We start from the raw sequence: 68,545 nt of genomic DNA, 5'->3' as shown, positions 1-68,545 counted from the left end.
GAGACAGATGGCTGACTTTACTAATCCAAAAACTGCTTTACAAAGTGCATTGGTAGTCAACATGTCTGTCCCTTTAGAGCCCCCCTTAAACCTCCCTTCTTCATTCTTCCAAGACAAATATGTGTCAGCGTGACATGTCCGTGTTAGTGAGTGACTAAGCATGATTCAAATGGGGGAGGGGTTGGACACAATAGTGAATGATTAGAATAAAATATCTCTCAATTGATATTAATAACATGGAGGATAAGAGTTTTAAGTTATAAACATCTGTGAAATGGCCGAAACTTTCCTGGGACACACACAACACACACACACAAACAAGCCCTTAATCCATAGTTCAATAGCTCCCCCTACTGATTGCAAAAAAGGTGGATGGAAAAACAAACAGATGAAAAATCCCAAACTAATTGAATTTCAACACTCAGTGGTATAAAACTAGAACCACATGAGCATTCCAGACATCAGCAGACTGTATAATAATCATCACATGTACACTCAAAACAAGAAAATAATCTATGCGCACAAAAGCTTTGCTCATGGGAAAGTTTTTCACTTTTGTCTTTCTCAAGGACACGCAACAGCAGATAACATAGACATTCCTTTTGTATGATGACACGAAAAGTGCCCCATTTTTCTTGTTACATTCACTTCAGTGTTTTCACCCACACAGAGTTAATGTGTAACATTATTAGTTCTGTCCATGCTCAAGTTTCTCTCTGACTCTTTTCTTCCCTTAAAAGGTATTGAGCAGTGGACTTACTCCGGATGCCAAAAGTGAGGGGGTGGAACTGACCTAGAATTTCAACATAATGTGAAGAAAACCTGATCCATCTTGTATTACCTCCACATTAACCAAACTTTCTCTGTTTAATAAATAAATACTAAAAAAATGTTAGATAGATAGATAGATAGATAGATAGATAGATAGATAGATAGATAGATAGATAGATAGATAGATAGATAGATAGATAGATAGATAGATAGATAGATAGATATTGTTTAGATAGATAGATAGATATTGTTTATCATGTTGTTCTGTCGTTGTGGTTAGAAAAACCTGTTTTCCATGGGTCAAAAGTGTTTGCATTGTGTCTCTTTAAACTTTAAAACTCAAACAATACCTTTACGCTTGGCGCGAGAACAGCATGCGTGTGTATGCGGCATTCTCTTTTGCCTCAAAGTTGCTTGTTTCCCGGGAGATTGGATAAAGGAAAAGGGGAGGGAGGGGGGCAATGGATGAATGGGATCCGTTCATCCTGTTAGCTGCAGAAAAGCAGGAAGAGAATAAAGTCGGGGCTGGCAGCTGGAGCGCAGGAAATGTCGGGCCTCTGGCAGATGGTCGGGTGGGGCCTGGAGAAGGGGGAGAACATGGGAGGATATCTGACGGGAAGCGGGAGGGTCTAACCAGGGAAGATCCGCCCAGGAGGAGGGGTTTCAGAGTGGCTCACTTGCGCACATCTGCTGTTTGAGTCGTGTAACTACAAGTGGATATTTTATTTGGAATATCATTTTATTTTATTTTGTTAAAAACAGAGCAAAATATATATTAAGTTAATGAAATGTTCTCAAAAAAATTGCAACCCAGTCTGACACGTGTATTTATTTATTCCAATATATTTATATATGTTCCATTCATATATAAAATCGTTCTATAATAACTACTTGCCTTCCCTGCAATCTCATTCTTCTTCTTTTTCTCCTCCTAATAATAATAATAATAAATGTTATTTTATTATTTTTCATTCACCTAACAACATGAAGAATATTTTAAACACAACATGTTTAAAACATGGTACTAAAGTCTGTAACATTACCATTACTAATATCAAGCAGAAAGTTTTCCAAACTTTTCACAAGAATAGACAGCCATACTGAATATGGAGAACATGATCATTTTCTATGGCCGATATCCTAAAGTCCTGGAAACAAATGTGTGTACTTTTAGATGCCACCTTAATATGCTGTCAAAAAAAAAAATCTATAAATTTGAAACTTAAAAAATTGTTTCAGTAATTATTTGCATATATATTCACATCTGTGAAACCAATGGTAAATCTTTCTTTATAAAAAAGTGCATTGCTACTTTGTGATTTGACAGAAGGTTAAAGCTTCAATAATATCTGCCAGTTTGGTTTTGATTAGGTTAGAGGAACACATTAAAATAGCCTAATTTCGTTGAAATTTTCATTGGTTGTGCAGTTATTATTTTTATTTCCCCTACACATTTTTTTTTTTAAATTACATCCCCAAGTCAAAAATTTCTAGTGACTGATCACATCTAAATTGTTCAAGGTTCAAGGTTCAAGGTTCAAGGTAGTTTATTTGTCATTACAATAACAAGTTATGTAATTAAATGCTTAGATCCCACCCCCATCCAACGTTGCCATACAAAATGGTAAAATTAAAAATCTATCTAAAATAAAAACATCCTATCACATCCACATAAATAAATAAATATACTAACAATAAGATAATAAGTGCCAGTGATCATACAATAATATGCTAAGTCCAGTTAGCTAAGTAGCAATTGTAAAGTGAAATGACAATATAGAGACAGTCTATATTTGGTGCAGAATGAAGGAAGTGCATTACGAGTTATATAGCCTAACGGCCAGGGGGAAGAAGCTGTCCCTGAACCTGTTGGTCTTGGTCTGGATGCTTCTGAGCCTCCTGCCCGATGGCAACTTACTGAACAATCGATGGCCCGGATGACTAGGATCAGAAATGATCCTTTTTGTTCTCCTCCTGCACCTCTCGTTGTGAAGATCCTGCATGGATGGCTGGTCAGCCATCATTCATCAATTTGTTTTTCTTTCTTTCTTTTTCTTTCTTGTTCAATTAGTCTGACATATTATTTCTCATTGAGCCAATGTTAACAGACTATTGCAACAATTAATTCAATTTATTTGACAGAATTTAACTTGGGCCAACTAAATTAGATGTGACCAGTCACTAGAATATTTTAACTTGGAGAGGTAAAAAATGTTTTACAGTGAATATGACGTTATATTTTTTTGTTATTTAAAAAAGGTAAACAAAAGAAAAACAGCCCTTTCCATCCCAGAGCAATAAACTGAGCTCTTTGGCACAGAAGAACAGGCTTCTGCACAATAATGTGTAATTGGCTGATAAAATGGGACACGTAATGAAGAAACATAAACATAAGTTTTAGAGTATTTTGCTGCAGTCCTGGCAACACTCGCTGCATTTTAAAGAGCTGTGCTTGAGTCTCAAGGGCATCAGGCAGGCAAAAAAGTGCACTTGACTGCAGCACTATGATGACACTGACACAGCATTAGGCAGACTCTTTTTATTTACATTTGACATTTGACAGAACATGCTTGCGCTTCCATTCACAACAACTGAACAGATGAGTTGATGTATGTTTGTATGTGAATAAAAGACTAAATTCAATCTGTTTATCATAAGTATGTCTCATGTATGTTTATCATGTCTCTTCAGAAAATTTTTATATATGGATTCAATGGAGGGACATAAATCACTCAGATTTTATTTTTAAAAATCATTTGTGTTCTTTAGATGAACGAAAGTCTTACGAATTTTGGACCGACATGAAGAATGACAGAATTGTATTTTTTGGGTGGACTATCTCTTTAATCTTACTGAGGTACTCAAAGATAAATGACAATTTCTTTCTTTCTTTCTTTCTTTCTTTCTTTCTTTCTTTCTTTCTTTCTTTCTTTCTTTCTTTCTTTCTTTCTTTCTTTCTTCCTTCCTTTCTTTCTTAAAAGTATTTATTTCACATGAAGTGTAGAACTAAATGTTTTAAATTAATGTTTTATATTAAGATATTTTTAATGTAATTTAAAATAATATAATAATATTATATTTTAAAAGACAGTTTCCATTAAGGCATCTTACATTCCAAGTCAATAGCAAGTTGTCATTTAACACAATTAATTTGAATTAAAATAATAATAATTGTGTTACTAATAATATGCATCAGCTTTGAATCTCTACATGTATGTAGTAACACAAGTGTAAATCAAACAAATAATATCCATAAGTAAATACATGAGTGTTAAAAAAAATCTGATACATCATCTTCTGCCAAGCTCTCAAGAGTGACAGACTGACCATCATTTGTAGTAAAAGGGCGACATCTAGTGACATAAAACCAGATTATTTCTGCTCACTGCAGGTCGTTTTAATTTTATTTTCATTTTATAATGACTGTGATTCATTTCTAAATCTCTGCTTATTATGTTACACTATATCATTTTTTTACTTAAAATAATGTCATAATTTATTTGAATTCTTCCAGGCAGAAACTCTAGAAACAAACAGAACTTCTAGACTTTGGATTCACTTTGATTCTGTATTTGTATTGACAAAAATCAATACAAATCATTACTACTACATAACTACAATAATCATTACTACTCACATAAACAGAAACAGAACTTTACCCTTCCTGTTACTTTCTGCAATTTAATTGGATGTGAAATATCTGTGTCAATAATAAATTGTAATGATTAACTACCTCAAAGTCCAAAAGCTATATGTGGGTTTTTTTTTTTCATAAACCCAAGAGTTTCTGACTATCAGGATGAAGGTGAGTATTGCTCTGCTGATGCTGTGCTGTCTGTCACTCACTGATGGACAACCAGATGTGCGAGAAGAAAACAACCTGCCAAACATCTGGACTGAGGTGAGATATGTCAGAGACACGATGGTGGAGCTCAAAGTCAAGTTGGATATGGTGATGAACGACAATTCAAGTTAGTAGTGGATCCGTCTCCTGTCACCATACTTATCTTTAAAATAACGGATTCAATAAACACTATACAATACAAAGCAATACTCATAATGTTTTATAGAAATGGCAGAACAAATACTGGAGCTGAAGAAAGAGAATGCAGGTACTCAAAAGTGTATTTAGATGTCGATGGAATTATGTAACAAAATCTGTGAAAATTAAAATTAAAATGCCTAAGAAGGTTGATATGTTTGGGACAAAAATAATGCAGAGCTTTATGTCACGTAGGAAATGCATATGCTCCTTGAAATAATATTAAATGTGGATATATATTTTAAGCTAGAATTAATGATTTGAATAATTTTAGGGCTAAATGAGCAAATGAAGGGCAGTTTAACCCAGCTGCAAGCATTAAAGAGAGAACATGCAGGTAAACTAATAAAATTGACCTTTTTATTGAAACGTTTAAGATATTTACGGTCAGCATTTAATGCACAATAAATATAACTCTGAACGTGTGTAATTAATTTGGGCTTGACATTTCTTCCTGTCCACAGAACAACCTAAAGTGGCATTTTCAGCTGACTTGGGGATACGTGGCAATTTAGGTCCCCAGGCTACTGAGATCACACTGGCATTCAGCAACGTCTTCACAAATATTGGTAACAACTACAACTCAACAACAGGTAGCCTACTTTAAGCTATAGCCGAAGCCAATGTCTTTCCTTTTCATCAGACCCATTTTACATTTGATCTGACGGTTTTGTCAATGGCAGGTCTCTTCACGGCACCAGTTAAAGGAGTTTACTACTTCAGATTCACTATATGTGGTCTTCAAATCAACCAGTCAACGGGTGCATTTTTATATAAAAATGGGCAGAAAATTATGGCAGTGGGTCAATGGCTTTTTCACGATCAGCACCGATATGCATCAAATGGAGCTGTCCTGCAGATGGAAGTGGGTGATGTAGTTTGCATGAAGCTCCTCCCACGTTACACCATCTATGACAGTCAAGATAACCTCAGCACTTTCAGTGGATTTCTCATTTACCCATTATAGTGTTCGACTACTGAACACTGACAACACTTCTGGGTGTTCATTCTCTAACAAAAGACAAATTAACGTACCTGTGCTCTTTCTGCATTCATTTTGAATTTTCAATTATGTAACTACAATCTACATAACTGGTTGCTCTCAGAAAATTCACAATTACACTCATGCTGTTAATATGATACTGTACCATGGAAAAGTCAGTAACTATAATGATTTTACATGCTATTGTTTGCATACCTAAAAACCTCTGTATCTGCTTACAAATTGAATAATAATAATGTATTATTGTTATTATTATTATACTCTTTATAAATATATTAATATGTTTGTATTATTAAATAACAGTAATAAGACCCTTTCGCTTTTATTTATATAATATGTGTAGCCTTCTAACCTTTAACATTGTGTATGTGTATGAACTGTTTTGTTTAAAGGAGTGGTATAATGCCCTTTTCACGAGATGTAAAATAAGTCTCTGATGTACCCAGAGTGTGTATGTGAAGTTTTAGCTCAAAATACCCACAGATATTTTTATATAGGGAGAGCGGGGCACAACCTAACGCATTTTGGTTTTGGCTCAATTATTTAAAAAATAATTAGGTTAGATTAATCTTTTTTTTTACACAAGAAACATACACATCTCTGCTACAAATGAACACTTAAAGTTTTTTTCTAGGACCTTCCATTTTCGTACAGTTGCACTGAAAGTGACAGAAGTGCAAATGTTACAACTTACCCCATATGCGGGGTTAGTTGTAACAGACAGAGGGGTTAGTTGTAACACTTGTGTGTAACACACATAATTCAGTACTATTTTATCTGTATAGTTTGATATTGTTTGTACATCTGTATAGATAGATATCCATAGATCCATCCCTCATCCAATCATCCTTCTATTATGGATCAATATCATGGATAGAGATATAGGAAAAGGCTGAACAGTTTTGCATGCAAAATTATTATTATTATTATTAATAGTAACAGTAATAATAATAAAAACAAGCTTAAAATCACATTTTAACGTGTTTATTACATGAAAACAGGCAATATTTTTAATAAATAAACAAGTGATCAATATAGTAAACAAATCCCATAGCCTACAATATTGTGAACACTTGGCGGCTTAGTTGTAACACTGTGCTACAACTAACCCCGCTGTGTAAAAAATATTTTAAACCTAGCTAACAGTTGCTAGGAGTTGCTGACATGTTTCAAAATGGTGCCATGTTTTAGCCAACAAGACAGTGATTAAGGCAATATAAAGTTAGATTTGGTGACGTACACACACAACTCAGAAACAGGAAAATACGTATGATGAAAAAAAATACTTAGATGGTGTCAAAACACTCTTTGTCCCGTATCTTCACAAAATATTACCAAAACTTTTCACAAATCCACGGGAGACCGTCTTCTGGCAGCGAGAGAAAAAGAGCGTAAACACAACCCGCGTGACCCTGAGTAAGTACGTAAAAGGTCCGTGTTACATTTAGCCCCGCGTTAGGTTGTGCCCCGTGCTCCCCTAGCATGTTAAAATTGTCACTTTTTGAGGTTGAGCAAAAATGCCCTTATTTTGTGTGTGTCCCTTTAAATGCAAATGAGCTGCTGCTCTCGTCACAGAGGGCAGAGCTTCAACAGCTTGAATCATCAGCAGCTTGGATTACCTCAAAAAATGTTTTGAATGAACAAGAGAGTCGGTAAAATGATCCGAACTTTGCATCTAGTTCCCGGGGGCGGGGTTTATGTTAATTCTAGGGTTGGTGATGTCACTAACCCGGGAGGAATGTCGTGTATCAGCCGTTTGTTGTAGCCCAGTCCTTAAAAAAACGATTTCTTTAAAAGCAAATATCTTCCTTAGCTTTGAACTTTGAGCGTTGTAACTTTGCAGATGTTGTTTATGCTCAAACAGCAACATTACACACTAAAGTTAGAAAAGTGAAATCATAACCACCCCTGAGTAAAAAAAAAATCGTCTGCATTGTTTACTGTTGTAAGATAGGCTATGTGATCATAAGATTTTAGTATTATGAAACATAACAGAATCGTTGAAAAATTCTGTTATGCAGTTATGTATATTCCAGTGGTTTTAGTGAATTACATTTGACTGCTTGATCTGCAGAAACTCTGGTCATATTGTTGTTACATGGTGACATCTAGTGTTGAGCTTTTAAATTCTGAACATGTAGTGAAAAAAAATATGGCTAAATAAGCTATTTTAGCTATTTATAATAAGTAACAATGCAATTGTAAATTAAAAATACCTGTAGAAACCTGTAAAAAATAACCTCAGCAAAATTATGAACAACGTTTTTTTTTGCTTTCTGATATTTACTTTGAGAACATGTAACAAATGTTTGAGACGGTCAAGTGGGAATTCTGGGACTAGTTTAAAACAGTTAAACTGGCCTTAACTAAATGAATATGATGTGAAACTCTTATATATTATCTGTAGAAATCTGACCGTGCTCAAAATAACTTGAATTTTAAAATGTATTTATGCATTTCCTTTCCTACAACAGTTTTAAAATAATCGCATTGTATTACACAGAAGAGACGCTTTAAATCCGAACGTCCCCATAATAACATCCATTTTTATAGTTATTTGTATTATTTTATTTGCATTTCCCTATACAACAGTTTTAAAATAAATATGCATCACATATGATATAACAAATGACATTTAATTTCATGTAAAAATTCATACATCCCTTAACTACATCCATCAATCTGCTTTTCTATTATGTTGGTAATTTTCAAACGGCCCCTTGGCATTCTCTCTCTCTCTCTCTCTCTCTCTCTCTCTCTCTCTCTCTCTCTCTCTCTCTCTCTCTCTCTCTCTCTCTCTCTCTCTCTCTCTCTCTCTCTCCTCTCTCTCTCTCTCTCTCTCTCTCTCCTCTCTCTCTCTCTCGTGCTTTCTCTCCCCACCTTGCCTAATTTCAGCTGAATTTAGGATGCCTTTGACCCAGCACTGGATATGCATATGTGAAAGAGGGTGAGACAGCGAGAGGGTCAGGGACAGACAGGAAGAGTGACTCAGAGAGTGTGTGTGTGTGAGAGAGAGAGAGCGAGAGAGACAGAGACAGAGGAATAGAGAGAGTGCGCAAGGCTGAGGACACAGATCAATGCATCTTTGTGCTTGCTGCCTCAGCAAGTGAAGGTGAGAGCAAATCAAAACAAATAAAAAGCAGACGCCTCTGGAGAGAAGCAAACCGCCTCTGAGGGAGGATGATCACTGTCTGCGGAGAGCTAGAGGAGTGACTGTCAAGGCAGGTGCTGTTTCAACACAAGCTTATGTGTGGATTTGAGTCATCTTAGTGTCTCTTCACTGCACCCACTTATACTGGACAACAAGACCTCTCGTGGATACTGAAACCTACAGAAAAAAAAATGCCTGCAACATGCCAGGAAGCTTTGTGTCTCGGGATGTAACTGAAGGTAGGTGCTTGTGTATGTACAAAATAAAAGTCTATTATTTGTGTTGTGGTCTTTATCTGATTTCTGCACGATAATATTGATCCTGATTAAAATCGGTTAGTTGTTGTGCCAGCGCCGTGGCACAGCGGTTAGTGCATGAGCTGCGGCGATACTAGTTTGAATCCTGCTCGCAACATTTACTGATCCCATTTTCCTTTTTTTCTCACTGCAATAAAAGGCTGCATGATTGTTGTGATTTCTGAAGGAAAGACTGTGAGTCTTGTGCTTGATAGACTACAATCTTTCCTAGACTGACTTCAGGCTGTTGACATGTGTGGTGCCACAGCCTGGTGCCACCCAGAGGGGTCAGCTTGACATCCACAACAGAACATCAAGAAAGAGAGATGCTAGGGGGAATGAACAGCGAGATGATCTGAAATGTTTGCACATTCAAGGCTGGGGGCTGAGGGAATGTGTGTGTGTGTTCGCTGGAAATGTGATGGCGAAACAGTAAGTGATGACGGAAAGTGACGAGGTTTGGCTCACTGTCACAGTATAGTTTATTGTGACACTTCAAAGTCCCATGATTCCATTTATTCATGTCATGATGATATATTTTAAAAACACATACATTCATGACATAATGTTTGTTTTTCTATCATGGAGCAGAACTTTCTATTTTTACAATGTTTTACCCGCTAATGATCCAATCTTTCACAAACGCTTCTGATTTATTAAACTTTCATTTATTCTACTCTCCACACACGGAATACAGATAGTGTAGTAAAAAGTGAGTGACTGCAAATGTTTATATATATATATATATATTTTATATTTATACATATATTTGTGTGTGAGAGTTTATTAGTTTTAGGTTTATATGTTTTACACGTTTATATTTTTCTATTTAATTTCTGAAATGTATATATATATATATACTTTATTTGTTATGTTATGATGTTATTATATATATATATATATATATATATATATATATATATATATTATATTATATATATATATACATTTCAGAATGTATATATATATGTATATATATATATATATATATACATATACATATATACATACATTTCAGAAATTAAATAGAAAAATATGTTGTACATAAAATGTTATAAACAAACATGTAAAACATATAAACATAAAACTAATAAACTCACACACACACATATACTATATATATATATATATATATATATTTGTTTTTTTTGTTGTTGTTTTTTTATTAGACTTTTATTCTGTATCTTTATTAAGTATGCAGACAATTTTTTCAAGTACAAGAAGCAATTCATGTGCAACAAAGTGCAACTATATTTTCTGCTTTTGAAAACATATCTATTAATATAGTATACATTACACTAGTAGACATTAGATTGAGTATGATATTTAGCATCGTTTTACATAAGCTGGTCTCCACATATAGGTGGAGTTCGCACTTTCCTTTTGAGGACATTTGGTCCCTAAAATGTACGCAAAACGACGCACACACACATTTTTTATAACAGCCACTTATTAGAGTGGTTCATTAGGAAATGTACTGTCAGTCGCTGATTAACACCCTCTTTGTCAGGTAAATTATCAAGGTGGGTTGAATGAGAGAGAGGGCAGCCGAGCCTGGCTGGGGGGGGCAGGTGTAGGTGCGGAAAGGAGAGAGAGTCAGGTCAGAGCAGAACAAAACGTTTGTCAGTGTGTGAAATATTTAATTAGTCACACACACACACACACACCACACACACACACACACACACACACACACACACACACACACACACGTACTCAGGTTGACACAGTTTAACTCAGAGCAAACAGACCACAGTTTCATATATTTCTGGAAACTGTTCGTATTAGTTTTCTGAATAGATAGATCAGAGGTAATGGAATCTGAATGTGTTATAGCACACTTTTACTCTCTTTCTCTTTCTCTCTCTCTCTCTCTCTCTCTCTCTGTTTGATATCACTCTGTTCTTTTGATTTCACCCTGTTCTCTCTCATCTTTTTGCTTACTCTTTCCAAATTGGATTCATCTGGTTTAGGCAGGAAGGTCTTTTGTACATTCTATTATAAGGTCTTGTGCTCTGAAAAAGCTTTGAGTTGTATTATATGAAGCATGAGTTGTTTTTTTGTTTTGTTTTTTGCATCAAACACCTCATAAGATTGCACCCCAATTTTACATTTTCATTTAATGTTTTGATATAATGTATTCATTTCGAAACTAACTGCAGGCGGTAGCAGATGGTTTATAGTTTGCAGTTTTTGTATGTGGGTCATTGTCAGAAAACAGTGCCATTTGTGCTACATGAATGTGTGTCCCCATGACTGACTAATGATATCATTTACAGAATACTGAACTCAGCTGTATTATCTAATGGATTATTAGACTCTGAAAAGTATGTAATGCAAATTTAGTTTTCAAACAAATAAAACTTTAATTTTGTTTAAAAGTTTTTTTTTTTATCTGAATATAACAATTCACGTCACCATTCATCCGCATTACATTTACATGGGTTATATAAAATATGTTTACGTATATATATTTATATATTAATATATACTAACCTGAGTCCACTGAAATCTTGCTTACACTATTGATTGTTCTTCCTAAAATACTTAATGCATTACTGACATATTTAAGAAAGTGACGTCATAACACATAATTCAAACAGAGAGCCAATTCTCTTAAAGTCCTTATTTTAATTTATTTTATGTTTACACCTATACTGGCTTCATCAAGTTCAATCTTTCTCTGTTATGGGAAAAAACATGTATTTTTAACAGATAAATATTATACTTGGCACAAAGCACAAGAATATTTGATATAGTTAATTATTTAGTTAATTACTGCCATTTTTTCACAGACAACCCCAAAACATTTTGAATTACACTGGGTTGACACAAAAGAGAAGAAAAATGTAATTATTCTTATAATTAATAGAATTTTCTGAGAATAAAAAAAAAAAAATAGACCTGAAAACAAACAAATAAATTCAGATTTTTTTAGAGCAAGAATGGCACTTTTTTTTTTTTTTTTTAGGTATGACTCATGTATCAGGTTCTTTTACAGTCCAAATAACATTCATTACTATTCACCTTTTGTCTGCCTTTTTCAGTCTATTTACTTTCAAGAGTTCTCTTTCTCCTTCCACCTCAGGTGCACCATAGTGGTCAAATGCATTGATTTCTACTCAAGTTTGCCTGGACCAGTTATACTTGAGATGGGTAGACGGGCAGCTGATCACACCACTCCGGTGCCAGTTCTCGGAGAGCCCGCCCTTGTGGGGACACGTGTCTGGAGGACCGTGGCAAATGGGACCAGTAGTATGGCGGCCCTCACGCTGACTCATCACTGTAACGTCGGTGTTCAGACATCACCTGCAATGAGAAACAACCAACTGCAACTGGGCGTTAAACATAGGGACACTGGTAGAAATCAATCAGAAAAAACAGTGATCATGCCACCTAATGGCAACATCCTAAATGATACTGGTAAAAAGGAAGATATCGGGAAAGAAAAAACAAGAAGTATCATTATTAAACGAAGAAGTCTAGAGGCTAAAATAAAAAAGGGTGTGACTTTTGAGGGGATGGAGAGGGATATTTGTAAAAGCATCAGGGAAGAAGTGCAGTGCCATAACCGTCCAATCAGAACTAGTCCTCCGTTAAGAGGTGTGGCTAACAGCAGGCTAAAACCAAGATGGAATTGTCACTTCACCAATGGGAGTGTGGTTGACTCTGAGGTAATGGGCGGGATCAGCAGCGACATCAGTGAAGGGAAGGAGTCTACAACTGGACAGAAAAAATCTTTACCTCTGCATTCACCTCCTAATAGACCTCTCTTGACCTTCTGCAGCACTTGTGGGGGCAGGCAGAATACTGCACCTCCTGGACTCCACAGCCAATCCAGGGCGATCACGCCTCCAACTTCTGCTGGTTCTCTAGGACTCCAATCGAGACATTCATCCCCTTTTTACCCTGGGACTGACGTGCAGAAATACACGCAGATAGAAAGGCACACCGACCGCAGTGTTACACAGTCAGAGCAGCACCCCATGAGCCCTAACCTTCATTCTTATCTCAACATGAATATAAACAAGGAATGGCCATTATCTCTGCTGCCTGCTCAGCAGAGTGAGGCATCAAACCTCACTAATCATCACGCAGTCAAGAGGGAATCTAGTGCTGACACACACATTAATCATACCGGTTGTTCATCGGCTCTAAACACACACACGCTCACTGTTACCGTGAAAGAGGAAAGAGCTGCGACAAAGGTCGTAAACGCACTCTCGAACGCTAACAAACCTCACAACTCTTGTCCCCGCAGACCTGTGTCTCTTAACCCTCCCCAAACACACAAAAACAGCCCAACTGAGAAGTTAGCAGCCACACAGGTGACAAGTACCAGAATACCAAACGCGAACACCCACTTTAGATCAGCTCACCAGCCAAACCCTGATGAGAAACGTCCAAATCAAGAAAACCAAGCTGCACCAACACACTCAGCGCCTACCCAGTCACAAAACAAAACACACATCAAACCTTTGCAAACTACTTTGAAACAACAGATATTCCCCCAAACTAGCACACCACAGAACTCCAAACCTCAAAATGGCAATTGTTCACGATTGAATCAGACAAGTACACTTTCTAAATCTCCTACCTGTTTTCATTTACATTCAAATGTTAAACACCAAACTATGGTGCAGAGTTGTGTGAATGAAGGTGTCATATCCCCCACTGCTTCAAACCTTCAAAGACAGGTTCAATTCCCTAATGGATTAGAGTCCAAGTTTGACACGCACACTAAACCATCAATGTGCTCACACACAAATTTCGGCATTAAACCTCAAAGCGGGACGCAAATCTGTGCTGACACAGAGTCAGAATCCTCACCCTCGGATTCACGTTTGCATTTTGCGCTGGTAACGCACACACATAAACTCTCAGGGCCTCACGGTGAATCACGTCACGCGTCAATACACACCGGCACTCTTTCGCCCGCCGACACGCACAAGCAAGCTTCCCACACATCCACTCAGCGAACAAACACCAGTGGAACATCACTGCAGGGTATATCCGCACATAAACACGCACTGTCACATCCTTATCTTGAGTCAAAAAGCCAAAATGACACTCGCTTGTTTTCACATGCCCCAAATATGTCAACCCATCACAAAGCAACACTTACGACGCAAACAATCAACCATCAGAACCTCTCAAATGCATTTACCACCACTCAGACTGAGGTGGAGGTGCAAACGTACACCAAAGAACGTTCTCAAACTAGCCCCGGGGGCAAAGCAGCCCCACGCGCTTTGTGTGTTCATTCGAAAACGCCACATAGACAGACAGAGCCTACAGTTGTCAGACGCTCTGTCCTGAATCAGCTTAATAATGAGACTCTCGAGTCCTCATTACTAGCCATCGCTTCCTCTAGAGCTTTTCCTCGAGCTAAAACACTCAATGGGAATGAGTTTAAGTCTTGGAATGACACCCCGTCAAAGAAACAAACTGAAATGAAGGCAGCAGAACCAGAACGTCAAATGATCAATGGCTCACAACACTTTCTTCAGGCTCCAAACAAACCACCTCCTTCTGTGACCCCTGCTTGTCGACCTCCCAAACCTTCTTCTGCACCTCCGCAAGCGCCAACTTTTAAATACATATTGGGGGGCAGTGAAAACAGAGGCCTGAATGTGGCCTCCAATCAAAACTCACCTCTGACACCCTCAGGCACTTTGCCTAAGCAGCACTCACAGAATGGAGGGGATCTCCAGAACTCAAAAACACAAATGGAATCTCATTTGGAAGCAATTGGGTCTGTCACAAATGAACACTGTTCCCTAGCGCACGACCATCCGGCTTCTGCGGTCCGGTTGCTGCCTGCATCGCCTCGCTGTGGCAGTCGTCGGGACCCTAAGCATACACTAGAGATGGTAGAGGGGAGTCTGCAATCCAACAAGGAAAGAGTCACAACTCTTCTCAACTGCATCCAGGACCTGGAGATGAGCCACGCACTCAGCAAAGGGTGAGAGACCGAGTTATTCTAAAATTAGCAGATAATAGACAAGTGTGACTGGCGTGCTGGATGTGTTAAGGGTAATTGTGAGAAATTCTCAGAGCGGAGCAGCAGGAAAAGAAGGTAGTCGTGGTTTAATTTGATGTACATTTGGTTTTTATATCCAAGCGTAGGTCAATAAGGGCTGTAAATGAGCTCTAAATGCATTTATGGATGTGAGTGCAAGGCCAAAGACATGCTAAAACAATGCTTTTAAAAATCCTTTTCCTTGCATGTTTTCTATTTATGTAGTCGGCGATGTTTTCGGACTGGCCAAGACCTTAGTGACTGTTCCACCTGTCAGAAGACTGCATGTGCTGTCTACAGGTGAGAGCACCCAGTGAGACTACCAACCATTTTAAAGAGATATGCTGCATTTACACAATGTCTTAATTACCGTAATTTCAAGATGACAACACATTCTACACTGAGCTGTTAGGGAGCTCTTAAAAAAGATTTCCAGCTTAGATATTGTAGTTACGAGCTCAACGATGACGTGAAGGCTTTTTAAAAGTTAAAATCTTGTACTTACGGTAATTACGATGGTGTGTAATTACCGTATTACCAATAGTTCCCCCAAAATTCCTGTCATAATTTGCTCACCCTCATGTCATTCCAAACCTGTAAGACTTTTTTTCTTCTGTGAAGCACAAAATAAGATATTTTGACAAATGTTTTTTTTATTTTTTTTATAAAAGTGAATGGGGTCCAATGTTGGACCCCAACGTTCTTATCTTATCTTCTTTTGTGAAGGAATGTCACAAGAAGGAATGACATACAGGCTTGGAACGAAAAGCGGGTGAGTAAATGATGACAGAATTTTACATTTTGGGTGAACTATCCCTTTAAGCATTAACTTTTGTACTTAAGTGTGTCTTCCAGTTCAATAAAATTAGATTCAACTTCTATTTCTTTCCATAGACACAATATTTTCTTCTACTAACGAAATAAAGAAATCCATATTAATTTATTAATAATATTTTATAATCATATTTTTATTATTATTAATGTATGGATAGTGGGAGAAAATAACACTAAAATAAGACAAAAAAAAATAGAAAATAGACAAAAAACACATGTATGTATACAGAATAAAATAACGTTTGTTATTCTATTTATTTATATGTATTATATAATATTATATAAAATGTGTCACAGTTTCCTCAAAAACTATGAAGCAGCACAAGTGTTATCAACAATGACGATAATAATACATCTTTATTGAGCGTCAAATTAGCATATTTGAATGATTTCTGACAGATCGTGTGATACTGAGGAAAGGAGTAATAATGCTGATGTTGCAGCTTTGTCATCACATGAATAAATGACATGTTATAGTAGAAAACAGTTATTTAAAATTGTAATAATAATTCACAATATTACTGTTTTTACTAAAAACACTATGCATTTATTAAATAAATGCATCCTTGGTGAGCAAAAAATACTTTTTTTTTAAAACATTTAAAAAAAAATCTTACTGACCTCAAACTTTTGACCAATAGTGTAAATGTATTCCAAAGGGAAAAATAACTATGAAGCATGAACTACGAGAAATAGAGGTAACTTGAAATGCTCTCGTTTCTATCGCCCTACCTTTTCTCTTCTCTCTCTCTCTCTCTCTCTCTCTCTCTCTTTCTCTCTCTCTCTCTCCTCTGCTTTTTTTACTCACTCTTTGGGCTAGTGTGGAGTATGACTTCCGGCAACAGGAGAGAAGATTCAAGGAGCTCTTCCAGAGCCTGTGTCCACCATCCCCAGAGAGGAGAGAAGGATATGAAGAATCTCTTTCTTTACTCACCTTACTCATTCAGAATCACAAATTACACCAGCTAAATGCAAACATTCTGACCCAAAGTCAATCTGAGAGTCAAACCCAAAGTCAGCCTCAGATTATTTCTCAGATTCAGTGCCAAATCCAGGCTCAGTCTCAAATTCAAACTCATTCGCCGTCACAGATTCAGTCTCAGATTATATCTCGCCTTCAGCCTCACTCTCAGATTCAGATTCAGCCTCAGATTCAATCTCAGAATCAGATTATATCTCAGACTGAGATTATGCCTCAGATTCAGTCTCAGGCTCACCCAGAGAATCAGTGCCTGTTCAAGGCCAAAATCAAGAGGAAGAAATTATGCAGGAAGCTGTTCGGCTGGCTGCCACACAAAGTCCAAACAAAATGACTACATCACGCCAAGAATCTGATTTTCATGCATGACTCTCAACCCTCTGGTATGCGGAGTCACAACTCCTTTTGGTCGTAAAGCAATCTGAAGTCTGACATATTTTATGGAATGGAGCAATATTTCATGGCATTCTGTGACTGTGAACTACCAAGGATTTTGAACTATGAAACTAGTTTTCCTTGGCAAATGCAATTGCACAAGATTTACTTTAAAAATGTATTCTAAATTCCCTACAGTTACAATGAACAATATGCTTGCCTTGACTAGACATGAAGGGTTTTGCACTTAAGATGCTTTTTTAGGACATGACATGATGAGGATACACATCACTTCCTTTTTGATCTTCCAAATGGACAGCTATTATATGTTAAAGCCAGAGGACTGTAATGGGACTGACATATGGAGCTTCAATGGCTGAATTATTGCTAAATAAACCACAGATTCAAGGTTATGCAACAAAGGTGTTTTGTCTCTTTTCTTCTAAATCAACAAGATTTAGAAAGAAGATGTATGCCCAAACACATAATCATGTTCATTTACTGTTTTTGTTTTATTAAGTGTTTGCGGTGGCAATCTGTCCAATTTGTCAAATTTCTTTGCTAGTTTAACTCAAATTGAATTTCCAGAAACTTCTTTTAAGATTGTTTATTACCAAAATTAAGTGGAAATGAAAATGTTACACGGTCAAATAACTGTATTGCTCCAATATACATCACAATAACTGTCATTGCAGAAAATTATGTCACCAGCATTAAGCAATGTTATTGTTACAGTTTCAATTTCAAAGTTTTTGGAAATATTTAAATATTATTATACACTTTATTCACAATTATTATATCCACATAAAGAAATATATAACTTGTGGCTCTTGTTTGTCGTTTGACAATTTAGTTTTAAAGCGGGACCTTGTATGCCACTTTTTACAAGATGTAATATAATTCTCAAGTGTCCCTAGAATGTGTTGGTGAATTTTTTAGCTCAAAATATACCCCACAAATAATTTATTATACCATGTTGTAAATGAAAATTTTTTGAGTGGAAGGAAAAACATGTTGTTGAATATGTTGAAAAACATGTTGAAAATATGTTGTCGTCTGAGACAGCAGAGAGTAGCCAGTTAAGCAATGAGGTTTCTTTACAAAGATAAATTAATAAATTAGGTTTACTTAATTATTCACTAAAACGATATGTTATTGCGAATATTATTGTTACTTGTTCATTATTGTGTCAGTGTTTTATTAGCTGACTTTAGCATGTCGAAGAACAACATAGTGACGAAACGCTTTTGTCCGTCAAGAGCCACTGTAGAAACAAACATGTCGGCGTATTTCAATGTGAGGGGACCCACGGAGTATGTAGATAGAAATGGCCCATTCTAAGGTAATAAAAAAATTACGGTTCATTAAGTAAGGTTTTTATACACCACTGAAAACATAGTCAACAGATTATCCTAAATATTACACAGTGCACCTTTAAATTGTCAAATACACACAAAGTGCACAAGTTCACAAACACAGTCGGTTAGGACTAAATTTAAAAACCTGTCATTAACAAACATTTTGACTGTATATTTCATACGAGAAATTGTTGTTCACATACAGTGTTTAAAATGTATATCCAATCGACTGTCCCAGTACACAATGAGGAGAGACAGGCGGTTGGTCTGAAAGCAATCAGCTTCACTCCTGGCTCTCCCAAAGGGAAGTGGACGCATGCTTCAGGTCTCCAAAGCCCTAAACAATCTGTGGCCTAACAGGCTTTCTTAAAAGACTTTGAAAGTCAAACAATGTAGGAAGAGCGTGGCGAAGCATGAAGACCCTATGATGAATTAAAAGTTTGGCTGCCCGACACACTCATCATGGCTTTATATGTAGAAGCAAATCCACTCCAGAGCTATTCATGCCCTGGTAGCTTCCTTTGATTAATAAGCTGTTGCCAGGGGCTATGCACTATTTTGGACTATATTCTGCCTTAACTTAGTATCTAAAAAAATGGAATCTCTGCAGTGCAAGTAAAGTGACAGGAGCCCCAAATGTCAGCATCTCTCTCTCCACTGCTCTGGAGGGGTTGGCTTCTCTCTCCATGCCAAAGAGCAAGTGGACCTCACAGCCAGCCCTCGTACAAGGGAGCGAGTGCCATTGCAATACACTCTGGCTCTGGAACAAAACAAACCAGTAAGGGCAGCATTATAAGCAAGGCTGGGATCAGTGCATGCATGTTTGTCAGCAAGATTAGGTCACTTTTATAATGTTGTGTGATGCTAGTGAGGTTGAATCTTTCATTTGCATGTATAATGAATGGTTTAGTTCAAAAAATTAATAATTTACTGTCTGCTTCCATGTAGCCTGTGGTGTGTTTAAAGGCCATGTAGCTGTGTGCTAACACAAACACTGACATATTTGAGACTAAAAAGTGTTTAAGTGCGATAATTCTAGGTATAATTTCCAGATAATTCTAAATAAAGAATTCTATAGGAATTTATTTCTTGAAGGTATACTACAGCATGGGCTCTCTGTCGCCATCTTTGGTTGACTCATAAAATTGCGAATACATATGCACACATTACAACATAAAACATATTGTAACATTGTAATATTGTAAAATTTTGCACAGTACTTGGAGAGAAAATATGAGCATCAAGTCTGCCTTTCTCTCTTCAGTTTTATTGTCTCTGCATCTCTTCTTTCTCACCCCTCTCATTTGCTTTTTCTCTCTCTCTCTGCTAATCTCAAAAGTAGAACAGCCCCTTCCTATCACTTCTCCTAAAAAAGGAAGCAAGCGTGCCTCTGTAACTCAGATGGAGGAGGCTGGAGACAATGTGTGACGGGCTGCGTTCTCTCTGACCCCTCCCAGGGGAGCTTGTGTTTTAGTTGGGGTGGGACACCAGGGTGCACTAACTCTCTCCATTCTTCTCCCGGTGGGGTTCTCCAGAGGCGGGGTGCAGATCGGAGCAGCATGCGTCTCTGGAGATATAAGGTCGATGTTTCGTAAGATGAGAATATGATATGACAGATTGCAACGAAGGGCCACAGCTTACACACTTAGATCTACATGCACGCTATAATGTTCGTGCACACACAAAAATGGTAAAACACAATTACAAACATATAGTCATCTCAATGAAGGGGCTGACCTGAAATCAGTCAGCTCACTAAATATCTCTAAATATCTCGCCGCTGCTCTAAATATCTTGACATATTCAAGGAGAGACCTTGACAGGCAGAGGGGATGATGATAGCTTAGTGCTCACGGCTCCAAGCTGTTTCCGGAGAGGTTGTACTTTGTGTGCCAAAGTTGCTAAGACGTAAGGATGAACTATCAGTTGAAGAGCCAATGAAATCACAGTCCTGCTGTATCACCGTTTTGCCCCTGAACAAGACATTTAACCTCATGTTGCTTCAGGGGAATGTGTCAGACCAGCATAGGTCACTTTGGATGAAACCATCTGTTTAGATTCCTTAAGTGTTTTATGGTAACAAGGTCCAAAATAAATTTCGCCTTGTTACTATTTTTAGGCTGCAGTTGACATTTGATTCATAAAGGGAAACATTTTCAGCAATATCCATGATTATAAGGCATGTTGAACTGGCTTATTGTGGACTTATTTTTCAGGTCTTGTAAGTAAATGATCATTTAACTTTTTCTGAAAGAAAGAAATTCATATTTTATTAAGATTGTATTAAATTGATCAAAAGGACAGTAAAGACATTTATAATGTTACAAAATATTTATATTTCACATAAAAGCTGTTCTTGTGAACTTTAGCACAAGCAAATAAAAAAATAGAAAACGTAACACAGTCCGCAAAATTATTAAGCAATTGTAAATAATGAGTCATCAATACTTATTTCCAAAACGTGTTTTTGTCTAACTCTGGTTCACTATGGTAAGCCTATTATAAGTGTTTATAATTTAGACCCAGCAGGAATTGTTTTCACGAGAAAACTTATGCGTACATACGTCCCTTGCCCGTGTGTGTCTCGTCATATCCGTAAATAGAGAAAAGTTGCTCCGTCTACTTTGATGCATGTATGGTTTGGGAGTGGCATAGGTTTGTTGTCACAATTAGAGGATGGATACCCAACCCGATGTTCGGGTTCGGGTCGGGCTCGGTCACATCAGCACGATAAGGCATTGAACATTTTACATTTAAAACAGCTTATTATGTAGGTAGCCAATGGGCCTGTTTCACTTGATGCAAATGTTCGTTTTTGTGATTAAAATAAATTTTAAATATTACCCTAACATCCATCTTCATGTGTGCGGAAATTTGTTTATATAGCCGTGACAACGAAACACGTGCATGCATATTAGGCTACATGTGGCAGCGCGCGCCTGTGTTAACGTGCGCTTGTTGTGCTGATGCGCTCATCTGTTGACATTTCCTAATGCCTTGCTTAATAAAAGCGTGATTTCCACACAAACAAACGTACATATGTCATTATGAGAGAGATAAAAAGAGCTTTTATCTGTGTCGGGCTCGGGTCGGCCCGATTAAATTAATCGTTAATTAATGAGTATAACTACAGTAACGTCTTCAGCTAGTTAGCTTGAGATCCTTCCCATCTAAACTGGTTATATCTCTTAAGCCTAGTAGTGAATGTTTTATGGGCAGTATAATAACCATTTTCATCTGCACAGTCAGCAGAGCCAAAGCACAACCAAAACAATGTTCTTCCGCAAAATGCAGTGTTTTTCTTTTATCTTTGTTTTTCTTCTTTTTTGCATGGGCCAAAATGTACATAGTGTACCTTTAAAGGCCCACTGAAGTGCCTTGCAATGTGCAGCATTATTCAGTGTGTTGACGTAATTTCCACTGAAACAGGAAGACAGGACGGGACATATCGAACAGCTCCTCCCCTTTTTTTAAATAGCCAATAGTGTTTAGTTTATATCACAGCTCGGCCAGAGCCATTGAGCTCAGTAAAGCCACAGTTTCCTCATAATCTCTTTGAGTTTCTCCTCCTTATCTCCTCCATATCGCTTTACAATATAGCATTCTATGAACAATTCAAATGGTCCTATATGTTTTCTGGTATGCGCCAACTTGCATAACGGAGCAGATTATGTGTGTGCGCTGCGACTGTTCGCGTGACACTAACGTGAAGCCAGACTTAATTCGCCCCAATGGAAAGCATACTGTCTGAATCATTGCCTATCCCCTCTATAGTGCACTATGCGCCATTCACCACGTAGAAAGCTTAAGAGTCTGTTTATAATGTAGGGGGCGTGACACTTTAGATTCTAGAGAGTATTTGATTGGGCAGAAAATCTAATGAGAAGCTGAAGTGCTGTCATCAGAATCATTGATACATATTGGCAGAAGTGAGAAACTGTAAGTTTTAAACTATTATAAATGCAAATTTTGTCATTGTTTTGGAGCACACTAACTTATAGATTACAGTAAGACGAACATATTCATACTAAAAGCCCAAAAAAACGTACATTTTGATTTCATGGCGACTTTAACTGTCTTTGAGCAGCAAATAATCATATTAGAATGATTTCTGAGGGATCATGTGACACTGAAGACTGGAGTAGTGATGCTGAAAATTCAGCTTTGACATCAGGGATAAATTACATTTTCATACATTAAAATAGAAAACTCACAATATTATTGCGTATGTTTGATCAATTAAAAGCCTTCTTGAGTGTAAGAGACTTCAAAAACATTTAAAAGTCTTACAGACCCCAACATTTTGAACAATAGTGTATTTTTAGGGCTGTCCAAGTTAACGTGTATTTATTAGATATTGAATATAAAATATGAAAAGTTTAATACTTTTTACATGCACTTTTTTAATTCACACATTTCATTCTGCTTTCTAAAGACTAAAGTTTAATTGTAATTATTTGAATCCATTGGAAGCTAGAAGCTCTTTATCAAAGTGTCTTACTGTACAGAAATTTTCTTTGTAAAGTTATGGTTTTACAAAACAAAAGATGCAATGTGTTATTTGTGCAGTTTTAGCAGCACCAAACTGAATTGGGAAAAAAAGAGGTTTCGCACTCTCTTTCCCCATTTCGCAGACATTGTTTGGACAGCATTGGTTGAGCAATGTTGCTGTGTCGGCCTGCACAAACAAATGAGCAATGCAGAAAGACCCACAGAACCAGTGTTTACACTTTTTGAGGGAATCAACTTTCAAGCGGCTTACGTAAATTTGTCTCCGCGCATTAAGCGAGGAACGGGAGAAACTATTTTAACTTCTAAAAAATTACACACATCACCTCAGAGGAACAATTTCTTTGACAGAAGCTTTGCTTGCAAAGAGAAACTTTAACAAGGCATCGGATATAGAAGAATGTGTCTCAATAACAGCTTTAAAGTTAAACAACCACCAAAAGAGTATCCAGATACATTAGCCAAGAAGAAATTATCTCTTCTCTGACCTTCACTAAAAGCCTTTCATTTATTTACTTGGAATATTCCATCCTGATGGAACAACAAACAAAAAGCCAGGAGAGACTTGATATTGAGTCGACGACCTCCTTTCAATGTTTGCTCTCTGTCTCAATATCATCTCGATTCAGCTGTTCATCTTTGCAGACCATTCTTTGAGCAGTACAAGGGGTCGTGGAGTTCTGGAGTTGCTAGGTGACTCTGGACAGGAAGATCAGAGAACAGACGTGAATGTGTAGACCCTTGACATCGAGCTCAGTGCTGAGACGTCATTGGTCTTGTTTGGGCTGGTTAATGACAAGCAAAGTGTAGAGGCTCCTTCTGGCCTGTTCGCGCGCGCACATACACACACATGCTCAGATGAGAATGATATACATAGACAGGATCTAAGCACCAGAAGATATTTTGAATCCCTGTTAATTGGCCCAGAAGAGGCACGGAGCGAAAATAATCCCGCTGACAGGAAACGTCCTTCAAACAATCACAAACCCCCATGACACAGATGCCGAAATTCGAATCATTAGACACAAACACACTAATTTGTAGAGTGCCTTAGATATTCAGATGCTGTAAAAAGTTGTTTTTCGCTCTTTCATAGTTTTGTCAGGTATCTCTCTGTAAATTGATTGAAGGTCTTCTGCAACTTGATGAAAGTTGATGTGTTTCCTATAAATCTATAAATACAAGTCAGCCTGACTGGCACAGTAACAAAAAGACATCAAAAATTCTTGCACTATTTTATTCATCTAAAAATTGTTCCATGTTCCAAGGAGAATGTTGAGACAAAAGAATTTCTGTTGTACGTGCACCACTCGGACACATTCGCATGCGCAGAACTTGTCTTTCCGCGCTCACAGCCAAAGGAGTATACTTTGGCCCTGTCCCAAATGGCACACTCCGGACTTGTGGACTTCCTCAGAGTCCACACTTTGGTGACGTCATGTAGTGCAGACCTATAGGGCCCCTGGCGCGAGTCCTCGAGGGCGCATTGGGAGGTATTTTTTGGACAGACTCGATTGTCACGCCGGAAATAACGGTCTGGTTGTTGTTGGATAGGAGCTGCAGGTTCGGGGAAATATGCTGCCTATTGTTGTTGTTGTTTTTAATATTTTGTTTGCGAGATGGCTTGCCATGCAGAGAAATCACATTTTTGCGCTCCGTCGTCTTATCTCCATGTCAACTACACAGCCTGCTTTTACAGTTCTATATTTTGATATTGTGTATGCCACCTGGGCATTAGACAATAGATACATCATGCTTATTTAAATTATGTATACAGTTGTACATAATAATTCATAATGTTCCATTTTAACTACGATTACCATTTTAGTTTCAGATGAATTTACAAGTATGAATCATAATGCGATCATATTATTCAACACGCTATTATTATGTTTGAGACATCAACCACTGGTCAATGACCATAATGTTTGTATAAACTGAGGTAACAACTGGTCAAATGTAGCTACACATAGGTCATAAAAACCGTAATGATAATCTCCTCCCATCCGTTGTCTGATTGGCCTTTCGCAAGGATTCCTGGGTAGTTAAAGTGTGTGGAGCCTGCATCCATGCGGGCTTCGCGGAAGACCGCTTCAAGGGTACAAAGGGGGCGCTGCTGAGCACACTTCGGAGCGTTAAAATGATGAATGGGACGGCCTACGGAATCGTAGACTACGAGACCGAAAGTCCACATGAAGTGCACCATTTGGGACAGGGCCTTTGAATGGCTTGTGCACTCAACTGTGCGTGAGACGGAGCGGAATGCGGAATATGAAGTATACCCAAGCCTTCAACAAAGTTCTTAAAATCCTTTATTACACAAACAAAAACTATGTGTTTCGTCACATGCCTTCCTCCGGGAGAGTAGCACAAACACAGGTGAGACTAATAACATTCATTTAGTAAGTCACATGATTAGTAAACTGCTGATGTGATCAACCTCTTATAAAATATTGAACATTCACTCACTGATATATCTAGTTTCCATATCAATATTAGACAACCACAAAAACAAAACAAAACTTATAAAAATGGACTAAAGTCTAGGTATAAGTCTTCATTTAATTCTGGCATGTATTTGCCTTAAGTTTATAAATTCACAAAATCTCTATTTTGTTCTCTATATAAATACAGAAATACACTAGATGCGCAATATGTATATATAAAACTAAAATACTGTATATTAAATATTACATATGATATAAAATAATATATTATAATATTTAAACTTGTTGTCATTTGTTGTTACATTAAGAACTAACAATTAATATAGTTAATTTTAATTTCTGTGTATGTTATTTAAAGTTGTATAAATCAATATTAATCAATGTATTATGAACGAACATGATTTATAACTCAACAATATATTTATATAATTTTTTTATATACAAATCAATGCTAACTATTTTTAAAAATGCTGTAAAATATTTGTATTTGTTTGTTTATTATATGTTTATGTATTGACTTATCTTTAGAAGTTTAGAATTTATTCAGATTTTTCAAGACTGTTAATCCCATTTTTTTCTAAATCAGTTGATCTGACTTAATTAAGTGACATGATGATAATCTCTCGAGTGTCATAAACGCATGATACAGCTGCCCCTTTTAGGTTTCACACAGTCATTTAATGCTGGAAAATTATAACAGACCATATATGTTCTTATCAGTCCACACTGTAATTACACAGATAAAACTAACAAACAACTATCAGGCTGTCAATCATTAAGGGTCATGTCAAACACCTTATCAACTAATAATTAATAAATTAGAAGAATCTTGCTTGGAATCCTTATCTCTTTGATTAAAAACACCCTATGTGCGTAAGCAGCGAGTAAGTGTGTAAACAGTGTAAATGCAACAGCAGGTCTGAATTAGGCTTTCACACCACCAGTGCTTCTGCTGCATAAAAGAGCTGCGGCTCGAGAACATAAAGTCATTTTTTTTTAGTTACTAGTACATTGAGTATTGCCTTTAGAAATTTACAGAAATTATAAAATATAAGAAGGCAGCCAATGAGAATGACATACATGATCAGCAGTGAACTGAATTTACATGAGTGGCATGTATCTGGATGTGGAACTTTGCATCAAGACTGATAGGGGTCTTTTAATATACAATGGGTGAGTCGCAGCTCTCTGCATTAATCTTTTACTTCATAAAATCCAATATTGCGATAGATAATAGGCTTACAGAGTTTGATGAATGCTACAACCTGTTAACATGCAACCATTTAATGTTTATGAGGGCTATATCAAAAAATCAAAAGCATTTGTAGCCTGCGTAGTCGCTTTGCAGTTGCAATAATTACAAACTATCTATTTCAACACGGCTCTTTTGTTGTTTCTGGATTTTTGGCTCATGATTGATAGTTCATATGTCACAAACTTAAGCTTCTCTGTTACGCATCAGATGCACACAAACCCCGGCAACAATCACTTTATTACTGTAACCCTCCTGATAAATATTTCCTTTTGAAGATCAGTAGATCAATGTTAACAAAATCAAGAAAAAGCAGACAGATATTTTATATTTATCCATGTTTGTCCCAAAGTCTAATATCTGTCCAAAAACAGTAGCATGTTGTACCGTGAGAAAAAGAGAACTAAGTGAGCGTGCACAGTGATAAGATAACAATGTTTATTTCATAGCAGATTATAAATACTAAGACTGACAGAGGGAGTGGTCGACACAAGGAGGGAAATAGAGGTGTGAAACTAAGGAATAAGAGCACAGAAGCGCTGAAAGACACACAGACGCAAAAAATCTCTCTGTTACAGTGATGTGAACACCAGCTCATGCAGGAACCTTCTTCCACTTTGTAACCGTGATACACCGGCAGAATGTGAGTTACATCCTTTCACTGCCTTTTTGAAAGAATGTTTGGAGTGAAAAGAGTTTCAGACCTACCATGCAGTTTTATATACTAAACTGATTTATTGAGAAGAGAATATCTTTGGGTTTGCGTTTTAAGAATTGTAGTTTTATTTTTTTTATTCCAGTCTTCAGTGTCACATGATCCTTCAGAAATCATTCTAATATGGTGATGCTGCTCAAAAACATATCATTTTATTATCAATGTTGAAAACAGTTGCTGTGCTGCTTAATATTTGAATGGAACATTTTTATAGAGCATTCTAAAAAACAACATTTATTTTAAATATAAACCTCTTGCAATATACAAGTGTTTAATATCACTTTTGTTGAATTTAATGCACCCTTGCTGAGTAAAAATTTCAGAATTTCAAAACTAAATCTGACCCCAAATTAAAGCTTGATTAAGTTTAAAGATTTCCCTTTGTGAAAAGCATTCTAAATCGCATAAGCAACCCCATAAGTAGTTATGTTTAACATAAGCAAGTGATAAAATATAGATGCTATTGTTTGTCCTATACATTTTGGAAAACCTGCAGACTGCCGCCTGGTTATTTATTTTTGGATTCCAAGCAAAGAAACTAAACATTGACGAAGGTAGCCAGATGGTATGTTGAAAGAATTATTGCTTTTCGTCATTGTTTAAAGATGGATGAGTTAGCATCATCTTCTGTTCAGGCTACACTTCAGCGAACTGTTTGTTAGACGTGAGACCACACACATAGAAACTGTCCATTGTTATCATGGCTATAATTCTAGATCACGCTTCAGCCAATGAGTTTTCTGTTTGTTTATATTTTTTAGATTTCTAGGCCGTTTGTTCGCTATTTTGCTCTAGATTGACAGCCCATGGAGTTGAGGCTTTCTATTGCTATTATACAACTGTTTGATTCACTGTTACTTGAAGGCACAATATTGTCATCAACCTCATACTTGCACACTTAAACCATTCATTTATTTCAGCATGATTCACCGAGCGAATATCTAGAGCATGAACACACATTTCTGTGCATGTGAAAGGGCCAGAGCATGTACGAGTTAAAGTTCATGCAGTTTTAAAAAAGGTCTGTTAATATGTCTAATAGAACACCGGGCAAATATTGTATAACTTGGTGAGCTTGGAATTTTGTCATGGAAACGTATTTAAGCTCATGTTTCTACACTGCAGAGAATGCCGAATGAAAGCGCTTTAATTGTGTCGTTGCCATCGGCCATCTCTCACCTGCATTTATGTTTGAGCATTCCTTGCAATCTAACATTGATTTGACCTCTGCCATGAAAGTGCGTAATGAAAATGCTTGATCTTGTGTAAATATGTTTCTGCGGTAACAAACGAATGCTTAAAAGGGGGAGAGATATTACAGTATTAACTACAGGAAGATGCCAAATCAAATATGCACACAAGAAATTTCACAATGCAAATCGATATTGTCCTTAGTCACACTTTTATTCAATTTGTTTACCGGTAACCTTTGACTGAAAGAGGTTAATGTTTTACAATGTCCCCTTCCCCTACAACCAAATTTTACATTTGCATGCTCATGTGTGCATTTTTATGTATTTCTTAGTTTCTTTCCAACCATGTTTTGATGTGACATTTCCCTTTTAAAGATGTTGTGATATTTACTTGATGGAAATGAAAATATCAAGTGTTTTTGATCAGATGCTTCTAACAGAGGTTTCTCATTTTTTATCAGTATTTCATCATGTTTACACTCAAGGGCTTTTCACACTGCACTTAACTCTGTGTTACCGTCACTCTGAACACTGCTTTTAACCCCGGGTAAAGAAACATCTCACGCTTGTAATTTAGAAAAGCGGGGTTATGAAACCGAGCATGGTTAGCAAAGCTTTTGTGCTGCTTTCAACACAAACACAACTCTTAAAGGAATAGTCTAATAAAACAAAATACAAATCTGTCATCATTTGCTAACTAAGTTGTTTCAAACCTGTATGAATTTCTTTCTTCTGCTGAACACAAAAGAAGATATTTTGAAGAATGTTGGTAACCAGACAGTTTATGGACCCCATTGACTTCCATAGTAGGAAAAAAAAATACTATGGAAGTCATTGGGGTCCATCAACTGTTTGGTGGACAACCAAAATATCTTATTTTTGTGTTCAGCAGAAGAAAGAAATTCAAACAGGTTTAAAACAACTTAAAGGTAGGGTAGGTAGGATTTATATAAAAACTTTTTACCAAATTTGATTAAACTTTCTATATATATCAATGCATAATTAAAATGTAAGTACTCTGATAAAAAGAGTATAAAAATCGAGTGACTCTAGACCGTTTAATCTTCATTAAACACAGCTCATTATCTCCATTCGGGACGAATCACAGGATTGGCTTGCGCGACTGTCACTCGACGTCGCCATGACTACCGCCGTTATTACTGGCTCTGCCCACGTGCGCGCAGTCGCGCACCCGTTTTTAGGTGGGAGTGAATGGAATTAATGAGCTGTGTTTAATGAAGATTAAACGGTCTAGAGTCACTCGATTTTTATACTCTTTTTATCAGAGTACTTACATTTTAATTATGCATTGGTATATAAAGACAGTTTAAACAAATTTGAATAAAAGTTTTTTTTAGACAATTCTGACCTACCCTACCTTTAAGGGTGAGTAAATTATAAAATAATTTTCATTTTGAAGTGAACTATCCACTCCATCACACTTTACACTAACTTCCAATAATCAAAGACTAATAAAGGTCATAATCAATCTTTATTCCATGTATGTTTTAACATGAATCCAAAGTTTACAAATATTCACTAGTCAAAAATGTTCCATCGTCCACGTACATGACAAATGGTCAAAGAACAAATGATGATTTGGTTGTTACAGGCAGTGATGTATTCAACAAATTATATTTACTAATAATAAAAGACACTGTTTTAAAGCCTCACAAAGGAAGAGCTCAACACACTGAAATAAATGCAGACGAAGGCAGTTTTGCTGTAATGCTTGTCATTCAATCATGGATGACTGCAACAAAAAAGTACTAACAAAAACATTATAAACTGCTAAGGAAAGGTTCAACACTGGGTTGGTTCCAGGGTTGGAAACATGTAGTTGCGTAGACTTGTCAATGGAGGAACAGAAATCTCTCAGATTTCATAAAAAGAAAAAAAATTGTGTTCTGCAGATGAACGGAAGTCTTCTCCCACGGAAACTGAAAATCTCGTAACACTGTCTGCTTGTGATTAATAACTATTGCTACTTTGCAAGGCTGTAACCAGAATTTATTAGTAGTTTAAAGCTGCAAAGTGTAATTTTGCACTAGCAGCAAATCAGAACTGCAAAGGCTTGAGGGAAAATGAATGTCTTATTTATAGACGTAGCTGCACATTAGGCTGGGTTAAGAAAAAGATTCTGAATTTTGGTTGGACAAATCTTCCTGCTAGTCCCTCAATGTCTTGTTATGACCTTGTTTACATTTTTAAAAGAAATTATTCATTATCAGAGAATGACCTGATCTGAGAAGATATTTTTTTAGTTTCAACTGCGTAGGGACAAACGACACTCTGTTGTCCTTTTTTGCAAGTGCAGAATGTCTGGCCATCATATAGCCTATATTATGGTGGCAAACTATTTAATTTATTTTATGAGGGTGTGTAAAATAACCCAAATTGACAAACATCCCAGAGTGTTTATATGGATGTCAAAGGAATAAATGAGATTGCCCAGCAATTATGGTCTCTCGATTGTATATTTCTCACTTGTGCAAACATGTCTGGTGCTGTAAAATCCACATGGATACCAATGATATTGTGACTGTGTGCTTTACAAGTATCTGTTTAACCCGTTGTCATCTCCTACTGTGATTTTACCACAACAGTGTTCATCATTGGCAACTAATGTTGAATGCAAAATAGAGGGAAAATAAATCAACATCCAAGCACCCCACCACTGTGATTTAAATCAAAACTTAATATTAAAAACAAACAAGAGAAAAAGAGATAAGCTACAATTGAGAGAGATATCGGATTCTCTAAGATCTTGTATAACTCAGGCCTTTTTGTCCTTGCAGTGAACAGGGGCCGAAGTTTTGAATTAAATTTGCATTCAATTTAGATTCAGATTTGCATACATTTTTTTTTTGGGGTGACCTTCCAGTAGACATAATACCACACCATATCAGACAAGCGCATTCATTAACATTTCTTTGTGCCAACACATGTTTCAAAATATGAATGGCAGAGAATAAGCCAACCCAGGCTCATTGGAAAAACATGCATTTGGTGACATTTCTGCAAAATTACAATATTGCTCCTTGCGCTTTTAGTGACAATATAAAAATGAAATGTCCAGTGAGTGACAGTAAAATCAGGTTCCGTTTTATTCGAAATAGATCTTGCAACATTTTATTATGTCAGTTGTTGTACGTAACACGGCAAGTCGGAAATCAAATTGTTAATGCTAAAGTATATTGAAACATGTAAAATACCACCTACTAAACCATACCCTAACTAATGTTATCAAAAGAAAACATTAAATAAAAAAGCATTTTCTGAAGGAACCATGTACTTTTAGTCTTGTCTCTTTTACTGTAACTTACAAGGCTGCACCAGGTGAGCTTCCAAGCAAGTTTACAGAAAAGCCACATATATGGAGCCGATTATTTGATGCAAACGTCAAAATGTATTACTTTTTAGAAGCATTATGCATTGTGCTAAAAGTGTTTTGAGGGACACCGCATGAAAATAAGCCCCTGTAATCATAACATTTGTGAAAGAGAGTAAATGTTGATGTTGAAAGTTGCCACTAGCGGTAATTTGAGCTGGAAACTGCAGGGAACTGAATATTTACGTGTTTGGAGTTTTTCAAAACAAAAAGGCATGATGACCGTCAGAACGAGGAAAATGCAAAAAAAAAAAAAAAAAAAAAAAACTCACAACATGCATAAAAACACCTTTTAATACCAATAGGAAATGTTTTAGTGAAAGTTGAATCTATTAAATGCACTGAACAAATCATCTAATGCCATTAAATATGAAGTGGTCAGTATAATATAAATGCGTAGGGCTTGTTTTGTTTGTTTTATAGAGAGCTTGGTAAATCAGGTCAAGAGACTTTTAACAACAACACATCCTTTTTATTGTACAAAATGCATAAAAACAAAGATAAGGTAAAAAAAATAATAATAATAATGTTCATTGGATCACAGAAATCGTTTTTTTGTGGTGACCAATTGTTATGAAACAAAGCCTAAAATCACATGACTTTGGCAGTTTGATACACTTTTTTTTTTTTAAACCAGTTCAGCACAAACTCTGCCCCGACAGTGGGTTCTAAAGAGTTCACCAATCATGTCAATCACAGCTGATTGCTGATTCCATATAAGATGTGATTGAGTTGAACTATAACATGAGATCTGCAGTTGTAATTGGGGAGGAGTTGAAAATTGAAACTTGAAGTTGGACACTTTCTGCTTCCTGTATTGATGCTCGTGAGATGTTTGCATACATTATTATTTATGATGTGGATTAGATGCAATATTTGTCAAATACACAGACCTTTTAGACGGTTTCATGAGGGAACAGGAACACTTTTCATTCATTACTTTATGTACTGCTTAATACAGAGCCAATTTGTACTAGTAAAGTTCAACATAAGCATATTATTTAAATACCAATAAAGTCAGTCTAATTTTTATTCGTGTTCTTTTGATAACCATGACACAACTTTAAGGTTACGTGAAAAGTGAATTTGTGAGCATCAGCTGAGCTGAATGTGTTAGAATAAACCACGAAACACATGTGATAATTGTCTTCGGTGAATCCAGCCAATCGTGAAACAGCTGTGTCCATGTGAAGCCGATTTGGGACAACTGCAGCGCCTGACCCAGGTGGCTGGAATCATCTTGCTCTTGCATTACTTTGATGGCACACTTTCTAACCAAAATGCATTGCATTTGTTAGGTGCCGATCAGTCTGTGCGACGTCACACTGTCAAACTCTCCTAATGCTACAACAAATACGAAACCCAATACTGAAATCACATGCTAATGACTCGAAACAAATGATTTTCAGAATTTTCAAAGCTTCACAAAGCATTATCTAAAATGCATCACTAGGTAGAGACATGTTTTTCCAATAAGCCTAGGTTGGAATAACCTGATGAAGGTCTGGTTTCACATACAGGGCTTAGATTAAGCCATGATTAGGCCTTAGTTCAATTAGGGCATTTAAATAACCACCTACTATTGGTTGATCAATTGGATAGATTGATCAACCTTTCCAAAATTCACACCATTGGTAGTTTATAGAGCAGGTCGGGAATGTGAAGCAAATGTTTTGATAGCACCACTGAGTTATACTTTTTAAATGAACCTACAGCACTTTACACTGGGATGGGATTAGGTACTGTAATATTTGAAGTGGTACACATTACTAAAGGTTCTAAATGAATTATCCAAATGGCTGCTTTTTTTCTGTAACCATGTTCTTTTTTTCTTGTAGGAACAAGCCTGGGCTGATATCTGAGCAGTAGCCATAGATGTTAATGTTATGGCAGTTTTATAGCACCCAATGTAAATGTTTGAGAAAAACAGATGACACGTGTCCTGACTAAACTAGTTTGGATATCACTCTGACATACGAGGACACAAATCTCCAAGCTTTCCTGCTTCAGCAGCCAACAATGACATTCACTGCCCTGCGCTGGGTGGTACTGGTGGCCTTCATTGCTCTGACCATTTGTGGAAACGTACTGGTTTGTCTGGCTGTGGCCACCAGTCGGCGTCTGCACCAGATTAGTAGCTGTTTTATACTATCACTGGCTGTGACAGACTTGCTGCTGGGTTTGCTGGTACTGCCGCTCTCTGCCATGCTGGAGTTACGCAATGGGAGATGGCCTCTCGGAGGTGTTTTCTGCAACATCTACATCTCTTTGGATGTAATGCTCTGCAGTGCTTCAATCCTCACTCTACTAGCCATTAGTGTGGATCGCTATCTTGCCATTTCCAGCCCGCTCTGCTATCCCAGGAGGGTCACACCTAGACGGGTGGCGATCACTCTGACTGGAATCTGGACGTGCTCTCTGGCTGTGTCCTTTGTGTCTATTAACCTAGGCTGGAACACAACTAACTTCAGAGTGCAAAACCTGGACTGGGTCATGTGGGATGAAGGAGAGCTAGGCAGGACCTGCCGCTATGAATGGAATAATAAGTATGTGCTTCTGAAAGCATTTGGAATCTTCTACCTCCCTCTGCTGGTCATGTGTGGAATGTACCATCGTATATTTTGTGTTGCACGTGAGCAGGTACGTTTCTTCACTTGGGTCAATGACATGACAAGTGTGTCCCGATGTAGGCCTATTTATTCATTTCAAACTACATCTCTATGATGGACATGTTTTTAATTTCTGAATTAAAATTCATTTTGTATTTTTGTGAGGGTACAAGAATAAAGTAAAAGAAAAATGTCAGCTGACCAACTATTGGTTGGTCAAAACTAGCCCCTTCCCAAACTCACACCATTGGTAGAGTTACAGGGCAAGTCAGGAATCTGAAGAAAATGTTTTGATAGCTCCACAGAAATTTTTTACAAGTTATTTTTAGAATTATTCAGGGTGATACAACTGCCCTGATATCATGAAGAAGAAGAAAATATTAAAAGAGTTAAATTATTGAAGAGAAAACCTTATTAAGCAGTTTGGCATAATCCTCTTATAAATTAAATATGTGACCCTGGATCACAAAACCAGTCACAAGTCGCATGGGTATATTTGTGGCAATAGCCATAGGTCAAAATCATAGATTTTTCTATTATGCCAAAAATCATTAGGATATTATTAAGTAAAGATCATGTTCCATGAAGATATTTTGTAAATTTTCTACCGTAAATATATAAAACATCTATTTTTGTGAGTGAATGCAGCACAATCGCGAACATAAATGGACAACTTTAAAGGCAATTTTCTCAATGTTTAGATTTTTTTTTGCACCCTCAGATTCCAGATGTTCAAATAGTTGTATCTCGGCCAAATAGTGTCCTATTCTAACAAAACATAAATCAATGGAAAGCGTATTTATTCAGCTTTCAAATTATGTATACATCTCAATTTAAAATGTTTTTAATGTGACTGGTTTTGTGGTCCAGGGTCATATGAACAACAAAAAGTTGCACTGCTTAAATTTAGAATAAGGTTATGTGATGCAGACCAGTATGTAGAAGTACGCATAAAAAAAAGAGAAAATTACATCATGGAAAGATCAAAATCAAGATCATGATCTTTCTTAAAATATCATAAATCGTGTAAATCGTGAAATTTGCATTTGAAAAATTATTAGTTATTTTATGGTTACACTAAGTGACAGTAGTCACTAATTTTAACATTTTGTTGGAATTAAACGATTTGAACACAATATGACTACAAAGAGTATTCCTAAAAATAAAAAAGGCACACCCCAACACAATTTTTTTTTTTTTGTGGACGTTCTTATTTGTCATTGACCTACCTCATAACTATCGTAACATATATCTCATTGCATCCAACCAGAAAAAAAAAAATCTCTGTTCCCTTTCTCACTCTCTCTTCATGTCTCACTTTTAGGTGCGTCGTATACGGGCAACCACTCCATCCTTTGCTCAGGCTGCCAATGCAGTTGCCACTGCGCGGGAACACAAAGCCACCGTGACCCTGGCAGCAGTGCTTGGTGCTTTCGTCATCTGCTGGTTCCCATATTTTACCTACTTCACATACATGGGAATGTGGGCAGAGACCCATCCGAACAGATTAACTCACTCTATCGTTCTTTGGTTAGGATACCTCAACTCTGCACTGAACCCCATTCTCTACCCAGCCTTGAACCGGGATTTCCGTCGAGCATGCGCACATCTGCTCAGCTTTAGACGCAGCAATCAGGGGGATTTGCCTTTTGTTCATCCCTTCTAAAAGAAACAGACTCATAGCTATACAACGAAAACATGCAATGGACACCAGGACTCGTTTCACACTTCGAGAGATTAACTGCAGTGAATGCATATTACATGAAGTATGCTAGAATCCCAAAATGAAGATAAGACTGGCCTGCAATGACTCTTTAATTATAATACCGGATTCAACAATATACAAATGCTGACATAGATATTCCAAATGCACTAATATTTAATTATTATATTGACATATTTGGCAATAATATCAGAAGGAATTAGGCATTCCACCCCTGCCCATGCCTAGATCCGGCCCCGGGTGAGTCGACTTTAGCACTTAACTGTAACATCATAGAGATGTAAACAGAAACATACTGTAAAATAAGAGTTAGGCTATTTGAAATGTTTCAAATGGTATTTCAGTCAACATGTTTGTTACATTTACAAAATATAATTTGAATCAATGTGCTCTTTCATCCACTGTAAAACAGAAATGCTCATCACAAATAATTTTCCTTATTGGTTTTTATGTATTATGTTAAATTAACAGGCTAAAAACAAATATGTTGCTGATTAACCCGAAGATTAAAAGAGAACCACGAGATTAAACCAAAATCAGAAATATCTGAATGTGCTTAGGTTTGCACAAAGCCTTGCTAAGGATTACATTATTGTCCTCTATTTATTTTTTTCTCATCAATTTCTATAATTCCTGCTAGTAAATATTTTACAGGTCATACACCACTCAGTTCAACCTGATAAAAATAGGAACAAAAACAACAAATCACTGGAAGGTGATGAGGTATTCTGGGTAAGCCTGTACATCATTAAATATCACAAACATGGTTGGGTTGCTTATGCTGTCAGTCACACTGTTATAAAGATCAGCACTATTGGTGCTCTTCGCAGGGGGAACAGGAAGGCCCGGTTTTCCTTGAGTGAAATCACCGACAAGCACCCTGGCGAGATACATGCGTTTATGTCCGTTGACACCAGGTTTAGAATAGCCTTGGGCAGAGTAACTCGGGTCCACAGCAAAATATGATCCATTCCCATACATGGCTCCTAAAAACAGAACAAGAGCAATAGACTGTTGGTTTAAAAGACAAATTGATACAAGTACAAATAAAATGTATGCTGAATTTAACATTGTGGCAAGCAGGGCCGGGTGAGGACAGTGAAGGGTGAAAGAGGACCAGGCCTGGGACATTTTAAGTTGTTATTTGTTCGTTTATATGAGCTGCATCCCATACGGAAATGTAATATATAACATATATGTCCCTATATCGCTAGTGATGCCGTCATATATGCTAAATATAAGACAATATATTGCTATCACATATATACATATCTCTACATATATGTTGATATAGGTTTTTAACATATATAAATTTGCCATAATAAATGAGTATATTGACATATATTAATATGATGTATATGCTTATTATTTATATAATACTGTATGTTTTGACCATATGTCACCGATATGTTTAATTTATATATGCCAAACTATTTACTATTTAACTATTTATTTCAAGTCTACAGATCAAGTCTACATATCCACATTTCATTTCAATTTTTTATCTCATTTTCAAATCTTATAAAGATTCTAAATCTAAATAAAATGTATTATTTATTATTATTTTACTTCTTCTTGACCAGCTCATAAAAACAAAACAAATACTACACAAATTCTATTTGAAAACTGGTAATTATATATGTGACATGTATATGAAAAAACACTATTATACATATATAAAATATATGGCCTGGTTTTATATGTCAATTGTTCCATTTTCTAATAGGTTTTATATATGGGCATATATATGGGCATATATATTTTATATATGTGGATATATTTCATATATGTATATTTCATATGTGTACATATATTACATTTCATTCTTGCCAGCTGCCACTCTTCTTATTTCGTTATTTATGTTCATTTTAGTATTAAAGTTTACGTTTAATGTTTGCCGGTTCTGCTTCCCTAAACTGAACTTTGAAACAGACTTATACCATGCATCCCAGCGTAGCTGCGATTGAAGCCGTGGTGGTTGATCTGCTCTGTCTTATCAGGGCCAGTGCCGTGGAAGAGACGCTGTTCATTGTTTTTGTGGTTGTTTTTGTCTTCCAGTTCTTCCTTTTTGATCATGTAGTTTCTCCAAAGTGTGCTGTTCTGGACTCTTTCAATCTAAAGACAAGAATAAACATTCAGCTTAATAAAACATTACTATTACACAATAGTGCTAAATTACAACACCAAAACCTTTCAAAACTGCTAAATATACATTCCTCCTTCTCCTTAGTCTAGTCTTACTTCAATGATGTTAGAACGTAGTCGGGTTCTTCTGAACTCTTTCTCCACTTCGTCATATTCAGTCGAGCCTGCTGTGAGTTTTACAAGAACAACCCCATTTCCTTTCATGTCCTCCCAGTGTGAAGGCAAAGAACTTCGAGCTGCAGCTGCATTTATGGGCAAAAAGAAAAAAACATGAATAACTAATCTTTGTACATGATGGCCTTATGATCATTATAAATTATAAAAATAATATTACTGTACCTTGCAGATCTACTCTGTTCAGTTCAATCCTCATGCTCCCTCTTGTGGCTTCTTTGCGACCTAAATCGGCATCATATTCAACATTATTAATCTTGATTTTCACTGAAAGTTGCCGGTTCCGAAAGGCATTTTCCAGGTCATAATTAGTTAACGTATCAAAGTCCATGACGCTACGCCCCTTCTCCTGATATTGCCACGTGACCATACTGCTGATCATAAATGCCTCACGTCTTCGGCTTTCATTCCTTTCCACCTTGCGGATCATATCCCGAATACGACTCTCTGAACAGTGAACATCTCTTGTCAGTCCCTCCAATGTGATGACAGAGTCTTGGCCTTTCTTCTCAAGTTGGACACTGACTGTGAACTCCCTCTGCATGCCGTTCAGTATTTCTGCATCCTCCTTTGTGAAATGAGCAATGGCTGGATCACGGATTGGGATGGTCAAATGCTCCCGTACTATCAAGTTGTTGATCATGTCTCTGGCTTCCTTCAGGTCCTCTGGTGTCTCTCCACACAGCTGGAACACAGCTGGCTCGATTTCCTCACTCACCATCACAAACTCTTCATTTGTGGGAGATTCTGAATTCCCCCCCCAAAAAAAGTCTGCAGATTTGGTAGAAAAAAAGTCTGCAGGTTTGATAGAAAAAAATAGGGATACATTATTTTTAGTGTAAAAAAAATGTATTCAAATAATAGAAAAAGCATTCTTTTTATTGTTTACTGACCTTTAATTTTGGTAAGCATACTTTTATCGTCCTCTACTTTCTCACCAGATCTTCTGACCATGCTTTGGTGGAAGTCTGACAACATGTTCGTCTGGAATATGAGAAACTTCACAAACTTTACATGCACCGGTTTCTTTTTCTTCACAAAGTCAACAACGGCATCAACCATTGCATCTGCAACATCAGCTGGTTTTGCACCACCCTGACCTAAAGGGTTAGAGACACATTTACCAAAAAAAAGCAAATAATCAGCAATGTACTGCAACTACTGTACTACCAGACAAAGAGTCTTACCAGTGCCAAGAGCTGGGAAGGCAACAGAAGTCATTTGGAGTGACTCGCACAACTTCAGAACAGACAAAACGACATCCTTAATGTCAGATGGACCATTGCGACCAATAATATGGATGATGTTTCCACATGGCAGGTGCCCGGCTGAGGTCACAATCTCTGTTGGCTGCGTGTTTGATGATCTCACTTTTGGAAAAAAAAATGGGTTTACCAATAGGGTGACCACCATCAAACAAACCAAATGTGGGACGATTACTAAGTTTGTGTGGGACAATGTGGGACATGTGACCAACACTAAAAAATAACCTGAAACTGTTATATAATGTCTATCTAACTTAATAAAAACATTTTTATTCTGCCTTTCAGCTGATTAAAATACTTTGTTCTTTAGTCCCTTCCAGAAAACACCATTACATTACAATGTAGCCTAACATAACACTTTATTTTACATGTCATTTAAGTTCAACATCACTGAGCCCAAAGGCAGCAGGCATCATGCAGATAACTATTTTTGAAACAGTTCTGACCAAGTCCAACTAAAATCCAACAAAATAAATAAAGATCAAATAAAATAAAAAACAACATAAAATTTGTTAATTGACAGTCTTATATATTAAGAATCTATTAAACCAAAAACTTTTATATTTTTAGAAAGGATGTGAATTAGAACAACCACAACAGGCAATAAGTTCTAGTTCTAAATGTTAAATTCACATTTTAATTTACCGAATTATCCATTTGTTTTCTGACAGGGAACACATGGAACGAATCACCGCTCCACATTTTGATTGACAGCCGACACAACCTACCAGTGACCGTGTTTACTCCTTTCATTTCAACCATTGGATATGATTTTAAAAACGGCTGTTGTATTTGCACTTCTGACGAAGCGCTGTTAAATATAGGTGAAAAACTACGGCACAAAAAGAATAAATAAAATGCTTTCTTAAAAAGGCAAAAGATCGCATGCACGTTTTCTTAATATGATCATTAAAAACCAACAGATGGAATGATGGAAATGCGGGACATTTTCTCAATATGCGACGTGCGGGACAAGGGGTGAAAATGCTGTGCGGTACAACGCAAAGCGGGACGGGTGGTCACCCTATTTACCAATAGTATCTAAAGTTCATTAGATCCCTTTTGGTGTATAAATCTAAAAGATAAAATATCAAATTTGAATGAATACAAACCAATCTGTGAACATTCATTTTCCACTTGTAATCCAGCGGCGTCTAAAATGGCCTTTGATACTCCTGGATTACAAAGAGAAATTGGCAGTTACATTGTAATTCTCTTTGCATGTGAAATTAATTCTAAATAAAACTGAAATGAAGTTGGATTAACCTGCTTTCAGAGAAAATGTCTGATTTGAGGAGTTGACAATTGCATCCGTTTTTTCTTTAGTTATATCTCCTGATGAAACCTCCAGAGTCACTCGACCCAGCTGCATAGTGTGCACCCCAAGAGAGGGAGAGGACACTTTGCCAACGAGCCCTAATTATAAGAAAATAATAAAACGCAGAGATGTATGGAAAAATCTCAAATGAACCTGATTACACAATTTAACTGCTCTATATTAATTGATTTCTTTACTTATGCTTACAAATTGAAAATATTCTTACAATAAAGTTTATATCATACAAACCAATCATAGTCATGTATGTTAAAACTTATACTATTGACCACTAGTCAACATCTGGTTTTATAATTTGGTTATAAAACCAGTGACATTTGCATTCAGTGACAACGACATAAAAATAAGTGGGATTGACATCAGATAAGAAAGTTACCAGAGGTCTGAGCTGACTTGCCAGGAGTATTTATTTTAGGCATTGAATGTTGATGTGCTGCTTTTATGATGGGACCCTGGATCCCATTTCTAAAGATGCTGGCAAAGCACTAATAGATAAATCACAGACATATACAAGACAACATTAACATGAGCAACTATGGTACTGTAGATTATCAAAATGTAAACAAAAAAGGTTGTTTAACAACAACAAAAACAACATATTTTAAGATGAAAAAAAATTAATTGGTGTTTTTATGGTTCTTGAATCTATTTTTCCTTCACTCACCTGAATGCTCTCTTTGTCAGAAGGGTGCACGATCACAGTTACCTCTCGGAGATTTGTACAGTTAAATTCCTGGAATTCTGTCAGCATGATTCTGGCCACCAGATCTTTAGGAAAGCCAAGGTTCCCAGTGCCGATAGCCGGGAAGACGACTGAAGCCATTCTACAGGTGTCTGCTTTTTTCAGGCAATCTCTAATGATCTGAACGAGTACCTTTTAAAATTTGAATAAACACATCTGTTATGATCTTTAAAAAAGGTAAAATTTAAGTTAATAAGTAAAGCCTACATATGAGGGACATTTGCATTGTTCATTTAACAATTTACAATCAGCCAGCAATTACATTAATAAATAATGTTAATTTAAATTCAACATAAAAGTTATTAACTGAATTCAATTTGAGTTAAACTATGTCTCACCCTATCTGCCGAGTCTTGTCCACCGTTCCAAATTGGGCAAACTACATGGAAGACTTTGGAACAATTCAGATTATAACCATCTGTTATGACCATTTCACCATAATTCAGATTGTTTGATTGAGCAGCTCTCTTGATTTCTGACTGGAGCTGATGGCCAGCAGTCTGAAGGAGTGCTCTGGAGACGGCCCCTTTACCGAGGTCCAAGTCCTCCGATATAGTGTTTACAATGATATCAGCCTGCAGGAGAAACAAGTCATTTCTGAAGAGGGAGAAACTTAAAAAATAATATGTCATGCAGTGTAATATCTTCTCAGGTAATTTTTTTAAAAAGTATTTTTAGATATTTTTACTGGTATCCAGTCAAAAAACACCAATCAGGGCCCAAGGGCCCGGATGGTGCAAGGACCCTCTTGGAATTGCTCTGTTTATTAAAAGCTATTTTTCTGTTTTTATGAGTAACAAATAATCTAGAATTCACTTACACGTGCATCCTGGATGTTCCCTTTGCTCAGATTGATTTTTAGTTCCTCTTTTGTAGTTTTGGTCTCAAGAACACTCAATCTTTCAGATTTATCGGATCTGCCACCAGAGCCTGAGTGCACTTTTCCTTCAGAGTCTTTATTCCCCAGGCCTTTGGGACCTTGAAGCACTTGGTTTCTTTGGCCATAGTTTCTGTGGCCACTTTCAGGATAGCCTTGTCCATAGTTACTGTATCCATGTGGTTTGTTTTGCTGAGGGACAGTCATCTTGGGGTCATAAGCAGCAAACTCCTTTCTGACAGCTTGAGCCATGGCTTTTACATTGCTGCCATTATTGTCAACCAAGTGAATTTCAGTTAATGTGCTACTGGAGCCTCTCTGGTTATGATCTTCAATGTACTCGCACACTTCCTTGGCGATTGATTCAGTGCAAAGTTCAAGAGGACAACCAAATATCCCTGAACTAATAACTGGAATTGCAATGGAGGAGCAGTTTTTGCTTGACGCCTGGTTCAAGCTTTCCCTCACAGCTCGTCTCAGGCGTTGCACGGTGGTTCGGCGGTCTGAATCGCTGAAGCGAGGTCCAACAGCGTGTACCACATATTTACAGGGAAGGCCACCAGCTTCAGTGATGATGGCATCTCCAGGTTTCAGAGGCCCATTTACTTTTATGTAATGGTCAGAGAATTGCTGTAGGCATGGTCCGGCAGCTTGTAGGAGTGCGAAAGCTACACCACCACTGTGCATCAGATTTTCATTAGCAGCATTGACCACAGCATCCACACTGAGCTTGCAAATGTCTGCCATCCTGACAGTAACAGTTATTCCACCTGGCATACGAACTTCACAAGAGACCTGGCCAAAATCTTCAAAACTGCTTTCAGAAAATTTAACCTCCTCTTCTAGCATGTCATCTTCCTGGAGCACCACAACAAATCTTTTATCCTTCAACAGTATTGAGAGCATCATTTTACCCTGTTCCTTGAAATACTTCTTTGCTCCTGCCTTTTTAATGATGTGTGTGTCTGTGTAGAGAGAATCTGCCAACCTTTTAAAGAGAGTCATAACTGGCTGGACAAATACACGCTCTCCAGACAGTTTGATCCAGGGTCTCTTTGACTCAAAATTCACTTTCACCTCCTCAGACTTCATTAAATGCTGCCAGTCTTGTGATTTTCTGTCTTTTATGAATTCAACTGCTGCATGTGATTTGATACGAACAGTTTCTTCAATTCTAGTGTGTTCTACAATGAAACGTCCCAAGTTATCACTGACCTCCATCACTGGTTCTCTGAATCCAGTCACCATTATTTTGTCTCTCTGTTTAGAAAAGTTTATAATCACAGACGTCTTTTTGGAAGTATTGAACAATTCTTGCAATTGTTTTTTGAGATCCTGCCACTCTGGCATTTGAAGGACACCCTGGTCTTCTATAATGAGGTCTTTGGATGTAAGAACCATATTCACCCTCTTCTCTGCATCAACAAGTGCTTTTTCTGTGCTCCCAATCACAACAACATCTTCATTTTCGATTGTATAGACAGCAGTTATTTCATGAGATATAAAGAGATCTGTGGACATTTCATCACAGTTCACTGATCTCAGGAACTCCAGTACTGAACGGTCAATCTTTAAGGGCTTCTGTTTCATTTTTATTTTCTTCTCAAGGACCCAATTCTTGAACATGAGGATATCTGTATGAAGACCTGCTAAAACTAAGCTGTTTATTTTTTTGTCATAGTCAATGTGCAGGTTTGGAGAAACAGCACTTTTCAGGCCATCTTGTAAAAGCAGAGAGTACATGGCAGGATAAATCTCCATATGGTCTGTCACACTGTTCTTCTCTCTCTCCATTTCATTTGTTGCTCTCTCTATAATTTTCTCCATGATGGGCTTCAGTCCATTTATCTCATGGGTCATTCCCGCCAGTGTCAGGACACCTTTAGTGCCATCCATATCTGTGAAAACTTTATCTTTCACTAATTCCTTTACATCACTCTCCACTTTAGACCACAAGGGGTGTGACAACGGCCACTCAGACGTTGTGTAGTTTGAGATTATTTTCTTGAAGGCATCACAGGCATTCTTACTCCAGCCATCAATGTGTCTTCTGGTAACTCCTTTCTGTTTCAGTAATGCTGGATCAGGACTGAGCAAAGCTTCAGGTTTGTCCATGTTTATTTGGCAGAAGTGTGAGCTCATCTGGTCTTTAATAGAGGACATCTCCCCTTTTTTGAGGAGGAACTCCCTGATGGCAGGATGTACAGTGACCGTAATGGGTTCAGGCAGCTTCAAATGTGGTCTGTTGCCACCATACAAGACTGTATCCAGGGATTTAAAGTAGGGATATATCTTGACTGGAACTTCACAGATGTTATTCTCTTGCTTCAAAATTCTCTCTTTGGCTGTAAAGAATGAAAGTAGCAAGTACAATGAATAAATGCACTGATATTGTCAAAATGAGGTAAATAAATGTAACCAAATCTAGAACTGTAACAGCAAAGTCTACCAGCAACTGCACATGTATTTATACCTTCTTCCTCCTGAAAGATAATAATGGCTGCGTGTTCTGCTGGAATTGTGATAACTTCCTCTACTGGACCACCCCATTTCTCAAAATACAGCTCCAGCAGCATCTTGTTGTTGTTGGCCTCAGCTGGAAGATTCTCCACCCGCACACATGTGCTTCTCTCCAGTGCACGGGCCCTCAGATCATTCTTCTTGAACTTTTTATGCGTTCTGCTGTCCTCAAGGAACTTTACTGCATCTGTCAGAAATTATAGTTTACAGAATGTGCCGGATGCATTTGATCAGGGGCGCGGGAAGTACGGATGCTGCAGCACCCCATTTTCACAGGATTGTAAGTTCAATGCAAACTTTTGTTAATTTACATTTATTCATTTTTAGCATTTGATCACTTGATAAACACTTTTTAAGTGGGCTATTTTTTTTTTTTTAAGTGTTATTTACATATCAAGGAAAACATCTTGGAGCACTGCTTGCTGGAAGGACCCAGAAGCTGCTCTTTGGTTGGGTTTCAAACTTGTATAGAAAAAGATTCAAGGCAATTCTGGTTAAAAAAAGTTAAAAAGCCTTTATTTAAACCATGGCTCACTCAAGAAATGTTAAAAATAACTAAAACACTGCACATTTTATTTTTATGTTCCATATACCGGTCCGTTGCATTACGATTGCAAGCAGAATCAATAATGTAAAAAAAAGTGATGTGCAGTCAAATATCCCGGTGTGTATGCTGTTTACACGATTTTTCTCACCAATACGCTTGCTGTGATTTGTGGAGTTTATCATGTTTTATAGACTCGATAATATTTCTTATTTAAATGTTGTGACCAACAACAAACAAAACACAGCAACCCCAACCTAAACCTTCTTCCCACGCCCCTGTCAAGTTATAATAGCATACAACTATATACCAGTAAAATATCAAAGGTGTTTATGATATCAAATTTTTAGATCTACAATTTTCTTATTTTTTTGAATTTCCTCCAGGCCAAAAAGACATCACGTAAAACTTAAGCATTGTGTAGTCAAGATTAAGTTTGGTGCAAAAGAGTTTGACTAATGGCGCTTTTCCACTGCATGGTACGGCTCGGTTCAGCTCGGTACGGTTCGTCTTGGCGCGGAACGGTACGGCTCGCTTCGCTTTTCCACTGCGTGGTACGACTCGACTCGGTACGGCACGGTTCGGTTCGCTTTAGCTCGGTTGCTTTTCCACTGCAGTTAGTACCGCTTCAAAGTGGGTGGGACTGATCGTTAATAGTTGCCGCCTCTAATTTGTCCCTACACTGTTTGTAGGTCTGGTGGCAATCAACGAGAGGAACGTCTGTACCTCGTCCACTGACCACGATTCAACCATTTATTTTTTTTTATTTTTTTTACTTATTTTGTCAAGTAAATACTCTAAAAACAGGTGCTACTGCATTGGCTGTTGTCTGGCTATTTAAATCTAGCGGGTTTAGTGTCTCGTGTCGCAAATACAATGACGCTGAAGTGACGATTCTGTCTGACCAATCAGTGATCTGCAGTGTTTTCACGTCACGTTTAGTATCGGTACAGTACGCTTGGAACCTCAACAGAGGTGGTACCATTTAAAGCGAGCCGAAGCGAGCCGTACCATACCGTACTATGCAGTGGAAATGCGCCATAAGTGAGCCGTACCGTACCGAGCCGTACCGTATCATGCAGTGGAAAAGCGCCAAAGCGTGCCGTGCCGTACCGAACCGTACCGTACCATGCAGTGGAAAAGCGCCAAAGCGTGCCGTGCCGTACCGTACCATGCAGTGGAAAAGCGCCATAAGTGAAATATGCTAACATTATGATAAACAAGTATGTATGTTATATGATAACTTACCACTGGGATTTTTAAAGGTAACAACTGCTTTTCTTAATTCTGGTATTAATTCCATGGTAAAGTCATTTTCAGAAAGACTTGTAATGTTCTCCACCAAAAGAGTCAAAACATCGTGTTTAAACTCATCTGGAAGGTTCTCCAGGACCACAGCACTTGATTCTTGAGGCTTCTTCACATCCAAATCAGTTTGAGGGGCACTTTGATCTTCAGGCAAAATAAAAGTGACACATATATAAAATGTAGGATTGCAGGATGTAAAAAAGGATGATTAAAATCATTAAAGGATGATTTTTTTTGTACCGGTATCAACTACAGTTAACTAACAAAATAATGTTTTGTATCATTTAGTAATAAATATCTTTAACATTGAAAACAAATGTGTTAAAAAGTACATCAGCAATAACAGCATGATAACCTAACTAATAAAAGATCACATGCATGTACTGTATGCAGTCAGAGACCAAAGTCCAGATGATTTACTCACTTGGTTCCTGATATCCACATGCCTGGTCCACCTGAAAGCACAGCATTTACAATCAGTGTTGGGGGAAGTCATTTTTAAAAGTAATGCATAACATATTGCATTACACCCTGAAATGTAACTAATAGTGTTAGTTTTTATGCAAGTTTTCTCATCTAGGCTGGGATAACTTGTTTGTTTTTTAATAAACATTAATAAACATCAACAAAAATGTATATTTTTGGTAAATGTAAAGGCCCTTTTAACAATGAATAAGCCTCAGGCTGAAGGAAAGGAAAATTCACATCTGACTGCACAGTAGAGGATGCAGATCAAACAAACCTTTCAGCTGTGCTGCCATTCTGGATTGCAGAAGAATAAGACATAGGAGAAGAAATGTGATGTTTAACTAAAGTCAGTTTTGCTTATTAATATGATTTAATTGGATCATCGAAGGTCAGCAGCAAAGACATTGGTTAATAAAATTAGATTAAATACAAAGTATATTTGTGTAATTTAAAGGTATAGTGGAAGATTTTCAGAATTTTAGAAAAGAACCGCCCTCTCCACTTTTTGAAAAAAATGCACATGCGCAACATCTACCTGCTCCCGAGAGGGAACGCCTATTAAACGCGTGCACGAGAGAGCATGCACAATTTACCTAGTAAAATCTAGTTCTCCTCGTGCACGCTGTTTACAAGTTGCTGTCGCCATGGCTCATACAAGCCTACTTTCAAAAAGAAGATTTGCACTTTTTCCACTATGTCACACATTGGAATTATCAAAAATTAACACACAAGGTTTTATAACATTTCAGCGTGATACCTTTGGCTTTTACCATTTGGTCATAAGGCTACTTTAGACAAATTGAGATGTTTACTGTGTCTGCGCGGTGCGTGACTTGTGCCAGGGCTAGCATCGCTAATCATAGCTTACATTAGCTTTTACTAGCAGTAATTTTAAATGGATTTCTCCAAATAGCATGCCAAACTTTACCTGTCGAGTAGAAACTTCGCGACTGAGGCATCAGTGGCTAGCCCAACCTGTGCTTTTAGCGCACACCAGCGTGTGAAATATTCTCCCAAAAACACTCTGGTCTTGTTTCTTTCTTCAGAGGCCTTTGTCTTCTTGTCATACAATTCGTATTTCGTAGACACTTTTTCTCTTGCAACCCTCAGACATTTTAAAAACCCGGTGAGAATGGCGAGCTTCAATGAATGGCTGAAACCGTGGCTCACCACACATATCATATACTACACCTGAAAGTGCGCATGCGCAGAAAGCGAAAACTACCTAGCGACGAGCACGTACGACGGCCTTAAGTAAACATATCACCAGAATGATTGACAACTAGGAGGACCAATAGTCTTGATGATCCACCCGGAAAAAGAAAAACTTTCACTTTACCTTTAATTATTGGAGGTTTGCGAAATATTCTGAGTTTGTATTCATTTAGAGGGATACTGAATCTGTTTTTGTGCAAGTGAGATGAGTAAATTCATGCTCATATTTAGTCAACTACAATAACCGTCATGTTCACAGCGCACAACGCCTCTGAACCTCACTCCTGATTTCGATTTCTCTCAACATAGGGGACACGAGAGCTGTCAGTCAATAAATGGGAAACACATTTAGTTTAAAACTAATAACCATCATGTTCACACAGCGCACACAATGCCTCTGCACCTCGGTCCCGATTTCTCTCAACATGGAGACAGGAGAGCTGTCAGTTAATAAATGTGAAATCAAAGTAATTTGCGTTATTTATTTCAAAAGGTAACTCCTATTTTGTTGTAAATGTAAAAGTAATGCGTTACTCCCAACACTGTTTACAATTGTGTAAATGGCGAGCACTACTAAACAAGTTATTTGTTCTATCTATTCTTGCATTTTTCAACAATATAGAGAAATGACAACCATAAACTCTAAAATGCATAAGTCTCAACGTCATAACTCGTTGAGAATTCATATCTTAATTAATAGAATTAATATCTTATGATAGACCATTTTGTAAATTATGTTTGGCCTGCAATGATTTTTTAAGCCACTAAGCTAAGGTTTTATTGTAAAAGCATTGTGGTCTTAAATCTGCATTTTGTAATATGTTTACTCACTCTTTGTCCGGTGCTGTCTGCCTGTTCCTCTACATCGCTGGGTTTGTACACTTTCAGCTTGATTTTCTGACTGTCAATAGTAATAATGTGTTCTTCCTGGGAGAGTACAGCTTCTCGGACTTAAACACAAACAATCAGACTTAGTCAGATACATCACAACACTTTAAAACAAAGAACATACCACAAAAACAACAACACAGAGTTGTAATAAGCTAACTTCTTTCAGTAGGTCATATATCGTTGTAATAAGCTCACTTCTTTCAGTAGGTCCCAAAAAAGCCTAAAATGCATGGCAATGAGTGACAACAGGGATTTTTATTCTGATTTATTACTTGCAAACTATGCACATGTCAGGTTTAGCCTGCTAAGTATTCATAACTTTTTACTTTTCTAAAAGGATGACAAGACAACGGTGGCTAATCGGAAGATTCAGATTAGCCTAGAGGCTAATTCGTGAGTTTACCGCACTTTGTATTTGAACCTGAAATTACCTTACGTGTCTCGACAGCTTTATTACATTACTACCCTGCTGAAAAAAACAATAGAAACCATTACAGAATTTCTAATGGTTTTAATGGTTATAAAGGAAACTGTATTGGTTTTAATGGAAACTGTAATGGTCCTAGTGGGTTTCTATTGGTAATTTGCTTTCTTCTATTGGTGGCATGTTTTGTCTATGTGTCTGTATTGGTTGTAATGGAAACTGTAATGGTCCTAGTAGGTCTCTATTGGTTATTTGCTTTCTTCTATTGGTGGCATGTTTTTTCTATTGGATACCATTAAGGACCAATAGAACACATTTGGCAACTTATAGGTTACATGTTCTACTGGACACCATAACCATAAGACTCTATCTGTAGTGTTTTCTTTGGTTTGATGATACTGATTTAATGTACATATACACATAATTAATAGGCTAGATGCAGATTATTTTTTGTATTTACAATTTTTTTTACAATTATTACAACAAAATATATTTAAAAATGACTTTTTATTTTATTTAATGTGAAGGTATTAAGCTTATCCTTATGTAATAGGCCTATGTTACGCATTGTTTATTAGAATTCACACAAAATGTTCATTTATATGGGTCATGGGCCAACATAACTTTCCATTTGGTCTCCTTTTGCCTTGTAATCGCATGGGAGACATTGACATAACTTTGTTTTAAAAAGTGAGTGGAACAGGGTGTGTGTTTGTGTGTGTGCGCGCACGCACTCACGTAATAACATTACGATATCCAGAAACAAATTTAAAATAGCACATTAAGTTTAATTTATCGACATAGAACTCATATTTACTATGATAGTTTCATCTAGTGGTGGGCACAGTGGCGTAGGTTTGATTTTGAAATTGGTGGGGACGGGGACATATATTTTAAGGTTTGATCGAAATTATTGCTAGGGCTATATGAGTGTCACTGGATATTGGTAGGGACACGTCCCTAGTGTCCCTACTAAATTCTACGCCCCTGGGTGGGCAGATCGAGGCTTCGAGAAACAATGAAACAGTTGAAGCAAATGTGCCATATTGTGTCGAGGTTTCGAAACAATCCGACACCCGTCTCAACGGTGACACCTAGTGGTCACTTGCAGGTGTTGATCTGAAACAACCTTGACAACGAGGAACGAGCCATTAAAAAAATGTGTTGTTTTTTTTATTATTGTATTTTTCTTATATGTGAAACGTGTAACCTGTAGGTTCCTAACTGTGCATGATGTTATTTTGGTCATGACAAATATATATTAGCCTAATAAAATAAATTAAGTCCACAATGTCTCACTTTTTTATAGATTTTTATTCAAAAAATATTAATTTCTCTGCTGTGGAAGGACTTAGCCTACTTCTTTTTAACAGATCATTTCTCCAGCCTTTGAAAAAATCCTCACAAATACCCACGAGGTCAAGATGCGTTGACTTTACTTTTATATGTGCGATTGTGTGGTCTGTTCCCGATCCTGTCAATCAAACGCTGGTTCGGCGGACCATGCCACCTGTCGAAACACTTGTGAAACACTCCGAAGCTTCATTTAGCGTCATTCACGTGACGTGTGTTTTGAATCACGCTTCGGAATCGGATCCTTGTTTCGAAACATCTGCGCTTCGGGATCTAGAAAAGCGTTGTAACGTCGCGTCAGCCATATCTTTACATCTACTTGGCTACTTCTGCATGATTTTAAAAAAAAACACATTACAGCGCCAGATCGCCTCTTATTTAACTCTGCTTGTCAACTAGAGATGTTTAATTTGTCTCGGATACATTTGTAAAAAGTGGTGGGGACAATATCAAACCAGGCAAAAAGTTGTGGCGACATGTCTCACCCGCAAAATTACGCCTATTATGGGAGAGGTAAGTTTTTATTCTGACATTCTGATAATCTTATTTAATATTATTAATTATATATTATTAATATTATTAATTATTAATGTTATTATTGTAATTATCGCTTTTATCTAGCCTACATATTTCGCCTCAATTCGTGTGTATAATGTTATTTTACTTAGCTGTGTGATTATTTTTGTCAGTTTAGGCCTACCATTTTTTGCGTTAGCCTATATTTTTGTCTCAACGTGGAAATGAGAGCACATGGTGATCAGATATTTATTTTATTTTATTTATTTTATAGAGACCTCACCTTCAAGGGCAATTCATTCAAAGGGGCTGCTTGTTTGTTGTATCAGGTATGTTTTCTGTTTTATACTACATTCTAGTTTAAATTTTTTTTTATTTAGGCCTACTCAATTTAAGATTCAGTCTACTCTGTCCCTTTGCCTTGTAAGTTTATGAGAGAAAGAACTAAAAAGGGCAATTGACTCAAAGAGAGAGTTTGCTTGTTTGTGTGTATTATCAGGAGCGAACGAATGCCTGCTGCTCCGTTTCTGATTGTCCACTCAACTCCAAATCTACACAACGCAGAGGTTATATTAGTGTCTTCTAACTGGTGTCACTAACCCCAGCTACATCTGCATGGCTGCACATAGGTCAGGCTTTGCCCAACTGTTACACTTACACTAATAGAGAAACTCTCTGTTCAAACTTCAATTTAGCAGGCTTGTAGAACAAAAAAAGCAATCAGACAGGTAAACAGAAGGAGGTTTTTTAAATAATACACATAATGCATGATATTACTGTGGACATTACTTTATTAAGTTCATATTTAGGCTCCGTGGTATAATACCACTAGTTATTTAAAGCACTTACATCAGGTTGCTTTAAAGATAAAAAGGAGCAAATCAAATAGAATATTTTATGAAAGTCAAAATAGTATAGAAAAAGAATGGCTCAAGAACATTTACCTGCCATTTAAGTTTGTTTCCATACATACTGCATTTTACTTACAAGCACTTGTACTTACAAAACATCTGTAGATAATATAACTTGACTTAACATCAGCCAGCACTCACACACACGTCTGGCAAGGTTCAGTCTAGTCTAGTCCCTCTCAAAAATGTTTGGAAAACTGCAAATGTATAGTTTGTCTTCCACTTTGATACACATGCATTTACCCTGAAGGCAACTAACAGGAACTAATTCTGTCTTGGATGATTCCCAGCATTGCACAATGGAAATGTGTGGAACAAAACCACAAGGTTGTGGTAGTGGAAATACTGCAGCTACCTTAAATGTTGTTAATAATAATGCTATGTGATCATCTGTGGCAGAGAAAGAAATAATTTTATCAATTACCCCACATGTTCCATCTGTTAGTTTCACATAGCTTTCATCTCGTCTCTTAGATTGGGTGTAGTCCCTGCTACTATACACCAGACCACCTTTGATCATACGCTTGTGGACTACAACTTCATCAGGTATGCACACGCGAGAGGGACAGAAGGCAGCCCGTTCTTCCTGTGTAACAACATGCATGCTCCCATTGTCAAGTAGCGTAGTATTGTCACATTTGACAGCATTTTGGACCCTTGGGTACTTGTTCAAATCAGAACAGAACCGTAACACCTCTTCTTTCACCGTGTACTTGGATGAGAAGTAAGGAATTGATCTAAACAGAAGAAACTTGGTAACTATCTGATTAGCCACTCCTTTTGTTCCTTTTACCAAAGTCAGGAGTTTGCCATTTGCGTTCTCGAAAGGAAACGCAGAATGTGTCCACAATGGGCCCCACAACTTGACTGACTTGGCAAGATGACTGAGAAGGTGAATGTTAAATGTCATCTGTGACTCGCCATATAAAATCTGAAACCTGAACATGAAGTCAAGCAACAAGATCTCAGCTCTGTTGATTTCACAAGGTTTTAGTTCATCCTTCAGTAGCAGATAAATGGCTGATACAAGTAGGCCAAGATGTTGCAAGTACTTTTGGGGAAGAAGTCCTTGAAGACATGGTAGGCTGTAGAACAGGAGCCAGGATCGCCACTCTGAGGCTTTCCAGTGCACCCTATCTGACAACCCTCTAGGCAGTCGAGTAATCAGGTGTGGAGGTTGGATACCAACAATTCTAGCATCGATCTCTCTCAAAGTGGCAGGGCTGCCTACATAATATGGCTGGGTGGATGAAGAAGTTTCAACCAGGAGTCTAGTGATCTGTCTTGAAACCCCCAGTAAGACTGCATGCATGTAGTCTGGGACAAAACCCCAGACAACATCAAAGTATGGCAAGTTGATTAGTGGAGAAGGACCCTTTACCCCCCTAATATTTGTCCCACCTTCTACAGCCAACTCCATATCTGTAACCATTTCCTCATTTGTTCTGTCACAATATTGTTCTTCTGAAACTGGATACTTTACTACCCTATCAACCAGCTTCCCAGGATGCAGACAGAATCCGCAGCCATAATACCCATTAAACTGGGTAGTGTTTTGCATCAGTGGTCTCGCTTTGGAATCAACACTACAACAGAGGCCAACTATTTTGCTGTTAATAACAGACCCTTCTTTATGCCATGTGACACCAGTGTCAGCTAGGATCTTGGCCTGGTCCACAAATGACTTCAGAAAGATTTCCATCACAGGCTCTTTTGGCCCAAACCAAAGGCCAGCAAGCAATACATTCTTAAACCTAAGTTCAGGGGGAAGCTCATTGATCATTATGTGGATGGGCCATATAGAGAACTTTGAGGAATTAAACACAGGGCTTCCATCTGAGTTAAATATGTATGATAGGTTGTGGGAATCTGAGAGGATCTGATTTGGGCCAGACAAATGTTTGTACTTCTCCCCATCATAGATGTCTGACAACATCTCATTTTGACTCTTTTGCCTATCAAACCTATAATTCAAATGGGCACTCGCTTCTGTGCTTTCAAGCAGAGTCTGAATTTGTGGGGCAAGAGGAACATTGATAAAGAAGTTACCTCCATTCATAGAACCAGAATCAAAAGTGCTGCCACATGATCCGCATGTATCAATTTGTTTGTCACTGATTTCCTGAACTGTTCCTATGTTTAAGTAACAAGTTTCACAGTAGAACTGAAATTCTACTTCCTCACAACTGTTTTTAAACACTCTGTTAAAAAGATACTTAGATCGAGGTACAACCTCTTGCCCAAACAATTTATTTATCAATTGAAGTAAATCATGTAACTGGCAACCAGTTATTTTATGCTTTGCTGTATGGCTCATAATCATGAGCATGGCCTCAGCTTTTGTGGTAGTTCCTGTGGCAGTCAAAGCAGTGTCCATGTCAGGCTGTAGATCAATCATTGACAGGGGGTCAGTAGTGTTCTGTTCCATGCTGCCTGTCCTATGGTCTATCTCAGACTCTGACTCTGTTTCACTGCATGCCTTTAAAAAAGCAACATCTCTGTTAAAGGTATGGTTGTGTGTAGGTCTGCTCATACAATATTCACGTAGGTTCATAATTACTTTTTTTAAACGTACAGACCCTCCAAAATTATAAATGTATAATTCAAAACTTAAAGTACATGTGTACCTGAGAGAGAGAAAAAACAATTATCAGAACAAACTAGTACTCACATGTGTTTCTGAAGGTCTACTTGAGCCTGGTGCAACGTCTACCTCACTACTGTACTCATCTGTCATCAGTTCAGCTGTTTTCCATTGACCATTCTGTCAATAATGTTACAGTTATGTTACAATCATGACATTGCACTAACTTGAAGAGGGACTGTGAAGAATATGACTTCATCTGACTGTAGCTGCCTGTTTCCATGCTTATTTTTTGAATGTGTAACTTTATGGCATTTGATAGCTTTCATTACATCTGTAAAACAGATCACAAAACTCTCACATACCACAAATGGTGTACTCAACGTTGAATGGCTGTTCTGTATGCTGTCTGTCTCACTGTTCTGTATGCTGTCTCTCTCACTCTCTATCACTCTCTCTGTGCCGTTTGTCTCACTGTTCTGTATGCTGTCTCTCTCACTCTCTATCACACTCTCTGTGCCGTTTGTCTCACTCCCTGCCTCTGAGAGCATATCTATAAAAAATACCATAAGCAACAAGAAAACAACAAGCTGAAGAAATATTATATACAAATATATATGTAAATATATCACAAATAATGTATCTTGTAATATTTAAATGTTTCTTTGAACACTAGGCTCCTACACAATGTAAAAAAATAAAACTTTTAACCACTATATCTGTTTCACTGTTAATACTTTTATTTAACAGGTACATGTTGTGTGAGGACTTTTATTTTGATATCCGATGATAATTATTTTCTCTGGGTTTTTATTTATTTATAAAATGTAAAATTAATAATCAAATTGATTCAAATAATCGGGACAATGCTACTTGATAATAAGCTCGAAACGGTACCTGTTTCAGTGGCTGTTTGGCTCTCTTCCTCATCAACATCAACAACTGGCCTGTCATGTCGACACAGTGTCTGGCGAGGTATCTTTGTCTTACTTTGAGGTTCTAGGTAAAGCTTATATTTTTGCCTATTTCTACGCATATTTGTCCAAAAAAATAATAATTATGATGAAAAAAATGCTCGAGACGAGTTGTTGATTTCTTATCACGTAAAAAGGGGGCGGAGCTTAGCTTGCGCGCCGTGACAGTGCCAACTGAAATAACGGTATAATAATTTAAACTGATCTGCCCGTTCACTAACTAACGTTACTCTTTTTACTTGTTCTGTCAGGTAAGTTAGTGACATTAATACTTTTCATTCCTGTTATTTTCGATGCAATATTTACTTTCTGTCAGCTATTGAGGTTACGTAACGTGTGTTTATTCGGTGCTAACATTAAGTATACGTTCCAGCTAGCTGCTAAGCAGATAACGTTAATTATGGTTATGTTGTCGTAGTAAAACACAATAAAGATTTTACCGATTTAAAATGAGAAAGTGGACTCAAAAAATTATCCTAAAAATATGGAGACTGCTGGAAAGAATGGACGATTTGAGTAGCAGCTATTGAATGTGTCAGTCAATAGAGATTTTGCTAAATTGTTTCTGTCTCGGAATGTAAATGTAACTTATCAACATTGCTACAGTAAGTAAGACTACTTATTAACATACCACGTAAGTCTTTGTTGATAGTAATAATACAAAAAAGTAATTAAAGGCGGACACCGACAGCATGCAAGTAAGTTAAGAATCCAATATAAAATGTGTTTTTATTAATTGTCATTTGTCTTGTATGTTAGCATGTTTGCCTACGTCAGGTATATCGACGACAACATCCGACAAATAGTGCCCTTGGACTACATAAAGGGCTTTTGTCCAAAGGATGTCAAAGAATTTTCAACCAAAAAAATATATAATATATTGTGGAAGAAATCGCCAGAGGACATGGGGCAATACTACAAAGCACAAATATTAAAAATGGCTGGTAGGTATTTAAAGCTACTCTTGTCTATACCCCCCTAATTGTATCTTTATTAACTTATATTAGTAAAAATATTTGTTGCACTGCTGGAAACATAGATGTGGGTATTACAGTTACTGTTACAAAAGATTCTGATAACAACCACTAACATCTTTACTGGTGACTGACAAAGAACTAGCCTAGTTATTTTTGTGAGTTTTTTTTTTTGTTGGTTTGTTGTTACTTGTATTTAGTTTCTTTCTTCTATTCTTCAGAATCTGAAGAGGAATTAAAACGTGAGAGAATCTCAATACCCCCACTCAACAGTGATGAGGAATGGTCATCTACCAGAAGCTCCACGAATCCATCTGTAAGCTATGTAATGCATCTCTAAATTAATACAATTGAGTGCATTATTGCTGCACATTTTTCAGCAGCGTAGTTTCAGAGGTAGTTTTTCCATACATTTATCCCATAGGGATTTAAAAATAGTCTCCATTAAAGTGGTGTTGCAAGTCATGAACCAAACCAATCAAAGCTATGAGGTGAATCACAACATTACACACTTTGCGTTATGCTTGTTTCGGTTTTCTGATTGGTGAAATTATCTAAATAGCATCATGGGAAATGTAGTTCCCTATCAGTTGGTCACTATGATTAATGTCAGACCGACTTATAGGAATCTCGCTAGAGAGGCCAATCTACTTCGAGGTGTGTACCAGTCGTTTCCTTTGGTGCTCCCCACGACGATCAGTTGTCGATAGCTGCATCGGAGGGTGGGTCGTTCCTTCAGGGACGTTTTTTTACCACAAATTCCTCTGTTAACAAACTATTTTTTTTGTTTATTTTATAGTGTGACAAGACAAATGACAAGACAAAAAAAAAGGCAGCAGTCCAAAGCTTACAAAAAAGGAAAAATTTAATGGAAATCCTAAAAGAAAAAAAAAAAGTTGTCCAGAGCAGTTATGAAACATACAATGAGTATGTCCCCATGGCTGTGCACAAGGAACTGCAAGACAAGTACTACAACATCAAAAAAAGGATGCGAGAGGAGGAGATGAGTAATGAAGAAAAAGAGAGAAAAATTAAATGTTTAAAAGAAGAGAATAGGGACACGAAAGCTGAACTGCAGCAACTAAGGCGGTTAAACCTTCATCTCCAAGAGGAGCTCTTCCAAAACAAAAAAAGTGAGCATTTTCAAACTGGTTGGCTATTAATTTAACATAGATATTAGATCATCATGTCCTTATAAAGAATTGGACACTTTTGAAGGCAACTTATAGCCTGTTATTTTTCTATTTTTATTGCAACAAAACTACTAAAACTGTTGCTTAATCTGATATTACAGTAACACAAAAGGAGCCACATACCTCTTATGCAGGCCACACTCCACTCCCACAGCAGCCAGTTCACGGTCCAAAAGAACCAGCAGAGGACCAAACGGCTACAATACTCAAAAGTGAGCATTTCAAAACTGTTTGGCTATTAATTTTACATGCATGTTTTTAAAGTTCTTAGAAAGAATTGGATCCATTCAAATGTAAGTTATAGGCGGTGATTGATAAAAACAACTAATATAGTTATTCTTGGTGTGAATGGGCCTTTACTCTGATATTACAGTGACACAAAAGGAGCTACAGACCTCTTCTGCAGGCCACACTCCCATCCCACAGCAGCCAGTTCACGGTCCAGAAGAACCAGCAGAGGAGCAAAGACACAGGGATGGCAAGGTATTTTGTAGACTGTAAAACAAACTCTACATATTCCTATCATTTTAATGCGAAGCAGGGGAGTCTCGAGAAGCCAGGTTATCCCTGTATACCCTTACAAAGTTTTTTATTCAGGTGTGGTATTAGTATACTTATTTAAAACTAGGGCTGCGCAATTAATCACAATGAAACAGCATGGTAGTCATACATTATAAATTCATAATACAATTTTTCCCGGATCTTATGAAGTCATAATGTTCCTCATTTAAATAATACCCGACCACGGAATACGCAAAAAAGTACATACTTCTCCATCCATCGTGGCCGAGCCAAGAGTCAAGGCCACGGAGGCTAGTCCTACATGACTCCTCAAACTACCTGCATCGCCATGGTCCCCTGAGCTACCTGCTACCTATTGGTGCCAAGTAATCAGTAAAACCATTCTGAATTATATAGACGACTGGCTGATTCTAGCGGAGTCAGAACAGTTGGCGGTTCGGCATCGAGATGTCGTCCTCGCTCATATAAAGAAATTGGGGTTGAGGCTCAATACCAAGAAGAGTGTGCTTTCTCCATTACAGAGAACCACTTTTCTGGGTGTGGTCTGGGATTCAGTCACGATGCGGGCCGTTCTATCGCCCGCTCGTGTAATTGCTATCCTCTCAGCCACGAAAGAGCTAAAGCTAGGCCAGTCACGCACTGTGAAACAGTTCGAGAGACTGTTAGGCCTCATGGCAGCGGCGTCCAATGTGATACCCTTTGGCCTGCTGTACATGAGACCTTTGCAGTGGTGGCTCAGGACCAGAGGGTTCTCCCCGAGGGGAAACCCGCTCTGTATGATCAAGATCACGCGGCGGTGCCTCCGCGCCTTGGTAATATGGAAGAAACATTGGTTCCTTTCCCAGGGTCCGGTGTTGGGAGCTCTTTGCCATCGAGTTGCTATCTCGACAGATGCTTCCCTCACCGGCTGGGGAGCGGTAATGGAAGGCCGTTCAGCTCAGGGTCTGTGGAGGAGTCATCATCTTTCTTGGCACATCAACTGCCTGGAGATGATGGCTGTCTTCAACGCGTTGAGATATTTCCTCCCAGACCTGAGGGGCCATCATGTGCTCGTCCGGACAGACAACACATCGGTGGTCTCTTATATAAATCGTCAGGGGGGTCTACGATCGCGTCCACTTTGCAAACTGGCGCACCAGATCCTCCTGTGGTCCTTCAGGAAGATACTCTCTCTGAGGGCAGTGTATATTCCAGGGGTCCAGAATATAGGAGCAGACACCCTGTCGAGGCAGGGGCTGAGGCCAGGGGATTGGAGACTCCACCCCGAGGCGGTGGAGCAGATATGGGAATTTTACGGCCAAGCAGAAGTGGATTTGTTCGCGTCTCATCACACGACGCACTGTCCACTCTGGTTTTCCCTCAATCATCCAGCCCCCCTGGGGTTGGACGCTATGGTACAGACCTGGCCGAGGCTTCGCCTGTACGCATTTCCCCCTGTTGTTCTGCTTCCAGGAGTTCTGGAGAGAGTCCGCCAGGACGGAATAAGCCTACTGCTTGTAGCACCACGCTGGCCGAGTCGAATTTGGTTTGCGGACCTAATTCATCTCCTCAACGGCCCTCCCTTGGAGATCCCGATCAGGAGAGACCTACTGTCTCAGGCTGGGGGCACAATATTTCACCCCCGGCCGGAGATGTGGAAACTATGGGTTTGGCCTCTGAGGGGGACCGACTCATAGGGAGTGGTCTCTCAACCGAGGTTGTTGAGACCATTCTAAGCTCCAGAGCTCCAGCTACGAGGAAACTTTATGCATTAAAGTGGAGAGTTTTTTCTTCCTGGTGCCACCAGCGTCAGCGGGACCCAGTTAACTGTTCTGTGAACACAGTGCTAGAGTTCTTGCAAGATCGTTTTTCGTCAGGTCTATGTCCTTCCACTCTCAAGGTCTACGTGGCAGCCATTGCGGCTTTCCACGCCCCTGTGGGTAGTACATCGTTGGGTCGAGACCCCCTGATTATACGTTTCCTTCGTGGCACCTTGAGGCTAAGGCCTGCAACTCGCACGAGGGTGCCGGCTTGGGACCTCTCTTTAGTGCTAGAAGGCCTGTCTGGGGCTCCCTTCGAGCCCCTAGATTCGGTTTCAGAAAAATTTCTTACTTTTAAGACCATCTTTCTGCTAGCTATTTCGTCCCTCAAAAGAGTCGGAGACCTTCAGGCCCTTTCGGTTTCTCCCACGTGCCTTGAGTTTGCACCCGGGATGGTCAAGGCGTTCTTGTACCCCAAACATGGATATGTTCCAAAAGTGCCTACCAATATTCCGAGGCCTATTGTGCTGCAGGCTTTCTGTCCTCCTCCGTTTAATTCTCCGGACCAGGAAAAGCTGAACCTTTTGTGTCCAGTGCGAGCACTGGACACATATGTTCATCGGACTTCTCCTTGGAGAAAATCCGATCAGTTGTTTGTTTGCTTTGGATCACCCAAAAAAGGTCTTCCTGCCTCTAAGCAGACAGTTAGCAAGTGGATAACCGAGGCTATTTCTCTTGCTTATGAGTCCTCTGACCAACCGTGCCCTTTGGTGGTCAGAGCTCATTCTACTAGGAGTATGGCGGCCTCTAAAGCCCTTTTATCTGGGGTTTCTCTCCAAGACGTTTGTGAGGCGGCAGGTTGGTCCTCACCGCTCACATTCGTGAGGTTTTATAGCCTGGACCTGGATGCTGCCCCAGGGTCTCAGGTGCTTACTGCTTAGTGTTAGTTGACAACAGTCTGACACTCAGGCATTTGTAAGTCTGGCGGTGTGGGTATTCTCGTTCCCATGGCGTCATTTCGACGCAGCGTCTCGTTCCCTTCTCAGGGAACAATGGTTACATTAGTAACCTGAGACGTTTTCATATTTCCATCAGGGTCGGTGGATCAGCTCAAACTCGGGATTTTACTCAAATTATGATGAATCGCTGTATTAAAGGGTTAGTTCGCCCATTTAAGACATGAGGTTGTATGCAATCCTTACCTGGAACGTGCGCACTGTTGACGTCGACAGCAGCGCGGATTGATAGAAATGGAAAGAAAATAGTGCCGATTAAAACTGAGGTATGAATTTTGTCTGGCGTGTTTTTTGTGATGTAAATTAATCAAGCTTTGAAACGCAAATAATTTTTTCACGTAAAAACGCAGTTTCGTGGCCCCGGAAACTAACCTGGACTACTTTCTTGAAAAACTTCCAGCGGCCAGAACTCTGACCAGAGAGGTGACCACAGAGTGGGTCAGCGTGTATGCACTATAGTGCTGGTAAGGATTGCATACAACCTCATGTCTTAAATGGGCGAACTAACCCTTTAAAGGAAAGACATTGACAAACCCGAACGCAAGCAGCTGATTTAAAATTTAAAATTTACATTTTTTAAATTTAAAGCTCGACCGTTTTTTGTTGATTTTTTTTAAACGAGATTAGTTCTCCAATGCTTGCATTTTTTGGCACAAAGTGCAAATAAAATGTTTAATGGCAAACTCATATTTCCTTGTTGTTTGCCTGTTAAAAAATATTTTCCAATATTAACACTGGCATAGGCTATCTGTAGCCTAACTATTAAAAAAACAACACCGCTGTAAATGTTTGCATAGGCCTATAGCCTAACAGTAGCCTACTTCAAATAGTTACTTATTTATACCTACTTAAATTGAGCACATAAATAATAATATTTGCTATAGGCCTAGATCGACATAATAATATCTGTTTTAGTAGAATCACTTTTTCACTTGTCACTTTTCAGTACTGCAGGTTTTTAAATTATTGTCTTATTTGTCGCTTTCGGAACTGTGTCTTACTAAAATACAGTGAATTATCATTATGTAGGCTAGTGTAAAATCCCGAGTTTGTTTCTATTCACCAATCCTAATGGAAAATTGAAGTAGCATAAATTGATGATGTAAAATGATGCAGCCCTGCATGACATTCGGAAAATATTGTCTACTATCAGCCTAATAGGCGATCTCTCCTTGCAATGCTAGTAATTTAATGCAGTCATGATCATTGATCACTTAAAGTGCCATTGACTTATCTGCTGGGTAAATTAATAAATATAATTTAGCTAAATCTAAAACATCGTATGATTTATATCAGCAACATATTTCTTTATATCGCCCAGCTCTAAAACTGCTCAATATTAATGCTTAGGCCTATATTACTTTTTGTAAAGCTGCTATAAAACGATGTGAATTGAGCGCTATACAATTTTTTTTTACTTGACTTCAGTTGATATAGACCTAGATATCGTGGCCACAAATTAAGAATTCGTTCCCCAGATTTAGCAGCACGTATAGGCTATATTACACGGCGGTCTGCATTGAAGGGATTGTTTGTTGTACAGTAACTTAATTTAACTTATTATTTCGTATTAACTGTTTAACTCGTATTAAGTTAATAAAAACATTATTTAATTGATCGTTACTGAAATCGCCATGCATAGTAGCCACGGCCAAACTGCGTAGAAGATCATTCAAAAACTCGCAGTCTCGCACATAAAGGAATGCGCATGCTCATGCCTCAAGTGTCTACTCCAATAAGATTGCTGTATTATAAACCAATGAAATTGTTGGTGGGCGGAGAAGTGTCGCCCCGCCCCATCGTCCAGACTGCACTCTGGGGTTACTCGCTCATTCGCGAACGACCCATCATTACTCTCGATCAGTTCAAGTACAAAAAAACAAAGTCTCTCCATTTCAGAAGCAAAAAATAAATAAAATCAACCAATTCCACGAATCAAAGTCTTTTGAGTCTAAAAAACAAAAGAAAATGGGAAATATCCTACCAGTTGATGGTTTAAAATTACGGTTCAAATGGGAAACGGGTCCAGGAGCACTGGTCAGCTCGTCGTTTATGCACATTTAATAGCATCCACTTGACTAGGCAGACGATTCATCTCCAAATGATTATTTATGGCACAAAACAGGATACACTTGCCGATCACGTTCACATAGGAAAAAAACAGAGAACAAGAAAACCCAGCCTTGCAAAACACAAACGTACAATAACTAATTTCTGATTGAACATTTCTATAACAAATCATATACATGCGCATCTCAAATGACATATTAACGTTAATCCAACTTTTCGACAGTTGTTTAACACATCGACACTTAAAAATCACTCATTGTCTCAACTCATGATACAATGAGTTGATAACATTACACGTGGTAGCTTTAGCCCACGGCTAACTAACATGCTCGAGCTGTGAGCTACTCCTCTCTGTCACTCACCAAAACGAGATTGCATCACATATTCACTTAAAGAATATTATTCAACACATATCAACAGTCTAGGATCCTCTTAAAGGAGAACTCCGGTCAATTTTAACATTGAGCTCAATTTTTAGTAAATTTGGAGTGCTGTCAATACAGAGAACAACGACAAAAATCGGTGTTGCCTACACCGTATTATCCTCTTTTTAAAATGTGCACCCTATTGACTTCAATGGGGTCTAATTTTGAACCTGCTTTTATCCTCTTAACATCCTTATGTTAAGAGATTGTGTGTGAACAGACCACACAATTGATTTCGGCGCATACCTAACCTGAACTATCTGTTTTATAATTTAAAACCTACACCTGGAGAAGATTAAATAAAAGATTACTGTAATGCTGAACATTACATGACTAGTGGACAAAGTTTACAAAGATCTTGAATCTGCGCAAAGTACGCCCAAAGATGTTGAATGAATATATAAATATTTATACCATGGTCTCGGTGAATACTCGATTCTGATTGGCTGCAGGGTGTCCGTTAAAAAGTGATAGAGGACACCTAAATAAACTGTCAGGCGTAACCAAGGAAACCAAGTTATTGTTTGGAACTTGTAACTTTAGATTTCGATTGTAAAACTAATTAAAATATAAACTAATGTTTTAAAAATGTGTTATTTGGCAAGTGACCATGGTATAAGCGGGTTAATGCCCTTCGAGGTGTCCATTGTCAGGTTTTAATGGACTTCGGCGGAGGCCGCTGCGCGTCGGCCGGTTCACACCTCGCCGTCGTCCATTAAAACCTGACAATGGACACCTCGTCGGGCATTAACCCTTACGTAATGTATAGATAATCTTATATACTGGTAATGTGGTTTAAGAGGGACATTGTCCTAATGAATTCTCCTTTCTTTTTGCAGGTCTAATCAGTCAGCCCCAGTGAAGCCACACAATGTACCAATGTAAAAGAAGAATTGTGAATAATAAAATGTAATAATAATGTTTTGTGTCCGATGTTTATTTCCAGCTGGGTTGAGTACAAAAGCAGGTCTTAATGTATATCATTTTTATTTCAGGTGCATGTTCTTCATTCTTTGCTAAACAAAACCTGAGTTGTAAGCTATTGAAAAGTTGGTGTGCAGTTTATATCAATTGTGTATAATTGTAGTAATAATTCAAATTAATTTATTAAAAACTATAATTAATGTCCTAATTATTAATAGCTAAAAGCATGTAACCATTAAACATACAAATCTTAACCAATACAATCTGTACTGGAAACCATTAAATATGTGCAAATCAAGACCAATACAAATTTGTAATGAAACCAACAGGACCAATACAAAACTGTAATGGAAACCATTAAATATGTGCAAATCAAGACCAATACAAATTTGTAATGAAACCATCAGGACCAATACAAAACTGTAATGGAAACCATTAAATATGTGCAAATCAAGACCAATACAAATTTGTAATGAAACCATCAGGACCAATACAAAACTGTAATGGAAACCATTAAATATGTGCAAATCAAGACCAATACAAATTTGTAATGGAAACCTATACAAACCAATAGATCCTAATGGAATATGGCCCAAAACACACTACGTAATGGACACCATTTCGTAATGGTTTTAATGGTTAACAGCTGATGGTTTGTAATGGTTTTGTAGTGGAATCCATTAAAATTTCTGTAATGGTTTCTATTGTTTTTTTCAGCAGGGTAAACAACGTGTTATTTTGTTAACATGTTATGCTTTTGTGTTGAGCACTTACTGTCAGATGATTTGAACAGAATCGTAGCAGATTTGCTCTCGGCATTATATTGGACGACGCAGTCTCCTCCCTGAGATTTCTTCTTACTCTGAAAGTGAATATGAAGTTTATTTTTCACACTTTTAGCGTGTTCACTTCCCCAGTCTCCCTCGACAGTGAGGGGATATTCGTCCATCGTGATCCTTTCTGGTCAACGAGGAAATGACTTGCGTGTCAGTGTTTATATTTGTTCACGCCCGCCTATTTTCACTTTCGTTTCTCCGTCAGTTTGTCATGAAACCGAGAGTATGGCCTGTTTACAACAAAGAAACTATATTGTAACGTTACTGCGGAACTGCTTCTATAAAAGTTTACCCTAGAACAGCTAATAAACACATTATTGATATTTAACTGCACTCGTAGTAGGCCTAACTTACCTTGTAGTCAGGCATTCAAGTCGAAAATAAGTTCCCTAAACAAAACAAATAATTATTTGTGAACAATTAAATAACTGCATCTGAATTCAAAATAATGACGTTTTTCACTTTATGCACGTCATTCTCAAAACTATAATGTTGTCATTGATTTTAAGTTTTTACTTTTTGATATTGTTACCATATAGCCTAAGCTAGGCTACAGATTTTAACATAAATGTAACATTTTTCAAAACGTAATATTTGTATCACAATCAAATAAAAAACATTTTAGCATAATCAGCTTAACAATAATCATTGCTTTTCTTTGAAATTGAGTTCCTCCCAAAATATGTTTCTTTGGACAATACCAAAATAAATTGATTAATAATAGTCAAAATTTTACAATATATATATATATATATTTTTTTTTTTTACAAAAAAACACAACTTACATATTCATTTTAAAATGCCATAAGTGATTTAACTGTTAACTCGATGGAAAAAATGTAATGAAACCTCTTTCATTTTATTTGTGATGTTGGCTAATAGCCTACTTATGAGGTGTCATCCAAATTTTTCTCCATTCAAAATGGTAGCGAATTCCAGTGAGTAGCCTAGTAACGGCAAGTATTTAGATGAAAGAAGGGAACACAATAAAATATTATTCTTTTTGATCAACTCTTTTTTTGAGTCCATGAAAAGAATACTTGTTTGTGGATACTTGCAAATTATTTTATTATAGCCAATGAGAATTTTAAATAAGAACATAGGCCTACCTACTTTTTGAAATATAAAATTAGGTACCATATAGGCCTACTTTGCTTATATTTTAAATAATTTTGGAGCCATTTTATTTTAAATATCATGTTAGAGGTCATGAAATCCAAAATATTTAATCCTCCTTCAATTTTTGACCGACAAACATTTTCTTTTTAATATAGTGTGATATACAGTATAATATCAGGTTAAACTTTGATAAGTCACTCAAACCTTCCCCCTGCGCAAAGTTACCTCCAGATGACGTAGTTTCAACGGTGTGCTTGTCCGTCCTATGTCGGTATCAGGAGGGTGCAGACTGTGACGCCAGACAACGTATTTTTTCGACATCTACCGCACGTCTAATGTTGACATCCGTGGGACGTCCGTGTAAGGGTTTGTTATAGTCCAAATGTGGTCGTTTGTGGACGTCTTTTCAACATCAAATTTAGACAAATTTTACGTTGTTTTTATACAACTTCTATAACTGTAGTCCCATGTTTCAAAAGGGTGGAGAACGTGTTTTCTGTACCATTGTCTTTTCATTTATGCATTTGGCAGATGCTTTTTATCCAAAGTGACTTACATTGCAGGGCTCCAGACTGCGACCAAATGGTCGCATTTTGCGACCAAAATTTGAGAGTGTGCGACTGAATTTTACATCCAGTCGCACATGTGCGACCAGTAAATTTGTCCGTTTTTTTTTTTTTTTTTTTTTTTTTTACACGTTAAACGTGGAAGGGGCTTATCAATGAATCCGGAATGTGTGGCAGTGCGAGAAGAATATGGAATGGCCACTGTCTGTAAGTGGCTAATGTGTGGAGGGGGAGGGCCCTAGAG

At 37.6% G+C, this 68,545-nt stretch overlaps 4 protein-coding genes across 8 annotated transcripts; 3 read left to right on the top strand and 1 right to left on the bottom strand.

Moving 5' to 3' along the window:
* Nucleotides 1-4,539: 4,539 nt before the first annotated feature.
* On the top strand, nt 4,540-6,127 carry cbln17 (cerebellin 17). The gene is made up of 5 exons (XM_079599684.1): nt 4,540-4,742; nt 4,842-4,883; nt 5,088-5,150; nt 5,278-5,406; nt 5,497-6,127. Exons 1-5 carry the CDS (start codon nt 4,571-4,573, stop codon nt 5,778-5,780), a joined length of 690 nt encoding a protein of 229 aa, XP_079455810.1. The 5' UTR covers nt 4,540-4,570; the 3' UTR covers nt 5,781-6,127.
* Nucleotides 6,128-8,745: 2,618 nt separating this feature from the next.
* Nucleotides 8,746-17,889, top strand: LOC306991626 (uncharacterized protein). 5 transcript variants are annotated; one of them, XM_079599667.1, is made up of 6 exons: nt 8,818-9,206; nt 9,496-9,695; nt 12,352-15,228; nt 15,511-15,585; nt 16,012-16,057; nt 16,940-17,081. In XM_079599667.1, exons 2-6 carry the CDS (start codon nt 9,685-9,687, stop codon nt 16,949-16,951), a joined length of 3,021 nt encoding a protein of 1,006 aa, XP_079455793.1. In that variant the 5' UTR covers nt 8,818-9,206; nt 9,496-9,684; the 3' UTR covers nt 16,952-17,081. The 5 variants fall into 5 exon arrangements, with proteins under 5 accessions (XP_079455795.1, XP_079455794.1, XP_079455792.1 ...); XM_079599669.1 differs by lacking the exons at nt 9,496-9,695; nt 16,012-16,057 and having other exon boundaries at nt 8,746-9,206; nt 12,352-13,702; nt 13,793-15,228; nt 16,940-17,889; XM_079599668.1 differs by lacking the exon at nt 9,496-9,695 and having other exon boundaries at nt 8,746-9,206; nt 16,940-17,889.
* A 16,287-nt stretch (nt 17,890-34,176) lies between these two features.
* hrh2b (histamine receptor H2b) lies at nt 34,177-36,613 on the top strand (the record flags this gene model as incomplete). The annotated part of the gene is made up of 2 exons (XM_079599463.1): nt 34,177-34,978; nt 36,272-36,613. Exons 1-2 carry the CDS (start codon nt 34,358-34,360, stop codon nt 36,611-36,613), a joined length of 963 nt encoding a protein of 320 aa, XP_079455589.1. The 5' UTR covers nt 34,177-34,357.
* On the bottom strand, nt 36,455-66,814 carry LOC306991525 (protein mono-ADP-ribosyltransferase PARP14-like). The gene is made up of 17 exons (XM_079599460.1): nt 66,555-66,814; nt 50,096-50,214; nt 48,006-48,036; nt 47,522-47,725; nt 45,683-45,916; nt 43,153-45,554; nt 42,671-42,907; nt 42,255-42,464; nt 41,967-42,075; nt 41,521-41,670; nt 41,367-41,429; nt 40,177-40,359; nt 39,883-40,089; nt 39,155-39,784; nt 38,912-39,057; nt 38,611-38,785; nt 36,455-37,656 (listed from the first exon to the last, which is right to left on the bottom strand). Exons 1-17 carry the CDS (start codon nt 66,727-66,729, stop codon nt 37,376-37,378), a joined length of 5,556 nt encoding a protein of 1,851 aa, XP_079455586.1. The 5' UTR covers nt 66,730-66,814; the 3' UTR covers nt 36,455-37,375.
* Between the last annotated feature and the right edge of the window lie 1,731 nt (nt 66,815-68,545).

The sequence above is a fragment of the Phoxinus phoxinus genome (genome assembly GCF_949152265.1).
Source record: "Phoxinus phoxinus genome assembly, chromosome: 23".
NCBI classification, from domain to species: Eukaryota; Metazoa; Chordata; class Actinopteri; order Cypriniformes; family Leuciscidae; genus Phoxinus; species Phoxinus phoxinus.
The sequence above is the reverse complement of the archived record's forward strand: the minus strand, read 5'-3'. Positions and strand labels throughout refer to the sequence as shown.

Excerpts from the sequence above, each read along its gene's own strand:
- cbln17 (XM_079599684.1), top strand. The coding sequence starts at position 4,571 with ATGAAGGTGAGTATTGCTCTGCTGATGCTGTGCTGTCTGTCACTCACT. Across the intron at positions 4,743-4,841 it reads GGTGATGAACGACAATTCAA|AAATGGCAGAACAAATACTG; the intron begins GTTAGTAGTGGA and ends AATGTTTTATAG. Across the intron at positions 4,884-5,087 it reads GCTGAAGAAAGAGAATGCAG|GGCTAAATGAGCAAATGAAG; the intron begins GTACTCAAAAGT and ends GAATAATTTTAG.
- LOC306991626 (XM_079599665.1), top strand. Across the intron at positions 15,229-15,510 it reads AGCCACGCACTCAGCAAAGG|TCGGCGATGTTTTCGGACTG; the intron begins GTGAGAGACCGA and ends CTATTTATGTAG. Across the intron at positions 15,586-16,939 it reads ACTGCATGTGCTGTCTACAG|TGTGGAGTATGACTTCCGGC; the intron begins GTGAGAGCACCC and ends TCTTTGGGCTAG.
- LOC306991525 (XM_079599460.1), bottom strand. The coding sequence starts at position 66,729 with ATGGACGAATATCCCCTCACTGTCGAGGGAGACTGGGGAAGTGAACAC. Across the intron at positions 50,215-66,554 it reads TCTGTTCAAATCATCTGACA|TCCGAGAAGCTGTACTCTCC; the intron begins GTAAGTGCTCAA and ends TTTGTGTTTAAG. Across the intron at positions 42,076-42,254 it reads CTGACAAAGAGAGCATTCAG|TGCTTTGCCAGCATCTTTAG; the intron begins GTGAGTGAAGGA and ends TTTATCTATTAG.